Source organism: Salvelinus fontinalis, chromosome 40 (assembly GCF_029448725.1).
Source record: "Salvelinus fontinalis isolate EN_2023a chromosome 40, ASM2944872v1, whole genome shotgun sequence".
Classification (NCBI taxonomy): Eukaryota; Metazoa; Chordata; class Actinopteri; order Salmoniformes; family Salmonidae; genus Salvelinus; species Salvelinus fontinalis.
Window position 1 is genome coordinate 25,898,224 of NC_074704.1, and position 69,037 is coordinate 25,967,260.

Sequence of the window (69,037 nt, forward strand, 5' to 3'; positions counted from 1 at the left end):
TTTGCTTCCTGTCTTTAAATTTGTTGTGGGTTTTTCTTTTGTTTGTCTCTTGGGCAGATTTAGTGGGTCTCATGGTGGGTGTCTTTTAAGTCCCAGTTGTTGTTACTAGTCAATTTTCAGTGGACACCCCCATTGTGTCTTTCAGAGCCCCTCCTAAAAAACAAGCTTATATTTTGGGTTGGATATAGCATCATATTGTTTATATTTTAATCAATGTCATTTCCTTACAATGCTCATTAGTCTTTCAGTTGTTATTCTTCGTTTTTTTATCCTCAATATTTCTGTTTATTTTCATTGTTTTTTCCTGTGAAGCCATTGTGTTGCATCCATGTCTGAAATTTGCTGTATAAATAAAGCTTGATTTGATTTCAAAAAATTAACCCAGTGATGACCAATCAACAGACTCTTGGTCCCTCTTAGTATGAAAATAAGTATCAATCCCACTTTTCCAGCCTGCTGAAGGTGTGGTGGAGTGGTAAACACCACCCCCGGCTCTACCAGGGGCTTGAGGTGGTCTCCCACAGCTCTGCTTATGTCATGTTCTGTGGCCTTGCCGTTCCATTTCTTGACTGCCCCTGCAACACAGAAACACATTTAGTCATATTATATAAAACATTCAAAGTAATGGATATGGAGCATCTATGGCCTCAGTTACACCTGGCACCTTAATGTGACTTCTGTCATCTGATCACTCCAAGCTGCATTAGGTTCAGATTTACCAGGATGGGCCTTTGACATAGTCTGGATGCAGTCAGGCCACTGAATATAAATATTCAATATAAAGAGATGGGGTGAATGAGTGGAGAAACGTAGATTTTACACGCTATTAGCGCGGGGTGTGCGCTAATAGCGATGGTAACGATGTTTCGTGGGAGGCAGTTGTTGATGTGTGCAGAGTCCCTGGTTCGAGCCCAGGTAGGGGCGAGGAGAGGGATGGAAGCTATACTGTTACACATTCTTCGGTCTCTTTTACATAGCAGGTGTAAAAGAAACACAGACAAGACAAGTAGGCGCTCAGGTCATTATAGTCATTGTAGTTTAAAAAAAATAGCATCTAATTATGCGTAACTGTATGTGGGGTTGTTAGAGAAGAATGTGATTGTCAGCCCAATCCATTCTAATCCATTCTAGCACCTCAGGCTCTGAAAAAGGTTTCATTGATGACCTGTTCCTTCTATTCTAGACGTGTTCCTTCTATTCCAGGGGACAGCAGAGGAACTTCATTGATTCCACTCCTTCATCAATACAAGCAGTAAACATCTGAAATTCACCCTCACCTTTGATGCGCATGAAACAAGTTACCCGATGGTTGGACGATACTTTTCTCCTCAATCATCTTAAATACTATACTTAACTGGAAATCAACCAATCCTCCATTGTTAACGCAATAGAAAGGTCAAATGCTTTATTATCTAAAAATGTAAAGTGCTGGGCGACGGTGAGAAATAAAATGGTGTAGTTTGAGGCCATGTGGAGGACAGTGATGCAGGAGCTGGAGAAGGAGGTGTTTTATAGTGGGTCTGGGCAGGTGTGATGTAGTTAATGGAGATGGAGGTGTGTTCTAGTGGGTCTGGGCAGGTGTGATGTAGTTAATGGAGATGGACGTGTGTTCTAGTGGGTCTGGGCAGGTGTGATGTAGTTAATGGAAATGGAGGTGTGTTCTAGTGGGTCTGGGCAGGTGTGATGTAGTTAATGGAGATGGAGGTGTTGTCTAGTGGGTCTGGGCAGGTGTGATGTAGTTAATGGAGATGGAGGTGTGTTCTAGTGGGTCTGGGCAGGTGTGATGTAGTTAATGGAGATGGAGGTGTGTTCTAGTGGGTCTGGGCAGGTGTGATGTAGTTAATGGAGATGGAGGTGTGTTCTAGTGGGTCTGGGCAGGTGTGATGTAGTTAATGGAGATGGAGGTGTGTTATAGTGGGTCTGGGCAGGTGTGATGTAGTTAATGGAGATGGAGGTGTGTTCTAGTGGGTCTGGGCAGGTGTGATGTAGTTAATGGAGATGGAGGTGTGTTCTAGTGGGTCTGGACAGGTGTGATGTAGTTAATGGAGATGGAGGTGTGTTCTAGTGGGTCTGGACAGGTGTGATGTAGTTAATGGAGATGGAGGTGTGTTCTAGTGGGTCTGGGCAGGTGTGATGTAGTTAATGGAGATGGAGGTGTGTTATAGTGGGTCTGGGCAGGTGTGATGTAGTTAATGTAGATGGAGGTGTGATGTAGTTTATGTTTGTATGATGTTATTGTTTGTATGTGTATGTTTTGTATTTTTATAAAATATAAAATCAAATATTTTTAAGGTCCCAATGCAAAGTTAACCTCACTGTTCTATTTTTGGAGTTATTGCATTTAACCAATCAGAATTCAGAAGAATGTCAAAGTCAGGTGTGAAGTAATATGGAGGACCAGCCTATTACCTATGATGTAAACTACAACAGAAATAACTTCAAATGTAGAACTTCAAATTAAACCAATCGTTTGAACTCATGACTTGAGTGATTAAAGTAAACCAACGTTTTGGAAATACATAACGCCATCTAACCAAATACCAAAGAATGTTAGCTATATGCAGTTATCTTAGCCAGCCAGCTAACATTAGCTATACGCAGTTATCTTAGCCAGCCAGCTAACATTAGCTATACGCAGTTATCTTAGCCAGCCAGTTAACATTAGCTATACGCAGTTATCTTAGCCGGCCAGCTAACATTAGCTAAATGCAGTTATCTTAGCCAGCCAGCTAACATTAGCTAAATGCAGTTATCTTAGCCAGCTAACGTTAGCTATTTAGCCAACTAGCTATTAGCCTAACCAGCGTAGCCAACCAGCACGGTTATGGTCAGCGAGACCAACTACCGGAGACCAGTTAGAACCCAACTAAAAGTGAGCTAGCAGTAAGCAAAGGTGGAAAAAGTTACAAAACTCCCGTAGTCTAATTCACAGATAACATGCTGAAAAGTAGAGATGGGGAAACAAAGCTTCCTGAATCATTTGCTCTTTCCAGCCAATTGTGTCAAAAATAGGTTCATTACTCAAGGCTTTGAGCGACACAGAATTTAGAACAGCCACATTTAAATAGATGAAGTCACATGCCTTAGCAGCCTAGCCATTATGTCATATATTAAACCACTGGCCGTGTTCGAGAGCATCAAATCCATGCGGCATTGTGGGTGAACGGTGACTGGCTGACTGATTTATAAATAATAATGAGTAGTTATTTATGATGCAAGGTGATTTGTAAATTAGTCAGTCAGCAGTCAGGAGCCACCTGCACTGTCGGCTGCAATGTCGAACAAGCCCAATACCAAACCAATCAGGTGTTCGACAAAATTATTCTTCAGACGTCATTGATCACGTGCTGCTGATAAAGTGACACTTTGAATTATACCGCTTAGCGACTTCAGTACATGCCTCATAGCTCCAGTCTCAAACTTCAGTCTCAAACTTAACCCCGTTCTTGCTGAAGAAGAGGAGGTCTGCTGGATGGAGAAAGAAGCTCTCGTGAAAGAGGAGAAGGAGGAGGAGGCTGTTACAGTAAAACAAGAAGTAGAGGGTGAGGGTGTTACAGTGAAAGAAGAGAAAGACGTGTTCAGAGTGAAAGAGGAGGATGTTACAATACAAAAACAAGTAGAGGGTGAGGATGTTACAGTGAAAGAAGAGGAAGACACGTTCAGAGTTAAAGAAGAGGAAGACACGTTCAGAGTTAAAGAAGAGGAAGACACGTTCAGAGTTAAAGAGGAGGAGGATGATGTTTCAGTGAAAGAAGAGGAGGGGGAGATGACCGTCACATTGAAAAATGAAGAGGAGGAAACTGGATATCTGGTCCCGGTTTCTCAAACGCATCTTAAGGCATCCAATGGTTCTAAAGATGAACGGGCCCTGATTAACACTGGTAAGTAGTGTCTTAAATACAGAAGCACAAACTCTGCGATTGTTGAACTGATGTGTGGTGTTAAAGGGGAAATGTGCAATTGCTACATCCATATTTTGACTTTTAAATTATTTATTTATAGCCATTGATTCTTGAAGAATATAACACTTGCCTCATGAGCTTAGTTCAACTGTTTACCCCATCAGAAGCCCAAATAAGCTATTTTTACTCCAATGTTTAGAAACAATGTAAATCAACACAGTATAGCCTCACCATGGTTTAAACTATAATGTTGATATCATGGATGGTCAGTCCTTGCATCCATAGGTCTGTCTATGCATTTGAGAGTAGTTACATTTCTCCAGCCCCATCCATCATCTTATTACCAAAACAGTGGTGGAATTACAGCTTTGTTATTGGTTGAACTGCAGATTGGTTGGTTGATTGATTGTTGTGTGTTTTTTTTAAAGGGGCAACCTAGTTTTTAAACAGCAACAAAATGGCTGCCCAGAGTCCTGAGCTGTGTTAGAATACTCATACTAACCACACTATTTGTGATGTTAATTGAGTATATAGTCTGCTTATTGGTCATAGTATGATGTAGTTAGTATGCCAAAAGTTCCCGGATGTCGTACTGAATTCGCCAAAATACGAAGTATACATGCAGTACTTTAGGGCCCATAATGCAATTCTTCATTAAATGGTTGTGGCTTCAACGTTTTCAGATTTGAAGAAAATGGGGGAAAATATGCAGCCGAAGTCCAACGAGAGAGCGGATACAAATGAACTGCTTTAAATAATTATGACAAAGGTTGAGCAATGCAATAAAGTAATGACTTTTCAAATAAGTTACCTTACACATTATGTTAGCTACACTATCCTTACAAAACGCATAGCATATCTTTACAGCAGTATGTACCAGTATGTGAGCTAGCTACCTAACGTTAGTTGGCTACTTATATATCAAATTTGCCAGTATATTAACTATATTCTAACTAACTACCCAATGTTTATTGACTTGATTATTCACGTCATTCTTAGCCAAGGGGTCGTGTGCGTTCTCAATGGACATTGTTAATTCGGGTGCGTTCGTAAATTCGCTCTGGCTCTCTACTCCGATTGCAGAGCACCCTCGTCTGAGTACCAGAGCGCAGATTAACTGAAGAATTTAATAACGCTCAACACCAATTGAATATGGCCGGTGTCAGTAAACATTTCTGCAAAAAAGCTCAAATTAAATTGTTGCCAGCAGCACAGTTAGTCACCAACGCTCTGGATAACATGAAAACAGCCTAACCAGCTCTGCTAGGGCAAGTAAATGGTAAGAGTGAGGTTTTCTCTCATTTGTGTCTAGCAAGCTATCCAACGTTAGCCAGTTAGCTGGGTGCTTTATTGTCGTTGTGAGGTCAGAACGCTTGGATCGACCCTACTCCTCAGCCATATAGTATTTGTTTACAAACCTTGGCCTTATACAAGTTTATGTTTTGGTTTCTGGTGGGGTAATACAGTTGAAACATTTGAGGCATTTATAAGTTATATTCTTCAAGAATCAATGGTTATATAGTAAATGGGTGTCACGTTCTGACCTTTATTTTCCTTTGTTTTTGTCTTTAGTTAGTATGGTCAGGGCGTGAGTTGGGGTGGGCAATCTATGTTATATGTTTCTATGTTGATGTTTGTCATTTGGCCTGATATGGTTCTCAATCAGAGGCAGGTGTTTTGCATTGTCTCTGATTGGGAGATCTCCAGTGCTCACCCACAGCCCGGTTCAACCTGTGCCTGCACTCTGGAGGGTCCGGGTTAGAGTAATATTCCAGCCTGGGGGAGTGGTGCCAAGGCTGCGCACCAGAGCTCCAGTGCCTCCCCACAGCCCGGTCCTTCAGGTGCCTCCTCTTAACACCAAGCCTCCTGTAGGTCTCCCCAGCCCCACGCACCAGGCTGTCTCTCACTCTCCTCCCTACAGGTGTGCCCGTCTGCCCAGCGCCGCCTGCGCTGTCCGTCTGTCCTGAGCCGTCAGAGCCGCCCGTCTGTCCTGAGCCGTCAGAGCCGCCCGTCTGTCCTGAGCCGTCAGAGCCGCCCGTCTGTCCTGAGCCGTCAGAGCCACCCGTCAGAGCCGCCCGTCTGTCCTGAGCCGCTAGAGCCGCCCGTCTGTCCTGAGCCGCTAGAGCCGCCCGTCTGTCCTGAGCCGCTAGAGCTGCTTGTCTGTCCTGAGCCGCTAGAGCCGCCCGCCAGTCAGGAGCCGCCAGAGCCGTCAGTCAGGAGCCGCCAGAGCCGCCCGCCAGCCAGGACCGGCCAGAGCCGTCAGTCAGCCAGGACCGGCCAGAGCCGTCAGTCAGCCAGGACCGTTCACAGCCGTCAGTCAGCCAGGACCGGCCACAGCCGTCAGTCAGCCAGGACCGGCCAGAGCCGTCAGTCAGCCAGGACCGGCCAGAGCTGCCCCTCAGTCCGGAGCTGCCCCTCAGTCCGGAGCTGCCCCTCAGTCCGGAGCTGCCCCTCAGTCCGGAGCTGCCCCTCAGTCCGGAGCTGCCCCTCTGTCCAGAGGCGCCCATCAGTACAGTGGGGTTATTTTGGAGGGTCGCCATTCCGAGGAGGCCAGGGTAGCGGGGATTAACTATGGTGGGGTGGGGGCAACGTCCTGCACCAGAGCCGCCACCGCGGACAGACGCCCACCCAGACCCTCCCCTATAGGTTCAGGTTTTGCGGCCGGAGTCCGCACCTTTGGGGGGGGGGGGGGGGGGGGGTACTGTCACGTTCTGACCTTTATTTTCCGTTGTTTTTGTCTTTAGTTAGTATGGTCAGGGCGTGAGTTGGGGTGGGCAGTCTATGTTATGTGTTTCTATGTTGAGGTTTGTCATTTGGCCTGATATGGTTCTCAATCAGAGGCAGGTGTTTAGCATTGTCTCTGATTGGGAACCATATTAAGGTAGCCTGTTTTCACTGTTGGTTTGTGGGTGATTGTTCCTGTTCGTGCGTTCATGTGTTCATGTGTTGGTTTTCGTTTGTTTATTGTTTTGTTCGTATTGAAGAAGTATTCTAATAAATATGGATACATACCACGCTGCGCTTTGGTCTTCCTCGCTTTCTACCGATGGAAGCCATTACAATGGGTCTTTCTATAACTGCCAGTGTAGATTTCCTGTGGGGGTCAAATTGTTACAGCTGTTGATAAGTCATTGTATAATATTCTGGCAATTCTTTTCATGCCAATACATTAAAGGCGAAAGATTGTCTTTTCTTAGCAAGGTGTTGCTCAAATAATGTTAGCTGCTAATGCTAATCGCTAGTTAGCGGGCTAGCTAGCTTGCTAAATGTATTAAGAGTCAGCGCAAACGTAGCTAGCTAATACCGCCTGGTACCAGTGCTGGTGTAGGCCTAGATAAGCATGTTTGTGCAGCGGTATCTTATCAGAGAGGAGTAAGCGAAGTATGAATATGTTGGCTAGCTAGCTGGCTACATGAAGTAAGAAAACAACATGTAATGTAACATCTAATTAGGGTCAACTGGAAACACTGACCAACACTTTGCTTCCTACCATGTCTTCTTCTCTGAGGTTTATTGTCAGACTACACTCATCAGGTGTATTGCTGCCACCTACTGTACGGGATTGTAAAAAATAACCAAAACGCAAAAAAAATTGGGATTTACAAATCATACTAATTACGTAAAATAAACACGAACCAAATTCACTCCACTACCCTGAATTTCAAACAAAAATGGTACTATTCAGATCCCTACACAGGTTCAGGAACCTGGGAGGGGTGGAACATCTTCATTCAGTACTCCCTGTAACATTTAGTCTGTGAAGTCCTGGAGATCCAGAAATCTATTTGCCGCTGTGATGTCTAGCTTCTTAGATGTTTTATTAGTTTATTATTAATGCAATTTATCACTGCGGCAGTGAGGGCAATGCAAACGCAACTTAGTTGTAGAAACTCCTCCAAGCTAATGCGGAAACTGCTAGTTTTGGACGAAGGTTACTAATAATTGATTAATGCAATTTATCACTTGCTCTATAAACACAACAAAGTCCACCTTGTTCACTATTAGTGTGTTGGGATCCTTCTCCTGCATGGCTGCACTGCAATCCCCTGGACTCCCTTGCTGTGAAAGATGTGAGAGTTTGTGTTCTCAAAGTAGCATCTATATTGTTCTCATTCCATCTATATTGTTCTCATTCCATCTATATTGTTCTCATTCCATCTATATTGTTTTCATTCCAGCACATCTGTTGCTTCACCAACTTGTTATCCCTTTCGTCCGCACTACTTTGAGGAACTATTGTCATACGCCAATTGATTTTAGTAAGACTTTGTTTACTTGCTGTTTGAGGTGAAGAGAAAATTACTTTGAGAAGCTCCACAAATCATTAGTGGTGGTGTGTAAATACTATCAGACATCCCCAAATAGGTGCATCGCTCTCTGCATCGTTCTTTGCCCTCTGCAACCAAATTGCGTTTTAGCAAACACAGAAACTCCTCCAAGCTAATGCGGAAACGGCTAGTTATACCATAGACCTACTGTAGGACCAATAACTTCACCTAACAACAACATAGACCTACTGTAGGACCCATAACTTCACCTATCAACAACATAGACCTACTGTAGGACCCATAACATCACCTATCAACAACATAGACCTACTGTAGGACCCATAACATCACCTATCAACAACATAGACCTACTGTAGGACCCATAACATCACCTATCAACAACATAGACCTACTGTAGGACCCATAACTTCACCTAACAATAACATAGACCTACTGTAGGACCCAGAACTTCACCTAACAACAACATAGACCTACTGTAGGACCCATAACTTCATCTAACAACATAGACCTACTGTAGGACCCATAACTTCACCTAACAACAACATGGACCCCCCATCCAACTTGACAGAGCTAGAGAGGATCTGCAGAGAAGGATGGGAGAAACTCCCCAAAAGCAGGTGTGCCAAATAAATTAGCTAAATGAAAGGGGGGGGAAAGAATTTAATACATTTTAGAATAAGGCTTTAACGTAACAAAATGTGGAAAAAGTCAAGGGGTCTGACTACTTTCCCGAATGCATTGTTTACAGCAACACCTCCCCCATAAGCATTCCTGTATTTTCTGTAGATGTTATATCCCTGTATTGCTACTGCTGTAACAAAGGAATTATCTAAGTGAGTTTCAGAGATGAACAGTACAGTGCATTCCAAATTCAATAGGCAGGCAAGTAAACAAAAACGTTTTCAAATAAAAACTATTCCAGAAAATGTCAAAGCGTATATAACGCCCGTCCAAGACCATGTCGACCAATCGCGTTCACATTGTCATGCTGAGACACAGTTTCTAAGCTAATTCTCACGAAATCCCTTTTTAAAGTCAGGGTATGAGTTGAGAAACATGCCTATTTTCCTTGAAAGTACATAATGTCACGATTGCAAAGCTATACGATATTACAGAGAACAAGTTAATTATCTCACATCTCTGAAAATATTTGGAATGTTGTGCTTCTTGTTCACAGAGGATAATTCATGCCAATTTTATTTTCTTTAAGCTGTTAATACGAATCGAAAGGAGTTTCCAATATCCTCATTTCTTAAAGTATTTCTGGTGATAGCAAGTGATAGTGATACACAAGCTAGGTCTATTTGAAACATTGCCATCCCATGGCAGCATTTACCAGCCACCAGGTTCAGAAGATTTAAAAACCACGTAAAAAATATTTAAAACCCAATTCTATTTTTGTCCAAAGGTAAGATATAAATTATTCAAACTGAACATAATTCATGCTGGTTATTATTTTAGGCTATTTTAGTTTTGGAGTCAAAGATAGTTTTGGAATAGTTTTCATTCTTCAAACAGGTTTGTTATTTTATTTCAGTTTACTAAAAACTTTTCCCCTAATTACTTTTTCTATAATAAGCATGGAGGTTTCCCCTATCAACCAGTCATAGGTTCTGGTGACAAAGCACCTCGTAACCTAGCTGGGAATGGGACAGACTGAACCCTTCTGTGGTAACAGACAGGGGCGATTTGTAATCAAATCTAATTCCCAGGAATGGGGTTCATATGAACCACAGAGACTGTGTGTGGGATAATAACATGGCCGTGTCCAACCCTGCTTGTTCCCTCGACTCCGCTACCAACCTCCAATCTCCAACAGGGCCCTTAACTTGTATCACTAGACATCTCCTAGTGAGCTACAGGTAAGAATCAGCAATGAATCGCAATAATGAGACACGTCTGGGGAGGGGTGTCAGCAACATTTAAAAAAATAAATATATAGTGTTTTTTACAAATCAGTCAAGACACCAACTTAGACTTTACTGTGAAATGCTTTACTTACAAGCCCTTAACCAACAGTGCCGTTCAAGAAGAAGAAAACGTTTACCAAGTAGACTAAAATAAAAATTAATTATAAAAAGTAACACAATGAGAATAACAATAACGAGGCAATATACAGGGGGCACCGGTACCAAGTCAGTGTGGAGGCTATATACAGGGGGCACCGGTACCGAGTCAGTGTGGAGGCTATACACAGGGGGCACCGGTACCGAGTCAGTGTGGAGGCTATATACAGGGGGCACCGGTACCGAGTCAGTGTGGAGGCTATATACAGGGGGCACCGGTACCGAGTCAGTGTGGAGGCTATATACAGGGGGCACCGGTACCGAGTCAGTGTGGAGGTTATATACAGGGGGCACCGGTACCGAGTCAGTGTGGAGGCTATATACAGGGGGCACCGGTACTGAGTCAGTGTGAAGGCTATATACATTGGGCACCGGTACCGAGTCAGTGTGCGGGGGTACAGGCTAGTTGAGGTAATCTGTACATGAAGGTAGGGAAGTGTAGTGACTATGCATAGGTAACAAACAACCAGTGAGTAGAAACAGTGCACAAAAGGGAGGGGGGTGGGGGGGTCAATGTAAATTGTCCGGTGGTGATTTTACGAATTGTTCAGCAGTCTTATGGCTTGGGGGTAGAAGCTGTTGAGGAGGCTTTTGGTTCTAGACTTGGTGCTGTGGTACCATTTGCCGAAAACAGTCTATAACTTGGGTGACTGGAGTCTCTGACAATTTTGTGGGCTTTCCTCTGACACCGCCTATTATATAGGTCCTGGATGGCAGGAAGCTTGGCCACAGTGATGTACTGGGCCGTTCGCACTACCCTCTGTAGCGCCTTAGGATCAGATGGCGAACAGTTGCCATACCAGGTGGTGATGCAACCGGTCAGGATGCTCTCGATGGTGCAGCTGTATTACCTTTTGAGGATCTGGGGACCCATGCCAAATCTTTTCAGTCTCCTGAGGGGGAAAAGGTTTTGTTGTGCCCTCTTCACGACTGTCTTGGTATATACCCACGTGGGTGATTGAAAGATTCCAGATTCCACACACTCCAGTCCAGTTGATGTTGGTAATGCACCTTAAAATTGGTTTCCAACCGCCATATAAAGTCCAAAGAAGAAAAAGAAGCCTAAAGGTAGGTGAAATTACGAGAAACTAATTTGGTTTACTGTTTTGGGGTATTGCGACTGGTTACTTATTTTGATGTGATATGAAAATATTGTGTGAAATTATTCTGAATTGATATGAAAGTACAGCGATTTATGTTTCTAGAAATGTATCGCAATTGAGAATGGATTCACATTTAGATGGAATATTTGACTATTTTAGCTGCCAGAGCCAGACTACCTCTGAAAATAACATACAGTCCTTGGACCTTGAGGAGTAACGGGGGCAGCAATCAGCAGTAGAAACATTAACAAAGCGTACTCCCTGCCTGTTTCAGTAAAAAGCTGAGGGATGGTGCTGGAGAAATGCAACGATCCATGATATCAACATTCTAGTTTTAACCATGTTTTGAGGATATACCGTGTTTGTTTATATTTACTGACAAACATTGTGTAAAGGTTTTCTTCCAGGGGTGAAGGAGAGGACCAAAGTGCAGCGCGGCTAGTGTTAAACATGTTTAATGAAGAACAAGTGAACACTACAAACAACTTACAAAAATAACAAACGTGCAAAACCGATACAGACCTATCTGGTGCAGAACACAAACACAGAGACAGGTAACAACCACCCACAACGAACACAGTGAAACAACCTACCTAAATATGACTCTTAATTAGAGGAACGCAAAACACCTGCCTCTAATTAAGAGCCATACCAGGCAACCCTAAACCAACATAGAAACACACAACATAGAATGCCCACCCAAAACTCACGCCCTGACCATCACACACATACAAAACAACAGAAAACAGGTCAGGAACGTGACACATTGGAGTAAAAAAAAGCTTATATTTTGGGTTCTGATGTGGTACGACAGTTGAACTAAGCTCATGAGGCATTTATAAGTGAATTCTTCAAGAAACAGATGGGTACATATCATTAATGTATAAATCCCAAAATGGATGTAACAACTACTGATTGCCCCTTTAAAACTACATATTGGGCTAATTTAATAGGAGATATTGAGGACTACAGTATTTCAGGCATTGTCATTGGATGCATTTGATCAATTGTTAACGTTTTGTTGATGGTCCACTCTTGATGTTCTACACGTTACAGTGTAGCTTCAGCCATTCCTACAGAACAACATTAAAGTGTAGAACCCCTTTACTGCATATTGGTTCAACGACTGCAGAGACGGTACTTACTGGTGTTAAACAGATCTCCAACCTCCTCTTCTTCCTCCAATGTGACAGTAATCTCCCCCTCATCCTCTTTCACTCCAAAAACCGCAGCCTCCTCTTTCTCTTCCTCCTCGTCTTTTACTGTAACATCCTCCTCCTCTTTCACTCTGAACCCGTCATCCTCTTCTTTCACTGAAACGTCTTTCTCTTCTTCTTTCATTGTAACAGCCTCACCCTCTACTTCTATTTTTACCTTGATATCCTCTTCTTCCTCCTCCTCTTTCAAAGTTAAATGTTCAGCGCCAGAGCTTCTTTCTCCGTCCAGCAGACCTCCTCTTCTTTAACAGGAGGGGAGTAGTTTAGGGAGCTCATGTTCGGGGATGTTAGCTAGCTAGCTATCATTAGCGACTAGGCTAGTGCTAACTTAACCAGCCAGCTACTATAGCTGAGTAATACAAAATAATGTAATATACACTGCTCAAAAAAATAAAGGGAACACTTAAACAACACAATGTAACTCCAAGTCAATCACACTTCTGTGAACTCAAACTGTCCACTTAGGAAGCAACACTGATTGACAATAAATGTCATATGCTGTTGTGTAAATGGAATAGACAACAGGTGGAAATTATAGGCAATTAGCAAGACACCCCCAATAAAGGAGTGGTTCTGCAGGTGGTGACCACATACCACTTCTCAGTTCCTATGCTTCCTGGCTGATGTTTTGGTCACTTTTGAATGCTGGCGGTGCTTTCACTCTAGTGGTAGCATGAGACGGAGTCTACAACCCACACAAGTGGCTCAGGTAGTGCAGCTCATCCAGGATGGCACATCAATGTGAGCTGTGGCAAGAAGATTTGCTGTGTCTGTCAGCGTAGTGTCCAGAGCATGGAGGCGCTACCAGGAGACAGGCCAGTACATCAGGACACGTGGAGGCCGTAGGAGGGCAACAACCCAGCAGCAGGACCACTACCTCCGCCTTTGTGCAAGAAGGAGCAGAAGGAGCACTGCCAGAGCCCTGCAAAATGACCTCCAGCAGGCCACAAATGTGCATGTGTCTGCTCAAACGGTCAGAAACAGACTCCATGAGGGTGGTATGAGGGCCCGACATCCACAGGTGGGGGTTGTGCTTACAGCCCAACACCGTGCAGAACGTTTGGCATTTGCCAGAGAACACCAAGATTGGCAAATTCGCCACTGGCGCCCTGTGCTCTTCACAGATGAAAGCAGGTTCACACTGAGCACATGTGACAGACGTGACAGAGTCTGGAGACGCCGTGGAGAACGTTCTGCTGCCTGCAACATCCTCCAGCATGACCGGTTTGGCGGTGGGTCAGTCATGGTGTGGGGTGGCATTTCTTTGGGGGGCCGCACAGCCCTCTATGGGCTCGCCAGAGGTAGCCTGACTGCCATTAGTTACCGAGATGAGATCCTCAGACCCCTTGTGAGACCATATGCTGGTGCGGTTGGCCCTGGGTTCCTGCTAATGCAAGACAATGCTAGACCTCATGTGGCTGGAGTGTGTCAGCAGTTCCTGCAAGAGGAAGGCATTGATGCTATGGACCGACCTGAATCCCCAGACCTGACATTACATCAAAGTTGGATCAGCCTGTAGTATGGTTTTCCACTTTAATTTTGAGTGTGACTCCAAATCCAGACCTCCATGGGTTGATAAATTTGATTTCCATTGATAATTTTTGTGTGATTTTGTTGTCAGCACATTCAACTATGTAAAGAAATTTTATTTAAATTTAAATTTAATTAAATAATACTATTATATTGAGACATACAAAGACAGGAATGTGTTGATTGATTAGTGCAAATAAAAATGTTTACCACAGCATATTTAAGGCAGTTTCATTAAGTTATACTACATCTAAATTAGCAGCTAGCTACTGTATGTCTATACTGCTCCTACATGGTGTAACAAAACATCATGTAGATGTATATAATGAACAGACTAGGTCTGTACTGCTCCTACATGGTGTAACAAAACATCATGTAGATGTATATAATGAACAGACTAGGTCTATACTGCTCCTTCATGGTGTAACAATACATCATGTAGATGTATGCTACCGTTCAAAAGTTTGGGGTCACTTAGAAATGTCCTTGTTTTTGAAAGAAAAGCCATTTTTTTGTAAACAGTGTGTGGGCCTTCTTGTTCTTTAACAAAGCTTTAGTAAACAGTGTGCTGGTTTTCTTGTTCTTTAATAAAGCTTTTGTAAACAGTGTTTTTGAATACAGCAATTCAACCATGAAGACCTGATTCATGTAGTCTCTGAACAGTTGATGTTGAGATGTGTCTGTTACTTAAACTCTGTGAAGCATTTATTTGGGCTGAAATCTGAGGTGCAGTTAACTCTAATGAACGGATCTTCTGTAGCAAATCAAATCAAATTTTATTTGTCACATACACATGGTTAGCAGATGTTAATGCGAGTGTAGTGAAATTTTACATTTACATTTTAGTCATTTAGCAGACGCTCTTATCCAGAGCGACTTACAGTAGAGATGGTCATTGAAGTTAATTTGGTTGAAAACAGCACGACCTGATGAAGATATCCCAGAAGACTTGTACATCTTCAGGTTCCCCAGGAAGATATCATTCAGTAACAGGTGTAAGCCACATCCAAGTACTTATAGGTTCCGACACAGGGGTCGCCGAACACGGAGTTGGATACCTTGACGATACACTGGAGCTCTCCGTCACACCTTTCTGCCATTGTGCTGGTGGTGGATGGGCTGAGGCAGTTGGTGTTTTTGAGTTGTTTATGTGGGCGCCCAATGGAACACACATCGTGTTGACGACGACCATAGTTGGCACGCTGAATATGGATCTCACCCCGATCACATAGTAGTTGAGAATCAGAGCCTTCACATATGATGCTGCTTATTGTTTCTTGCTGTTGGACACAGGAGTATTTGATGTCCAGGTACTTGTAAGTCCCGACACAGGGGTCTCCAAAAACAAAATTGGATGCCGGCACAACACACTCGCTCGTCCCACCGCATCTTTCTGCCATCTTGCTGGTGGTGGATTGGCTGAGGCAGTTGGTGTCGGTGAGTTGGTTATCGGGGCGCCCAATGGAACACGTATCGTGTTGACGACGACCATAGTTGGCACGCTTGATTTGAATCTTACCTCCATCACATTGCAGTAAAGCATCAGAGCCTTCGCACGTGATGCTGATTGCTCCATCCGTTAGTGTACAGCAAGCTGCAGCCAGCAATGTGACCACCGTCAGTCTGAACATGCGCATGATGCCAGGTACAGGAGTGGTGGTAACAGAGAAAATGCAACTGATGCTTGTGCTTCTAGTTCCGACAATGCAGTAATAACCAACGAGTAATCTAACCTAACAATTCCACAACTACTACCTTATACACACAAGTGTAAAGGGATAAAGAACATGTACATAAAGATATATGAATGAGTGATGGTACAGAACGGCATAGGCAAGATGCAGTAGATGGTATAGAGTACAGTATATACATATGAGATGAGTAATGTAGGGTATGTAAACATTATATTAATTGGCATTGTTTAAAGTGGCTAGTGATACATTTTTACATACATTTCTATCAATTCCCATTACTAAAGTGGCTGGAGTTGAGTCAGTATGTTGGCAGCGGCCACTAAATGTTAGTGGTAGCTGTTTAACAGTCTGATGGCCTTGAGATAGAAGCTGTTTTTCAGTCTCTCGGTCCCTGCTTTGATGCACCTGTACTGACCTCGCCTTCTGGATGATAGCGGGGTGAACAGGCAGTGGCTCGGGTGGTTGTTGTCCTTGATGATCTTTATGGCCTTCCTGTGACATCGGGTGGTGTAGTTGTCCTGGAGGGCAGGTAGTTTGCCCCCGGTGATGCGTTGTGCAGACCTCACTACCCTCTGGAGAGCCTTATGGTTGTGGGCGGAGCAGTTGCCGTACCAGGCGGTGATACAGCCCAACAGGATGCTCTCGATTGTGCATCTGTAGAAGTTTGTGAGTGCTTTTGGTGACAAGCCGAATTTCCTCAGCCTCCTGAGGTTGAAGAGGCGCTGCTGCGCCTTCTTCACAACGCTGTCTGTGTGGGTGGACCAATTCAGTTTGTCCGTGATGTGTACACCGAGGAACTTAAAACTTACTACCCTCTCCACTACTGTCCCGTCGATGTGGATAGGGGGGTGCTCCCTCTGCTGTTTCCTGAAGTCCACAATCATCTCCTTTGTTTTGTTGACATTGAGTGTGAGGTTATTTTCCTGACACCACACTCCGAGGGCCCTCACCTCCTCCCTGTAGGCCGTCTCGTCGTTGTTGGTAATCAAGCTTACCACTGTAGTGTCGTCCGCAAACTTGATGATTGAGTTGGAGGCGTGCATGGCCACCCAGTCGTGGGTGAACAGGGAGTACAGGAGAGGGCTCAGAACGCACCCTTGTGGGGCCCCAGTGTTGAGGATCAGCGGGGTGGAGATGTTGTTACCTACCCTCACCACCTGGGGGCGGCCCGTCAGGAAGTCCAGTACCCAGTTGCACAGGGCGGGGTCGAGACCCAGGGTCTCGAGCTTGATGACGAGTTTGGATGGTACTATGGTGTTAAATGCTGAGCTGTAGTCGATGAACAGCATTCTCACATAGGTATTCCTCTTGTCCAGATGGGTTAGGGCAGTGTGCAGTGTGGTTGCAATTGCGTCATCTGTGGACCTATTGGGTCGGTAAGCAAATTGGAGTGGGTCTAGGGTGTCAGGTAGGGTGGAGGTGATATGGTCCTTGACTAGTCTCTCAAAGCACTTCATGATGACGGAAGTGAGTGCTACGGGGCGGTAGTCGTTTAGCTCAGTTACCTTAGCTTTCTTGGGAACAGGAACAATGGTGGCCCTCTTGAAGCATGTGGGAACAGCAGACTGGGATAAGGATTGATTGAATATGTCCGTAAACACACCAGCCAGCTGGTCTGCGCATGCTCTCAGGACGCGGCTGGGAATGCCGTCTGGGCCTGCAGCCTTGCGAGGGTTAACACGTTTAAATGTTTTACTCACCTCGGCTGCAGTGAAGGCGAGCCCGCAGGTTTTGGTAGCGGGCCGTGTCAGTGGCACTGTATTGTCCTCAAAGCGAGCAAAAAAGTTATTTAGTCTGTCTGGGAGCAAGACATCCTGGTCCGCGACGGGCCTGGTTTTCTTTTTGTAATCCGTGATTGACTGTAGACCCTGCCACATACCTCTTGTGTCTGAGCTGTTGAATTGCGAATCTACTTTGTCTCTATACTGGCACTTAGCTTGTTTGATTGCCTTGCGGAGGGAATAGCTACACTGTTTGTATTCGGTCATGTTTCCGGTCACCTTGTCCTGGTTCAAAGCAGTGGTTCGTGCTTTCAGTTTCACGTGAATGCTGCCATCAATCCACGGTTTCTGGTTTGGGAATGTTTTATTCGTTGCTGTGGGTATTACGTCGCCGATGCACTTTCTAATGAACTCGCTCACCGAATCAGCATATTCGTCAATGTTGTTGTTGGACGCAATGCGGAACATATCCCAATCCACGTGATCGAAGCAGTCTTGAAGCGTGGAATCAGATTGGTCGGACCAGCGTTGAACAGACCTGAGCGCTGGAGCTTCTTGTTTTAGTTTCTGTTTGTAGGCTGGCAGCAACAAAATGGAGTCGTGGTCAGATTTTCCGAAAGGAGGGCGGGTGAGGGCCTTATATGCGTCGCGGAAGTTAGAATAACAATGATCCAGGGTTTTACCAGCCCTGGTAGCACAATCGATATGCTGATAGAATTTAGGGAGTTTTGTTTTCAGATTAGCCTTGTTAAAATCCCCAGTTACGATGAATGCAGCCTCAGGGTGTGTGGTTTCCAGTTCACATAGAGTCAGATTAAAGTTCGTTCAGGGCCATCGATATGTCTGCTTTGGGGGGAATATATACGGCTGTGATTATAATCGAAGAGAATTCCCTTGGTAGATAATGCGGTCGACATTTGATTGTGAGGAATTCTAAGTCAGGTGAACAGAATGACTTGAGTTCCTGTATGTTGTTATGATCACACCACGTCTCGTTGATCATAAGGCATACCCCCCGCCCCTCTTCTTACCAGAAAGATGTTTGTTTCTGTCGGCGCGATGCGTGAAGAAACCAGCTGGCTGCACCGACTCCGTTAGCGTATCTCGAGTGAGCCATGTTTCCGTGAAGCAAAGAACGTTACAGTCTCTGATGTCTCTCTGGAATGCTACCCTTGCTCGGATTTCATCAACCTTGTTGTCAAGAGACTGGACATTGGCGAGTAGTATGCTAGGGAGTGGAGCGCGATGTGCCCGTCTCCGAAGCCTGACCAGAAGACCGCTTCGTTTGCCCCTTTTACGGCGTCGTTGTTTAGGGTCGCCGGCTGGAATCAGATCCATTGTACTGGGTGGAAGGCAAAACACAGGATCCGCTTCGGGAGAGTCGTATTCCTGGTCGTAATGATAGTGAGTTGACGTTGCTCTTATATTCAGTAGTTCCTCCCGACTGTATGTAATGAAACCTAACATTACCTGGGGTACCAATGTAAGAAACAACACGTAAAATAACAAAATGCTGCATAGTTTCCTAGGAGCGCGAAGTGAGGCGGCCATCTCTGTCGGCGCCGGAAGAAGAGGTAGCAGAGGTAACTCTGGGTCTTCCTTTCCTGTGGCAATCCTCATGAGAGCCACCCATACCTTGTCACAACACAACTGATTGGCTCAAACGTATTAAGAAGGAAAGAAATTCCACAAATGAACATTTCACTAGGCACACCTGTTAATTGAAAATAATTCCAGGTGACTACCTCATGAAGCCGGTTGAGAAAATTCCAAGAGTGTGCAAAGCTGTCATCAAGGCAAAGGGTGACTGCTTTGAAATATCTCAAATATAAAATATATTTTGATTTGTTTAACCCTTTTTTTGATTACTACATGATTCCATATGTGTTATTTCATAGTTTTGATGTCTTCACTATTATTTTACAATGACAAAAATAGTCAAAATAAAACCCTTGAATGAGTAGGTGTGTCCAAACTTTTGACTGATACTCTATGTAAATATAATATTTCAGTTGTTGTTTTTGTTACATTTGCAAACATTTCTAAAAACCTGTTTTTGCTTTGTCATTATGGGGTATTGTGTGTAGATTGATGAGGGAAAAAATCTATTTAATCCATTTTAGAATAACGTAACAAAATGTGTAAAAAGTGAAGGGGTCTGAATACTTTCCAAATGGACTGTATATATAGGGGCAGTACTTAATGACATCACTTCATGAAACAGGAGGTACAAATATATAATATAGGATCACAATATCAACATTCAATGTATCAAAATATATGACCCAGCTGGAAGTGGAAACGCCAGCCCAGCCACACTCCCTCTGATGATCAACCTCCTCCTTCACATATGACTCCTGATCATCAACCTCCTCCTTCACATCTGACTCCTGATGATTAACCTCCTCCTTCACATCTGACTCCTGATGATCAACCTCCTCCTTCACATATGACTCCTGATCATCAACCTCCTCCTTCACATCTGACTCCTGATGATTAACCTCCTCCTTCACATCTGACTCCTGATGATCAACCTCCTCCTTCACATCTGACTCCTGATGATCAACCTCCTCCTTCACATCTGACTCCTGATGATGAACCTCCTCCTTCACATCTGACTCCTGATGATCAACCTCCTCCTTCACATCTAACTCCTGATGATCATTCTCCTCCTTCACATCTGACCCCTGATGATCAACCTCCTCCTTCACTTCTGACTCCTGATGATCAACCTCCTCCTTCACATCTGACTCCTGATGATCAACCTCCTCCTTCACATCTGACTCCTGATGATCAACCTCCTCCTTCACATCTGACTCCAGTGATAAATCCAGAGCGTCTTCTTTTTTGGGGAATCCCGATGGACGACGTCATCCAATAGGCCGTCGTCACCACCACCGCCCACAAGTTAATTGTCATTTAGGTCATTAATGGGAAGAGCATTAGCAATATGTCCTGTCTGGTAACTTGTCTCGTTCAATGGATTTACATTGACAGGTGCACAGGGAGAAACGCCATTATTTAAAACTCAGTTGATCTTAAACTGTGAAACACTTTTGGAAGTCTTTATAAAGTCCGTTGCCTGTGATGTTGGGACAAATGATAGTCCCTTATACAAGAGACAAAATCCACAAATTCTACAGCACAACGGCAGAGTCATGTCTTCAGTGTAAAACTAACAATAACTCAATAATCCTTCTGGGAATGTTATGACGTCATAAAGTTATGGGCGGAGTTAGAAAGTTGGCTGTCAGAAGTACAGAAATACAATGTAAAATTACTTTTAATCTGTCTGTCTGTATATTTCAAGACATGGCATTTGAGGATGCAGTGAGACATCCGATGGTTGGATGATACTTTTCTCATCAATCATCTTAAATATTATACTTAATTAAAACCTGGAAATCAACCAATCCTCTGTTGTTAATTCAATGGAAAGGTAAAATGCTTTATTATCTAAAAGTTGAAAGTGAGTGTGCAACGGAGAGAAATAAAATGGTGCTGATGCGGGCGCTGGAGATGGAGGTGTGTTCTAGTGGGTCTGGGCAGGTGTGATGTAGTTAATGGAGATGGAGGTGTGTTCTAGTGGGTCTGGGCAGGTGTGATGTAGTTAATGGAGATGGAGGTGTGTTCTAGTGGGTCTGGGCAGGTGTGATTTAGTTAATGGAGATGGAGGTGTGTTCTAGTGGGTCTGGGCAGGTGTGATGTAGTTGATGTTTGTATGATGTTGTCGTTTGTATGTTTTGTATAGTTTTTAAAAAGATAAAATGAAATACTTTCCCCAATGCAAAGTTACACCTCACTGTTCTATATTTGGAGTTATTACATTAAACCAATCAGAATTCAGAAGAATGCCAAAGTCAGGTGTGGAGTAATATGAAGGACCAGCCTATCCCCTATGATGTAAACTACAACAGAAATAACTTCAAATGTAGAACTTAGAATAAAACCAATCGTTTGCACTCATGACTTGAGTGATTAAAGTAAACCAACGTTTTGGAAATACATAACGCCATCTAACCAAATATCAAAGAATGTTATAAGCCAGCCAGCTAACATTAGCTATTTAGCCAACTAGCTATTAGCCTAACCAGCGTAGCCAACCAGCACCGAGACCATTTAGAACCAAACTAACAAAACCTAAACGTGTTTGCAGATCAAAAGATCAGACACATACAGAATGATGTGAGAAAATGAATCTTCAGAAGTCATTGATCAATGGTGATAAAGTGACACACTGCTTAAATAATAATGAGTAGTTATTTATGATGTAAGGTGATTTGTAGAGCAGTCAGTTGGCAGTCGCCTGCAGTGTCGAACAAGCCCAATACTAAACCAATCAGGTGGTTGTTCGACGAAACGAAGCTTCAGACGTCATTGATGACGTGCTGCTGATAAAGTGATACAGGCATCAGTACACTGCTTTGAAGTTTACTGCTTTCAGGCATGCCCATATGCGGAAATCCCAGGGGGGACGGGGGGGACACGACCCCCCCATCCTGGGAAAAATATGATTTGTCCCCCCCAATCTATCACTGTAAACATAACTATGTAATTTCAATAATATTAATAATACGCAATGAAAGCAGTTGTGCTGATTATAGACACTTAATAGCGCGTTTTTAAGTTTCAAAAGATTGCGACCACCCTGCCCTTTGCCTCACAATGGTTTGATCCACTGACAGTTCTTTAGCTGGCAAGGTAATAGAGGGTTCATATCTACTGTCCGAAAGGCACTCAATGTACGTAACTGACGTGAGGTTAATCCAGTCAATCGCGCCATAGCAATGTTTTTATTTTTTTATGTTGGCAGGGTTCACACTGTTGATAATTGGATATGGAGAAGGGCGAGCCGGTCAAGGATCGATTCAGACAAGGTGATAAATTGTATGACAAGCGACAGTTTAATTATGAGTAAAGATATCTGGTACAAGTGTATACGGTCTCGTTCCTTCGGCTCATAGAGAACCTCCAGAAAAAGCCCAGATAACAGAAATGCATAGACATTTTATACAACACAGAAAGTAGGTTGAGTCTGGTAGATCTGGTTTTCTGGTTGGTCCTGATCAGGTTGTTGTCTTCTCAGATTGGTCCTGATGAGCTGGACGTCATCCTTCTGAGTCTTGCAACAAAAGTTCTTTGTTATCAAATGTTCAGCTAAACAGGATATTTTGTGTGTGCGTAGTCAGCCCTCCGTCCTTGGGTATGTGTGTGTCTGCACCCTTTTCTTATCAGTGTTTCTGAATGTTCTGTGTCAGCCATCTGTCTCTGGGTGTGTGAGAAACCCTGCTTAGAAAGAAGTTAGTTATAACAATGTAATAGCAATATGCTTGTGTTATTTTAAATGGTATTTATTACAACACACTAGCTGAATTTGCAGAGCTAGCGCGCAAACTAAAGCAAACATTAACTAGCGAGCTAGCTAGTACCTATTCCATTTATGTGGCGTCGTCAAAGATGGAATCTTTGCTATCGTCAGTTTATTCCAAGATCAGCATGCAGCTGTAGTGCTTCAAAGTCCCTGTGATAAGGTTAGCGATAAACTGAAGTCCAAACTGTACAGAACTACACTCTCTTATACCATTGTCTTAAATATATTTAATGGTCTCGTTGCAAAAGCTAAATTGTCGCTAGTGAACTTTTTAAAATTTATTTTATTTCACCTTTAACATGTTTGGGCTGCAAGCTGAATATTGAAAAAACTGGAAAATATGTGCACATTTTCAAACGGCCTCCTAAGAAACTTTTTATTTTACAATATGCATATATTTACTACTGTTGGATAGATAACAGTCTATAGTTTCTAAAAAGGTTTGAATTGTTTCTCTAAGTCGAACAGAAATATTTTTACAGCCATTTTCCCAGCCGAATTGAGATTTCCAAAATGCGATGTGTCTCTTTAAGACCTTGTCTATAAAAGGCCATTAGACTTAGGACCGTAGAAACACGTCACACTCCTTCATCAGGCTGTAATGCGGAAGTGAGAATTGAAAGCAGTCGAATATCTCGTCCATGGACTGAATAACACACCTTCTTGTAAGACCTGCGCAGTTAAAAAAAAATTCCGGGCGCGAAGCATAATTTGGTCTCGGCTTCTGGAAGAAGGTCGATAACGGTGAATATGATCTCTGACTTCGATATTATTTGATACATGTCACAAAATCATCCTAAAGTATGTTTTTTCAATATACTTTAATTATATTATTGCAATTTATTCTGGACTTTAGACGTGATGTTTTGGAAGAATTTTTTGAAGAAGGAGAGGTTAGCGCCGCAATGCTATTGTGCTTGCTAACCAAAGAGGGAAATAGTTCGTTCTGGAACCCAACTAAAGACTCTACTGGACATTGGACCCCGTTACAACATTCTGATGGAATATCAACAAAGATAAGGACCCAATTTGGGATGCTTTTTCATATATCTGTCGAACTGTGCTATGCTAACTCTGCTAACTGTGCTAGGCTAGCGCTTGACTTATGCTAGTGCTGCTTTATGCTAGCTTATGTTGTTAGCTAATATAACGATATATTGTGTTTTCGCTGTAAAACACTTAAAAAATCGGAAATATTGGCTTTATTCACACGATATCTGTCTTTCATTAGCTATCCACCATATGTTTTTCTGAAGTGTTTTATGAGGTGTAATTAGTAGTCAACGTTGGTGTATGTATTTTCTCTGGCTACTCCCGTCTGGATTCAGGCTGTAGCTATGTGGTAGCATTTATGGTAGCATCAATGTAAAACTGATTTATAGCTAAAATATGCACTTTTTATGAACAAAACATAGATTTATTGTGTAACATGTTATATGACTGTCATCTGAGGTAGTTTTTTCTGGGTTCTTTAGGTTGGTTTTAGTTTATTTCGGTTGGCTTGTGCATGCTACTTGAATCATAATTCATACATCATAATCATATTCATACGTGTCTGTCCACTTTTGTATTTGGTGGTGAGCTAACATAAATATATGTGGTGTTTTCTCTGTAAAACATTAAAAAAATCGGACATGTTGGCTGGATTGACAAGATGTTTATCTTTCAAATGCTGTATTGGACTTGTTAATGTGTGAAAGTTAAATATTTTAAAAAAATAGATTTTGAATTTCGCGCCCTGCAGCTGTTGTCATTTTCGTTCCGATTTCGGGCTTGCACCCCAAACAGGACCTTTTAAAAAAAAAAAAAGATTATAGCAAACACCACAGAAACTGAATTGGTGCTCGCTAGCTTTACAAATTCAGCTATTGTTGGAAGCCAGCCAATATGAAACAAACTATATTAAAATTAGAAAAGGTTGTAGCATATGTTGTGTAAATGTGTGTGTGTGCAGCTAGACCGGCCAGCCAGCCAGGTAGAAAAATGGCAGAAAAAAGTAAAAAGACGGACATCAGAGTATTTTTCAGTACACCAAAACGCAAAGTAAGAACTCTAGTAGCCTAATATCTCAAAGACGAGTTGATAAAATGTTCATAAGAAAGAAGTGAAATGCTAATGGAAATGTTTCACAATGATGTCATTAGGCAGAGCAGGCAACAGATGGCACACAGACAGCAGAGCTGGGGACAGATATGCAGGGACAGACTGGCAGAGACAGGGAGTCTCAGGTAAGTCTTTGTTTGGCAACATGAAAGGTTCTCAATTTTTTTTACTTGTAAAATAGGGACATAATTGGAAAATGCCATTGATACCCCCGCTCTCAACTTAAACTGATGACTAAACTAAGATTTGTTTATGGCAATGGTATTGCTGTTGTGGTTAATTGTGTAGTTTTGGGTACCGGTAGTTAGGAGTACGGCAAACACCTTATTTCTTTTCTAGGAGACAGACTGAGTCAGTGAGGGTGGTGAAAGGGAAAGAGCCAGGGAGAGAGACTTCAGAGAACAATGTCACAGCCACGGCAGGACCAGGTGTCACCCTTGTTGCCAGCAGCACCAGTATAGGGGACAGTGGCACTGCATTGTCCAGTTACCTCAGTGATGGCACAAAACCATATCAGCCACACCCACAATTTTTGAACCGCAAACTCTTGCCAACAGAGTGTTGATGTTTCAAGAGGCCCCAAAGCACAGAATGAATTTCTGAACATCATGGCCAATACAATCATTCGAGGCATTGCAGCTGAGATTAGGTCTCTTCCGATTGTACAATTTTCATTAAATGTTGATGGTACTCAAGATGTCTCTGGTCTCTGGTGCTGAAGGAGAGTGTATTTTTGCATTATGTTGACCATGACCTTGTCCCTCACGAGGAGTTTATTGGGCTATACAGGGTGTCGGAGACAACAGACGAGGGCATTGCGAAAGTGGCAACTGAAGTGTTGTTGAGGCTCAATTTGCCCATGTCTGGCTTACGTGGGCAGAGTTACGATGGTGCCTCAAACATGGCAGGAAAATACACAGGTGCACAGGCAATTGTGAGAAGGCAGCAGCCATTAGCCCTCTATGTCCATTGTGGAGCACACTGTGTAAATCTGATTACACAGGCTTGCTGCTCAGCCTCCCCACTGATCCGGGATTCCCTTTCTTGGGTCCATCAGTTAGGTGTCCTCTATGGCCAGTCAGGAAAGTTTAAGAGCATGTTTGAATCAATTTCCACGTCCAAAGAAACACATCTGCCCACCCGGAAACCCCTATGTCCAACAAGGTGGACTGTGCGGAATACTGCTATTAGAGCTGTGCTAGGGCAGTATGAGCGGGTACTAAGCAGCCTAGAGGAGAGTAGTTTTTAGTACATGACAGTACACTTACAAATTATTTATTTCATGTTATTTTATTTAAAATTGCATACTTTGTGCGACATACTTGTCCATAGCTGCTGTTTGAAGAGTTGAGACACTGACTGAAGGATATTTTGTTTGATTTATTTGGGTTTTTCATTGAAGTAGTTATTTAGCTTTTAGAACTGTACTTATTTTAATCTTTTTGTTCTTGTAAAGATATTGTAGTAGACTCAGGCCAGTGGCACATTTAATGACTATATAAATGTATCAGAAAAAGTAAAATTAAAAGGTCTATTCAATACGGAGACTAACTTTGATGGTTCTCAATGGAGACTCTTTTAGATGTGATCACACCATGTTCATTGTATTTATGAAAACTACACCCATACAGTGTACAGTACCATTGCTACCTACTGGCCGTTCTTGATATTGCTAGTTGTAAGTACGAATACCTGCATACATACTGGACTGGTAAGGAGCACTGCTATAACTATTATTAGTAGTAGTATTATAATGATTTAAACATTTGAACAAGTTTGTTAAACCCTTCAGTTAACTACTGTACTTATCAATTATTCAGTTGTAGGAATTATGGTTCCTCAATATACATTTAACATATTACAACGTAGGCTATGTGTTACAGCACTACTTTTGGTGTCCCCCTCAGGAATTGCTCTTGAGAAAATGTAATGTAATTGTCCCCTCCAAGGTTGATAACAGATTTTCGCCCCTGGGCATGCCTCGTACCTCCGGTATCAAACATAACATCCCCATCGAAAAGTTGACAAAACAAAAAGGAGCAAGCAGGTTGATTTCCTCTGTCATTTTGAGCCCACGGCAAGAAAGCACCAGAGCCTACCGTGCTAACGGGTTCCCACTAGATAACACAACCACACAGTTCATATGAGGTGAAGCTTGAGCTAGATATCAACCTATGAGCTAGTGTGACCTTCCTGGTCTCTCAAGTCAGTGAGTCAACACAGGAAGGAGCAATGGATGGATAGTTCATTTATTTCCAAAGCTGCAATGATGGGACACACACAGTATGGATGAATGATCATTAGTGACGGGATATAAATAGCACTCCCGCAGCAATTCTACATAAATCTGCCCTATAATATACTAACAAAAAAATTATTGAAATGTCTATCAAAGTCATTGTGATCGTATTGTGGATTTAACAATTCCTAATAATTCCTAATTTACTATAATAAATGAATACATTGTTTCCATGTGTCTCATATTCACAACATCAGAATAAACTGTCATCCATTATTAGTGTCAAAATATATAAAATTAACCTGAAAAATTACTCAATGTCCCCCTCTGGTGGTGAAGAAGTATAATACATCTAAACTAACAAACACGGGATAATAAACTGGCTGGTGTTCATGAGTTTATAAAACATATACTTTATACATTTGTCATAAATGACCTGCATTGATGAGACGCACAGTGTGGATAAATGATCAGCAGTCGACAGGGTAAAAATAGCACTCCTAAAGAAGATGCATTTTCCAGTTAGATACCAATTTGAAAGAGGGAACTTTTGCATAAAACCCACATGGAAAACTGAGATTCGGCAAAAATAATATAAAGAGGCTTATTTGACACCCAAACCAACAACAGTAGTTATTAAAACATAAATTGCTAATGTATGATGTAAAAGGTGGATTTTATGATGTAATGTCAACTTTATAAATTTCTATCCCGGGACTATTCGATTTTCAACTCACTCACAGCAATTCTCCATAAATCTGCTGTGGATTACCCAGAATCCCGAAATAAATTAATACATATGTGATAACACAAAAACATAACTGGTTGTGCTTATAGGTTAACCAGATCTTCAATACAACTAAGTCTTTAACCACACTGTGTTGTTACACTGGTGAGTAAAAACTCATGCTTCCTACACTAACTTTTTGTCTGAACATTATAATATATATTTTACGTCACACTAGCGTCATTGTCTTAAAGTCGCACATCTCCATCGCAGTCAGAGGTTCAGACTGAGCGTTACCCACTCCAGTCAGCAGATGGCGGTGTGCGATTTTAAGGCAATGCTGTTAGTGTGACGTATAATCTAGTGGACGGAACGCTTCTTTCGGCAGCAGTAACAGTTCGTCAGCCACCTCGGTAGCTTGCTAGACAAAATAGCCGAACCAATAAAGTTCTTTAGACGCTTTAGTGTATATTAGCCACTGTGTTTTGAACCTACTTCTGTCGTCTAGTTAGTTATCAGATTTAATTAAATATGTACCGTGTTGTTATTAGTCAGCTAGCGGGCTGGTTAAGTTAGCATTAGCCTAGCTAGCTAACATCTCCGACCATGAGTTCACTAAGTTATTCTCCTTCTGCTGAAGAAGAGGTGGTCTGCTGGACGGAGAAAGAAGCTCTCGTCAAAGAGCAGGAGGAAGAGAAGGATGTTACAATACAAAAACAAGTAGAGGGTGAGACTGTTACAGGGAAAGAAGAAGAGAAAGACGTTACAGTGAAAGAAGAGGCGTTAAGAGTGAAAGAGGAGGATGATGCAGTTTTTGAAGTGAAAGAGGAGGGGGAGATTACGGTCACATCGGAAGAGGAAGAAGAGGAGGAAACTGGATATCTGGGCCCGATTTCCCAAACGCAATTTAAGGCATCCAGTGGTTCTAAAGATGAACTTAGCCATAAGATGGTTTTGAGAAACCGGGCCGTGATTACCACTGGTAAGTACTGTCTTAAATACAGAGGTACAAACTCTGCAGTTGTTGAACTGATGTTTGGTGTTAAAGTGGAAATCTGCAATTGCTACATCCATATTTTGACTTTTAAATTATTTATTTATAGCCATTGATTCTTGAAGAATATAACACATGCCTCATGATCTTAGTTCAACTGTTGTACCCCATCAGAACCCAAATAAGCATTTTTTTACTCCAATGTTTAGAAACCATGTAAATCAACAGCCTCAACATGGTTAAAACTATAATGTTGATATCATGGATGGTCAGTCCTTGCATCCATAGATCTGTCTATGAATTTGAGAGTAGTTACATTTCTCCAGGCCCATCCATCATCTTATTACCAAAACAGTGGTGGAATTACTGCTTTGTTATTGTTTCATTGCAGATTGGTTGATTGATGTGTGGCTTTTTTAAAGGGACAACCTAGGATTTAAACAGCAACAAAATGGCTGCCAAGAGACTTGGTTTGGTAAACAGCTGAGGGATGGGGGCTGGAGAAATGTAACCACTCTCAAATTCATAGAGAAAGCTATTGTGTCAACCTTAACCCAAAACCTAGCGACCTCGTCAAGAAGTTCCGACATTCTTGGCATAACAGTTATAAGGTGTTGGCTTGACAGTCACTGGACCCAGGTTTGATGATGTCATAATGATAGTTTAACCAGGTTTCTAGGCTGTATAGTATATTCTAGAATTCATCCATGATGACATAATGATAGTTTAACCAGGTTTCTAGGCTATATAGTATATTCTAGAATTCATCCATGATGTCGTAATGATAGTTTAACCAGGTTTCTAGGCTATATAGTATATTCTAGAATTCATGCATGATGTCATAATGATAGTTTAACCAGGTTTCTAGGCTATATAGTATATTCTAGAATTCATCCGTGATGTCATAATGATAGTTTAACAAGGTTTCTAGGCTATATAGTATATTCTAGAATTGCCAGTGAAGATTTCCTGTGGAGGCAAATTATTAGAGCTGTTGATAAGTCATTGTATAATATTCAGCCAATTATTTTTCATGCCCTTACATTAAAGGCAAGACATACCTAGATTCAATTACATTCATGAACCCTTCTCAAAGTTGGTGCCTTGACGGATTTGTGTAAAATGGTTTATCATGAAACACTCATTTTTATTTATTTAAATATAACCTTTATTTGACTTGGCAAGTCAGTTAAGAACAAATTCTTATTTACAATGACTGCCTACCCCGGACGACGCTGGGCCAATTGTGCGCCGCCCTATGGGACTCCCAATCACGGTCGGTTGTGGTACAGCCTGGATTTGATCCAGTGTGTCTGTAGTGGCGCCTCAAGCACTGAGATGCAGTGTCCGCTGCGCCACTCGGGAGCCCCAAAATCATGTTCTAGTGCTGTCCCCAACTAAAATACATCTTGGTCAACCAAGAGTCATCTGTTCTTTCTACCAATCGCCCCATGTGTTTTTATAAAATGAAATATACGTACTGAACTTGTCTGATGCTTTAAGCATTCTGTTTGATCAAATAATTAAGACACACAAATGACTCGGTCATAACTAGAGGGAGCCGGTCGTCAGCATAACCTGACTAGAGGGAGCCGGTCGTCAGCATAACCTGACTAGAGGGAGCCGCTCGTCAACATAACCTGACCAGAGGGAGTCCCCCCTCTGCTGGACTTCGTAAATTCTGCCGTTCTGCTCTTGAAGTTTTCAGTAATAGACAAATAGTCTACAGATAGATAGACTAATAGACTAATAATAGACTACACCATCAGTCTGCAACCTTTTCCAGTTGGAGTGCCAATTTATCTGACCATTTCTGCGAATCTGTGTGCCAGTTATGATTTTCATATGCACATTTTACTGGAACAGTTTCATTTAATTTATAATAGTATCTCAAAATTATTGTTTGTGATTAATCTACATTCTATCTAAATCTAAATGAAAATTATAGAAATCTAAAAGTAACTTTCATTGCCATTGCCAACTATGTAAAAAAATAGCCTACATAAAGCCAACAAATAAAAACATAGCATTCTGCAGGTAGAAAATATACTGATAAAAATAAATATCCTAGAAATCACATTGGCTGCAAATGGCCTGTCTACAACACACTTGAAACATTGTATCAACTATCAACTGGGTCAGTGAAACTCTGATTGCAAGCTTGCAACATTGTATAAAATATTCTAGGCCCACAGTTTCCTGCTCCAGTGAGTTCTGGACAGACACAGCTGTAGACTATTTGTGCAAAGGATAAGAAGTAATAAGGTATTTTATGACATTTCCACTGGATCAGAGCATTACATTTTTCCCTTTTATGCCGAGTGGTTATCGAAAGGGCGAGAGCTGGAAATATTTTACAAAAATACTTTGAGGAACTATTGTCATTCGCAATTGATTTTGATTAGACTTTGTTTACTTGCTGTTTGGAGGCGAAGAAAAAATTACTTTGAGAAGCTCCACAACTCATTAGTGGTTCAGCGTTAAGACAATGAGAAATACTATCAGACATCCCCAAATGGGCACATTTATAGGCCTACATTTGTGTGCAGGCCAGATAGATTAATCCTACTTTTATATGGGTAATCAGGTGTGCATCCTTACTCAACATTGACAGGAGTGTTACAAACAAAAGACAATGAATAAATTGACAAAACTGACGCATCTTGTAGGGTCAGGTCTGGGTGGTCTGCAGGGGGCCGTTTCATTTCGTATCCGTTTGGTTAGGCTGGGGAATGATTTTATTTCCCCATAGTATGTTGTTCCGAAGTTGACTGACTGAAAGGGAGTGTAACTTTGATTATAATTACACTTCCCTGAAGAAGGGAAACGAGGTACAACACCTGTTTGTTCCCGCCCTTTCCTGGGTTGGTGAAGAGCGGCATTACATTTTAAGGAATAAATCCAAGCCTCACTCTCATCACCTGTGGACGGTGGTGCTTCCAGCGAGGCGTGGATTTAATAGTATGTTGTACCTCGTTTCCCTCCTTCAGGGAACAGTAGTTATAGTCATAACGTTACGCTTGTCAGATGATGAACTTCAACTTAAATAAGGGATCTTCCTGTCGGACAGTTTTTTGTATTCTGAAATGGACTTGAACTATGTATCATTTAGTGGCTCCTTATGTTACGCTGGGAAAACAGTTTTCGAGTTTGCTAAATCCGATGTTTTTTTACAGAGTCATCTTGTAATCCAAGATGGCGTAGCATTAAGACGTGTTTGTTGTAAATGGTATGTATTTTTCGTCTTTTTTTGTATATATTGCAATATATTTAAATCTTTTTCCATTTTTAAATTAAATATACCTTCCGGCAACCCGCCTCACCCATTATGATACGGATCTGCAATTTTATTTTTTTAGACCTTATAGTTAGAACCTCCATCAGCAGCTAGCCCTCAGAAGCTAACCAGCTAATTAGCTACTAGCTATTTAGTCATTGTTAGCCACTGCTAGCGGCCTTTACCTTTTTAGCTCAGACACCAGCCGCTCTTAGCCTAGATAACACCTGCCAGTCTGCACAGCGCGATATCATACTGAGCATATCGGACTGTTTTTCTCCACTACATCACCGTATTCTTGCCGTAACTCTGGACCATTACACCGGATGATCGCAGCTAGCTAGCTGCCACCGATTGCCCAGCCCCGAAGGCCTGGCTCAAGGCTAGCTATCTCCCGGCCTGCTCAGTGGACCCTATGATCACTCGGCTACACAGCTGATGCCTCCCAGACTCTTCACTAAGACGACTAGAAGCCTCTACATCACCGGATTCCTGCCGTAAATTCTGGACCTTTGCACCGGATTGGCTACAGTGGCTAACACCCTTGTCCCGAAGCTAGCACCAGTTAGCCTCGAGCCAGGTGCATCTCCCGGCTAGAAAACAAAATTACTCCAGCTACAATACCTATTTTGCCAATTGGCCTGGACCCTTTGTCGACCCGGAGCACCGCCGATCCATCACAACTGGTCTGCCGACGCAATTCCGTCCAATGTGCCCTCAACCGGCGTTTGCCAGACGTCGGTGACGCCCTTGTCCCGAAGCTAGCACCAGTTAGCCTCGAGCCAGACGCATCTCCCGGCTAGCGCAGTAATGACTACCTAACGGCTTCCCTGGTTCATACACTGCTCAAAAAAATAAAGGGAACACTTAAACAACACAATGTAACTCCAAGTCAATCACACTTCTGTGAAATCAAACTGTCCACTTAGGAAGCAACACTGATTGACAATAAATTTCACATGCTGTTGTGCAAATGGAATAGACAAAAGGTGGAAATTATAGGCAATTAGCAAGACACCCCCAATAAAGGAGTGGTTCTGCAGGTGGTGACCACAGACCACTTCTCAGTTCCTATGCTTCCTGGCTGATGTTTTGATCACTTTTGAATGCTGGCGGTGCTTTCACTCTAGTGGTAGCATGAGACGGAGTCTACAACCCACAAAAGTGGCTCAGGTAGTGCAGCTCATCCAGGATGGCACATCAATGCGAGCTGTGGCAATAGTGTCCAGAGCATGGAGGCGCTACCAGGAGACAGGCCAGTACATCAGGAGACGTGGAGGAGGCCGTAGGAGGGCAACAACCCAGCAGCAGGACCGCTACCTCCGCCTTTGTGCAAGGAGGAGCACTGCCAGAGCCCTGCAAAATGACCTCCAGCAGGCCACTAATGTGCATGTGTCTGCTCAAACGGTCAGAAACAGACTCCATGAGGGTGGTATGAGGGCCCGACGTCCACAGGTGGGGGTTGTGCTTACAGCCCAACACCGTGCAGGACGTTTGGCATTTGCCAGAAAACACCAAGATTGGCAAATTCGCCACTGGCGCCCTGTGCTCTTCACAGATGAAAGCAGGTTCACACTGAGCACATGAGCACATGTGACAGACGTGACAGAGTCTGGAGACGCCGTGGAGAACGTTCTGCTGCCTGCAACATCCTCCAGCATGACCAGTTTGGCGGTGGGTCAGTCATGGTGTGGGGTGGCATTTCTTTGTGGGGCCGCACAGCCCTCCATGTGCTCGCCAGAGGTAGCCTGACTGCCATTAGGTACCGAGATGAGATCCTCAGAGCCCTTGTGAGAACATATTCTGACACATTCACATTTGTGGCCTGCTGGAGGTCATTTTGCAGGGCTCTGGCAGTGCTCCTCCTTGCACAAAGGCGGAGGTAGCGGTCCTGCTGCTGGGTTGTTGCCCTCCTACGGCTTCCTCCGCGTCTCCTGATGTATTGGCCCGTCTCCTGGTAGCGCCTCCATGCTCTTGACACTACGCTGACAGACACAGCAAACCTTCTTGCCACAGCTCGCATTGATGTGCCATCCTAGATGAGCTGCACTACCTGTGCCACTTGTGTGGGTTGTAGACTCCGTCTCATGCTACCACTAGAGTGAAAGCACCGCCAGCATTCAAAAGTGACCAAAACATCAGCCAGGAAGCATAGGAACTGAGAAGTGGTCTGTGGTCACCACCTGCAGAACCACTCCTTTATTGGGGGTGTCTTGCTAATTGCCTATAATTTCCACCTTTTGTCTATTCTATTTGCACAACAGCATGTGAAATTGATTGTCAATCAGTGTTGCTTCCTAAGTGGACAGTTTGATTTCACAGAAGTGTGATTGACTTGGAGTTACATTGTGTTGTTTAAGTGTTCCCTTTATTTTTTTGAGCAGTGTATATTGCTGTTCACTGGACCCTATGATCACTTGGCTACATAGCTGATGCCTGCTGGACTGTTCATTAATCACGGTACTCCATTTTGTTTATTTTGTTTCTGTTGGCCCCAGCCTCGAACTCATGCCCTGTGTGTAGTTAACTGACCCTCTCTGCCCAATCATCGCCATTTTACCTGCTGTTGTTGTCTTAGCTGATTTAACTGTTGTCTTACCCATTGTTGTCTTAGCTAGCTCTCCCAATCAACACCTGTGATTGCTTTATGCCTCGTTTTATGTCTCTCTAATGTCAATATGCCTTGTATACTGTTGTTTAGGGTAGTTATCATTGTTTTGTTTTACTGCGTAGCCCCTAGTCCCACTCCACATGCCTCAGAGAACTCTTTTGTCCCACCTCCCACACATGCGGTGACCTCACCTAGCATAACTGTTGCCTCCTGAGATGCAACCTCTTATTGTCACTCAATGCCTAGGTTTACCTCTACTGTACCCACACTCTACCATACCCCAGTCTGTACATTATGCCTTGAATCTATCCTACCACGCCCAGAAATCTGCTCCTTTTATTCTCTGTTCCCAACGCACTAGACGACCAGTACTGATAGCCTTTAGCCGTACCCTCATCCTACTCCTCTGTTCCTCGGGTGATGTAGAGGTTAAGGCAGACCCTGTGTGTCCCCAGGCGCTCTCATTTGTTGACCTCTGTAACCATAAAAGCCTTCGTTTCATGCATGTTAACATCAGAAGCCTCCTCCCTAAGTTTGTTTTACTCACTGCTTTAGCACACTCCGCCAACCTTGATGACCTTGCCGTGTCTGAATCCTGGCTTTGGAAGGCCACCAAAAATTCTGAAATTTCCATCCCCATCTACAACATTTTCCGTCAAGATAGAACTGCCAAAGGGGGAGGAGTTGCAATCGACTGCAGAGATGGCTTTCAAAGTGCAGAGTTCTGTCATACTTTCCTGGTCTAAGCCCAAACAGTTCGAGCTTCTAATTTTAAAAATGAATCTCTCCAGAAATAAGTCTCGCACTGTTGCCGCCTGTTACAGACTCCCGCCTGTTACAGACTCCCAGCTGCTCCCAGGTGTGCCCTGGACACCATATGTGAATTGATTGCCCCCCCATCTATCTTCAGAGTTCGTTCTATTAGGTGACCTAAACTGGGATATGCTTAACCTCTCTAGGGGGTGTGGGACGCTACCTTCCCACATGGCCAACATCCAGTGAAATTGCAGAGCGCCAAATTCAAAAACAAAAATACTCATTATATAAATTCATGAAGCATACAAGTGTTATCCATCGGTTTAAAGATTAACTTCTTGTTAATCCAACCACGGTGTCAGATTTCAAAAAGGCTTTATGGCGAAAGCATACCATGCGATTATCTGAGAATAGCGCCCAGCAAACAAATCATTACAAACAGTTTCCAGCCAAGTAGAGGAGTTACACAAGTCAGAAATAGCAATAAAATTAATCACTTACCTTTGATGATCTTCATATCGTTGCACTCACAAGACTCCCATTTACTCAATAAATGTTAGTTTTGTTCGATAAAGTCTCTCTTTATATCCAAAAACCTCCGTTTTGTTCAGTAATCCACAGGCTCAACAGCAAACACAACAGCCAGACGAAAAAATCCGAAAAGTATCAGTAAAGTTCGTAGAAACATGTCAAACAATGTTTATAATCAATCCTCAGGTTGTTTTTAGCCTAAATAATAGATAACATTTCAACCGGACAATAACGTCGTCAATATAAAAGGTAAACAAGAAAGGCGCTCTCTCGGTCTCGCACATGAAAAAATCTCTGGGACACTGAATGGTCCACTCATTCAGTGGTCTTACACTCTCATTTTTCAGAATACAAGCCTGAAACCATTTCTAAAGACTGACATCTAGTGGATGCCATAGGAAGTGCAATTTGAGTCCTAAGTCAATGGAATCTGTATAGGCAGTCAATGGAAAACTACAAAGATATAAAAATCCCACTTCCTGGATGGATTTATCTCAGGTTTTCGCCTGTCATATCAGTTCTGTTATACTCACATACGTTATTTTAACAGTTTTGGAAACTTGAGTGTTTTCTATCCAAATCTACCAAGTTTACTTTGGGCACGCTTTTCATCCGGAGGTGAAAATAGTGCCCCCTACTCTAGTGAGGTTAACACCCCGGCCATCCTACAATCCAAGCTAGATGACCTCAATCTTACACAAATTATCAAGGAACTCACCAGGTACAATCCTAAATAAATCTGTAAACGTAGGCACCCTCATAGATATTATCCTGACTAACTTGCCCTCCAAATACACCTCTGCTGTTTTCAATCAGGATCTCAGCGATCACTGCCTCATTGCCTGCATCCGTTATGGGTCCGCGGTCAAACGACCACCCCTCATCATTGTCAAACGCTCCCTAAAACACTTCTGCACGCAGGCCTTTCTAATCGACCAGGCCCGGTATCCTGGAAAGATATTGACCTCATCCTGTCAGTAGGGGATGCCTGGTTGTTCTTTAATTGTAATTTCCTCACCACCTTAAATAAGCATGCCCCTTTCAAAAAATGTAGAACTAAGAACAGATATAGCCCTTGGTTCACTCCAGACCTGACTGCCCTCGACCAGGACAAAAACATCCTGTGGCGTACTGCACTAACAGCTCCCCACCCCCCGCAGCTACTTCCCCAAGCCTCCCTAGCTTATCCTTCACCCAAATCCAGATAGCTGATGTTCTGAAAGAGTTGCAAAACCTGGACCTTTAGAAATCAGGTAGGCTAGACAATCTACACCCTCTCTTTCTAAAATTATCCTCCGCCATTGTGGCAACCCCTATTACTAGTTTGTTAAACCTCTCTTTCGTATCATCCGAGATTCCTAAAGATGGGAAAGCTTCCGCGGTCATCCCCCTCTTCAAAGGGGGTGACACTCTAGACCCAAACTGTTACAGACCTATATCCATCCTGACCTGCCTTTCAAAAGTGTTTGAAAGTCAAGTTAACAAACAGATCACTGACCATTTTGAATCCCGCCGTACCTTCTCCGCTGTGCAATCCAGTTTACGAGCTGGTCACGGGTGCACCTCAGTCATCCTCAAGGTACTAAACGATATCATAACCGCTATCGATAAAAGACAGTACTGTGCAGCCGTTTTCATCAACCTGGGCAAGGCTTTTGACTCTGTCAATCACCGTTTTCTTATCGGTAGACTAAACAGCCTTCGTTTCTCAAATGACTGACTCGCCTGGTTCACCAACTACTTCTCAGACAGAGTTCAGTGTCTCAAATCGGAGGGCCTGTTGTCCGGACCTCTGGCAGTCTCTATGGAGGTACCACAGGGTTCAATTCTCGGACCGACTCTTTTCTCTGTATATACCAACAATGTTGCTCTTGCTGCGGGTGATTCCTTGATCCACCTCTACGCAGACGACACCATTCTGTATACATCTGGCCCTTCTTTGGACACTGTTAACAAACCTCCAAACGCGCTTCAATGCCATTCAACACTCCATCCGTGGCCTCCAACTGCTCTTAACTTCTTTGGGATAGGGGGATGCTGTTTTCACTTTGGAATTTTTTCCCCCAAATTAAACTGCCTCGTACTCAATTCTTGCTCGTACAATATGCATATTACTATTACTATTGGATAGAAAACACTCTCACGTTTCTAAAACCGTTTGAATTATATCTGTGAGTAAAACAGAACTCATTTTGCAGCAAACTTCCCGTCAGGAAGTGAAAAATCTGACATCGAGGCTCTGTTCCAGGGCCTTGCTATTCATTTGCTTCAAATCTATGGATATACATGCCCTTCATACGCCTTCCAGTAGATGTCAACAGGCAGTGAGAGGTGAAATGGGGTGTATAGCTTGATCTGAGGTCAAAAGAGAGCTCTTGGAATGACATGACCCCAATTTCCTTTGTTCAGCAAGGCGCGGGAAGGAACTCTGGATTGCCTTCTGAAAAGCTTTCGTTATAGATGGCTAATATCTCCGGCCTTGATTTTATTTGATAAATGTGATAATATCATCGTAAAGTATGTTTTTTCAATATAGTTTCATCAGATTATTGAAAGTTTATCGGGAGTTTTGGCGTGTTCCGTTCTCTGCGTTTGGTGGAGATGGACAGCTTCGCGCCACTTGGCTAGCTTTGGTTGCTAATTCGACAGGAAAAAAGGACATTCTAAAACCAAACAACGATTGTTCTGGACAAAGGACCCCTTGTACAAGATTCTGATGGAAGCTCAGCAAAAGTAGGAACCATTTATGATGTTATTTCGTATTTCTGTCAAATGTTTAGTATTATTTTCCGCCCTGATTTTGGGCGCTGTCTCGCTATAACATAAGCTGTATGTCGTACTAAAGTTATTTTTAGAATTCTAACGGCAATTGCATTAAGAACTAGTGTATCTTTCATTTGCTATCCAACATGTATTTTTTAGTAAAGTTTATGATGAGTAATTTGGTCAGATTAGGTGAGTGTCAGAAATATATCCGGAGATTCTGGAAATAAGTTGCTACGTTTTCACAATGTATAACCACGGATTTCAGCTCTAAATATGCACATTTTCGAACAAACCATATATGTATTGTGTAATATGATGTTATAGGACTGTCATCTGATGAAGATTGTGAAGGTTAGTGAATACATTTATATCTTTTGCTGTTTTTTTTCGCTATCGCTACCGTTGCGTTGAATGAATGCGGTTGTGTGGCTGGCTATTGTAGTAAGCTAATATAATGCTATATTGTGTTTTCGCTGTAAAACACTTAAAAAATCTGAAATATTGGCTGGATTCACAAGATGTTTGTCTTTCATTTGCTGTACACCATGTATTTTTCATAAATGTTTTATGATGAGTATTTAGGTATTTCACGTTGGTCTCTGTAATTGTTCTAGCTGCTTCGGTGCTATTTGTGATTGTAGCTGCAATGTAAAACTATGATTTATACCTGAAATATGCACATTTTTTTAACAAAACATAGATTTATTGTATAACATGTTATAAGACTGTCATCTGATGAAGTTGTTTCTTGGTTAGTGACTAATTCTATCTCTCTTTGGTCGGTTTTGTGCAAGCTACCTGTGCTGTGAAAGAAATGCCTGTGCTTTTTTTGTATTTGGTGGTGAGCTAACATAAATATACGTGGTGTTTTTGCTGTAAAACATTTTAAAAATCGGACATGTTGGCTGGATTCACGAGATGTTTATCTTTCATTTGCTCTATTGGACTTGTTAATGTGTGAAAGTTAAATATTTCTACAAAATATTTTTTGAATTTCGCGCGCTGCCTTTTCAGTGGAATGTGGGCTAGCGGAACCCCAGTCCTAGACAGGTTAAACGCTAGCAAAACTAAATGTATGCTCTTCAACCGATTGCTGCCCCCCCCCCCCCCGTCCAGCATCACTACTCTGGACGGTTCTAACTTAGAATATGTGGACAACTATAAATACCTAGGTGTCTGGCTAGACTGTAAACTCTCCTTCCAGACTAATATTAAGCATTTCCAATCCAAGGTTTCCTATTTCGCATCAAAGCTACCTTCACTCACGCTGCCAAACATACCCTCGTAAAACTGACTATCCTACCGATCCTTGACTTTGGCGATGTCATTTTCACAATAGCCTCCAACACTCTACTCAGACTGCATCCAGTTTGCTATCACAGTGCCATCTGTTTTGTTACCTAAGCCCCATATACCACCCACCACTAGGACCTGTGTGCTCTCGTCAGCTGGCCCTCGCTACGTGTTTGTCGCCAAACCAACTGGCTCCAGGTCATCTATAAGTCTTTGCTCTTCACTCAGCTCACTGGTCACCATAGCAACACCCACCCATAGCACGTGCTCCAGGAGGTATATCTCACTGGTTATCCCCAAAGTCAACACCTAATTTGGCCGCCTTTCCTTCCAGTTCTCTGCTGCCAATGACTGGAACGAATTGCATAAATCGCTGAAGTTGGAGACTTATATCTCCCTCACTAACTTTAAGCATCAGCTATCTGAGCAGCTTACCGATCGCTGCAGCTGTACACAGCCCATCTGTAAATAGCCCATCCAACTACCTACCTCATCCCAATGTTTTTATTTACTTTTTTTGCTCTTTTGCACACCAGTATTTCTACTTGCACATCCTCATCTGCACATCTATCACTCCAGTGTTAATTTGCTAAATTGTAATTACTTCGCTACTATGGCCTATTTATTGCCTTAGCTTTGTACTCCATTTGCACACACTGTATATAGATTCTTCTATTGTGTTATTGACTGTACTTATGTTTATCTCACGTGTAACTCTGTGTTGTTTTTGTCGCACTGCTCTGCTTTATCTTGGCCAGGTTGCAGTTGAGCTTGTTCTCAACTGGCCTACCTGGTTAAATAAAGGTGAAATATATATATATATTTTTTAATCTTAGCTTTATTGACAACACTCAAATGGATACTGTCATTAACGTGGTTCTTTCAATAATTACACATAATTCTTAATACTGTAGCTGTTTAGTTACAGCCACGTGTTCAACTATCATCAGAAGATCCAGGAAATCATTTTGTGAATGACAGTCAAATGACAAACATCACGACATGCAACAACAACCAAAGTGCTTCTTCATTCATAACTCTGGTAAAGACAGTTATGCCGTGCTCCACGTTGGATACAACATCCCTAACAAATTGATGTTTATAATGTTATTGTCTGCTTGATTTATAGTTGGGTCTCGTTCGTCTGTTTGGACACAGAGATACTTAGCTCATAATGTGTAGAGAACTGTTCCTTAATGGATAGGCTGTTGTACAACACACACAGCTATTTTCCTATATTTGTTGTTAGGTGAAGTTTATGGGCCAATTTGGCAAACAGTGTACAAACCCTCATTGTCAGGCTGATGAAAAAGCCAAAGAGCATTTTACTGGTTCAAGTGTTTTTTAAGTACAAAGCGGTTGATTTGCGATGATGACACAAATATTATATTAAGCAGGACATTCAAACGATCCTTAAAATTATAATCCAAAGTAGTGTGAAATGTACTCATAAGCAACCTGGAAATGGTGGTTACTCCCCTGAGTTTTCCCCCATTCACATTCAGAATACATTGTGAAAAACTAAAATCTTTGCTCACCATTTTTGCTCCAGGCAGATATACTACATACAATTTTAGCAAACACAGAAAGGGGCCTATATTGGAGACCAAAAGTCGTCCGGCACACTGCTTAGAGTTTCAACAACATGAATAACTTATTTCTAGTCTACAATCTTAGATGTTACTACTAATGTGAAAACAAGACAAAATATGACTTCTTGCTTATTTTAAGACAAATGTCAAATCATTACAGACGTCAATTGTTGTACAACATCATGGCTATGCTGTTGGCATCACCTTTTACAGTGGATTTCTGCTGTTGTGGGCCTTTAATCACCTGTATGACTTTGTCATTCACACAGGAGAGAGACGTGACTGTCCTGAATCCTCTGGGGAGCCTCAACAACCTCATGATGCTAAAAATGCAGAGAAGAGTCTCTCCAGATCAGAACACCTCAATAAACACCTGCAGAGATCCACAGGGAAGAAATCTCACTGCTGCTCTGACTGTGGGAAGAGATTCACCTCATCAGGCATTAAAATCCATCAGAGAACACACTCAGGAGAGAAACCTTATAGCTGTGGTCAATGTGGGAAGAGTTTTAGTGCATCTAGAGATCTGACAGTGCACCAGAGAACACACACAGGAGAGAAACCTTATAGCTGTGTTCAATGTGGGAAGAGTTTTGGTGCATCTAGCACTCTGACTCTACACCAGAGAATACACACAGGAGAGAAACCTTATAGCTGTGTTCAATGTGGGACGAGTTTTGGTCGATCTTGCCATTTGACTCAACATCTGAGAATACACACAGGAGAGAAACCTTATAGCTGTGGTCATTGTGGGAAGAGTTTTGCTGCATATAGCACTCTGACTATACACCAGAGAACACACACAGGAGAGAAACCTTATAGCTGTGGTCAGTGTGGGAAGAGTTTTGCTGCATATAACACTCTGACTCTACACCAGCGAATACACACAGGAGAGAAACCTTTTAGCTGTGGTCAATGTGGGAAGAGTTTTAGTGCATCTAGCGATCTGACAGTGCACCAGAGAACACACACAGGAGAGAAACCTTATAGCTGTGGTCATTGTGGGAATAGTTTTTCAGCATCTTCAGCACTGACTATACACCAGAGAACCCACACAGGAGAGAAACCTTACAGCTGTGATCAATGTGGGAAGAGATGTACTACATCTGGCTCTCTGACTCAACACCAGAGAACCCACACAGGAGAGAAACCTTACAGCTGTGATCAATGTGGGAAGTATTTTACAACATCTTACCATCTGACTCGACACCAGAGAGAACACACAGGAGAGAAACCTTACAGCTGTGATCAATGTGGGAAGAGATTTACTAGATCTGGCTCTCTGACTCAACACCAGAGAACCCACACAGGAGAGAAACCGTACAGCTGTGATCAATGTGGGAAGTGTTTTACTATATCTAGCCTTCTGACTCGACACCAGAGAACACACACAGGAGAGAAATCTTATAGCTGTGGGCAATGTGGGAAGAGTTTTGCTGCATCTAGCTATCTGACTCAACACCAGCGAATACACACAAGAGAGAAACCTTATAGCTGTGGTCAATGTGGGAAGAGTTTTGCTGCATCTAGCTATCTGACTCAACACCAGCGAATACACACAAGAGAGAAACCTTATAGCTGTGGTCATTGTGGGAAGAGTTTTGCTGCATCTAGAGCACTGACTCTACACCAGATAACACACACAGGAGGGAAATCTTACAGCTGTGATCAATGTGAGAAGTGTTTTACTACATCTAGCCACCTGTCTCGACACAAGAGAACACACACAGGAGAGAAATCTCATAGCTGTGATCTGTGTGACAAGAGATACTCTGATAAAAGATCTCTGATCAAACATCAGAAAATACATGAAGGAGTTTCATGATATCAATGAAATAATGTCACAATGTAGAATGTTTTAACATTGTAGAAGGAGTATTTTAATGATGTCACAATGTAGAATGTTTTAACATTGTAGTATGAGTATTTTAATGATGTCACAATGTAGAAACCTAAAGTTTTGTCCCCTGTTCTATTGATTTCAGCATGATATGGATATTAGCCTCAGGGGAAAAATCCAGGCTCTGAATTAAGAGAGTACTATTTATGTGATTCAACAAAAAGTGACTAACAGAAAAAGAGCTGTGTTACACTTACCGTGTTGGTGACCCACTTGAATCAAAATGCAACACTTCAAAATGTAGTTAACTGTTTTCTACAAGTTGTCCTCAAACCAGGGATGTACACATTATTCCCAGATTCCGTGTGGTTTTTGAGCTGTTAGTTTTAACAGGACGTGCAACCTCATCTCCCTCCTCTCGGCAGAATTGATTTCAACATGATATCGATGAGTGATGACAAATAAGTGTTGTGTTCCTTTGTTTAGCGATCCCTAAATTTAAATGCAGCACTCCAAAATGTAGCTGACTGTCTTCTGCAGGTTGTCTAACCAGTGAGGTTTAATATATCTCCCATTTCCATGTGTTTTTTGTTTTGTGTTACCTCCAAGAGCAGGTTCAACCAGATTTCCTCCCAAATCGATATGCGTTGCCATGGATCTTAATTTATTTTGACTACACATTTTTCCATATTGTAGATGAGTTTTGTTTGCGCTCGTTCCAAGGGGACGAGAGTTTTAGAAGCTAGTGAGTTTTAGGATTCTATAGAAAGAAAAAAGGAGAAGAAATTATTTCAAAATACGTGTTTTTTCTTGTTTTTAAATGTTGACAGCCAGTAGACACCATGTTTATTTTGTATTGGTGAAGCATTGTAGTTGATTATAATGTGAAATGGAAGTTTTTTTCTGTTGGTGGTGAGCAAACTTGTCCAGCAAAAATATAGGATTTATTTGTTGTCTTAAGGGGGAAGGTGTTACAGGCTTTGGTTTTTCCATTTGTTTGAGGTTGGACTTTGGCACGTATAGCTCGTTAGCATGTAGGATGCACTGATTGGTGTCACCTCGTTAGTCAGTATGTGTTACACCTGTGCTGGCTTGTCCATCTCTTTAGTGGGAAGGTGTTTCACCTGAGCTGGTCCAGGTTCTATTTAAGAGTGTCTGGCCCAGTGCTCCAGTTGTCTTGATAGATGTGGAGAGTCAACACCTTTAGTTGCTCCACCTTTTTGGTTTACTTCCTGTCTTTAAGTTTGGTGTGGGTTTTTCTTTTGTTTTCCTCTTCTTAGGCAGATTTAGTGGGTCTCATGGTGGGTGTCTTTTAGGTCCCAGTTGTTGTTACTAGTCAATTTTCAGTCGACACCCTCAGTGTCTTTCAGAACCCCTCCTAAAAAACAAGCTTATATTTTGGGGTTGGATATTGCATCCAATTAATATTTTAATCAATGGCATTTCCTAAGAATGCTCATCAGTCTTTCAGTTATTATTGTTATCGTTTTTTCCTGTGAATCCGTTGTGTTGTATCCGTGTGTTATGGGATTTTTGTGTTTAATGACTAAAATATGTATACATTTAACTTAGAATTATAACTAAACAGAATACTACTATATTACTGTAAGAATTAATCTTATAATCATAATGTTGAATGTTATGTGTTCCTTGTTAGAAAGAATGGGTTTATCTTCAGACAGGCTAGAATGATGTCTCTACCCAGGGAGGGGAAAGACCTTGGGTTGTTTGTAGATAGTTTAACAGGTGGCAGACAGTAATGAGAACTCTAACTATACTGCCATTGTATCCGAGAGGAGGATGGACATTAAAACCTATGACATCTTTATTATATAACCTGATGTAAAATGTATTATGATCAGTACTCGAGAATAAACGCTATTGATTGATTGATTTTAAGACTGGTTTCTGTCCATTTAATGCTGATAATTATCTTACAAATTCTTATGTATGGGCAGTGTTTTAATTGAATTGGTTGATAAACATAGGAATTAAAATTCCTTTAACACCGTGTCTGAAATGTGCTGTATAAATAAAGCTTGATTTGAACATATTGTAAGACAAATGAACCCAATGACTGACAATCAACAGACTAGCAAAACCAATGAACAAATATGTGCAAAAGCAAAACATATCTTAGTATGAAAAACAGTATATCTTCCACTATGTTAAAATATCTTCCACTATGTTAAAACGTACATGGTATGTACGTTTAGTATCATTTTTCAACCAACCCAGTTCATTTGTTGAAACTGAAATGTTTTGAAATCAACAATAAGTCAAAGGATTCAACTACTGGATCAAACAGATCAATCCCACATTTCCAGCCTGCTGAAGGCGTGGTGGAGTGGTAAACACCACCCCCGGCTCTACCAGGGGCTTGAGGTGGTCTCCCACAGCTCTGCTTATGTCATGTTCTGTGGTCTTGCTGTTCCATTTCTTGACTGCCCCTGCAACACAGAAAGAAACACATTTAGACATATTATATAAAACACTAAGTAATGGATATGGAGCATCTATGGCCTCAGTTACACCTGGCACCTAAATGTGACTAATGTCATCTGATCACTCCAAGCTGCATTAGGTTCAGATCTACCAGGATGGGCCTTTGACATAGTCTGGATGCAGTCAGGCCACTGAATATAAATATTCAATATAAAGAGATGGGGTGAATGAGTGGGGAAAAGTACATTTTACACAAATTACCTTCATAATATCAAAGAACAAATGTGTGTGCCTGAGGGGAAATTAACTTTCATACAGCCAAAAGGGGTGAGAAATTTCATCAATATCAGTGGACAATTTGCACTAACGTAAATAAACATAGATGATGGAACATATTCCCTTTTGCTTACGTGATGAACCACTAAGGGGACATAAATATTTACCATCTAAACCATGTGTGACCTCTCACCTCTCTGGCTGTAGAAGTGTTCTTCCTAACCAGTCCCTCAACAGCTCTCTGACTGAGCTCCACCCTCACTGGGTCTTCAGAGGAGAGGAAGGCTGAGGAGGGATGGAAGGATGAATGGATCAGTCAGTCAATAAAGTGTAGAGCTGCTGTCTGACAAAATCACTATTTTAGTAGTTCATTAAAGTAAATTAGGGTTTATGACTGCTGAATACCAACTATCAATCACTTAGATCATGTATTTTCAGGTAGCGATACATCCTTGGGACGTCCCGGACGTCACTAGTATAAGGGATTTGCGTCAATTCAAATCTGGTATCAGGACAAAATGTGATTCAGAGTCACCGAATATACTTTAAGTATTTTTATTAAACTCAAGCGATAAATGGTAAATGCATTTTTCGTATATATGGGCTCTCTGTATCACCTCGCAGGGCAGAACTGAGAACTGGCAGGATGTAAGTAAACAGCTGTTCTTATACTGTGGCAGACTAGTTCCAACCCGTCTGTTGGCCTATCACAGTGGAGGCTGAGCTTGGTTTAAACTTTGCTCAGCCTATCGCCGGCGCTCAGGCTGGTCCCAGCCTCTTGGCGCTCCTTGGTGTCCCGGCGCTGTTGCTGTGTAGATTACGCTCCCTCACCCCAGAGACTGAAGTCAGACAGCTCTGCATCATTGTCTGAGCTATTTGCACCTGCATACAAAGCACACTGTTCTCGCTCAAGGCTAACCACAGCTTCCCAGCACACTTATCTGGGGCTAACTGTTACTTCCAGCACACACACACAGACACCCAGGCGCCCAGGCTAACATATCACATGTGATATAGCATTGGGTTATAGTAATAAACACCAATCCTAACACTAGCCCATTGAACTTGACATTTCAAACGGTTAAGTTAGGGTTTTGGGTAGGGATGTCCCAAGAATCCCAGATAGCATTGACCATTGTGCATTAGTAACCGATGTGAAATGGCTAGCTAGTTAGCGGGGTGCGCGCTAATAGCGATGGTAACGATGTTTCGTGGGAGGCAGTTGTTGATGTGTGCAGAGTCCCTGGTTCGAGCCCAGGTAGGGGCCAGGAGAGGGACGGAAGCTATACTGTTACACATTCTTCGGTCTCTTTTACGTAGCAGGTGTAAAAGAAACACAGACAAGACAAGTAGGCGCTCAGGTCATTATAGTCATTGTAGTTTAAAAAAATAGCATCTAATTATGCGGAACTGTATGTGAGGTTGTTAGAGAAGAATGTGATTGTCAGCCCTAACAATCCATTCTAGCACCTCATCAGGTTCTGTAAAAGTCTTCATTGATGATGTGTTCCTTCTATTCCAGGGGACAGCAGAGGAACTTCATCGATTCCACTCCTTCATCAATACAAGCAGTGAACATCTGAAATTCACCCTCACCTTTGATGAGCATGAAACAAGTTACCGGATGGTTGGACTATACTGTTCTCGTCAATCATCTTAAATACTATACTTAAACTGGAAATCAACCAATCCTCCATTGATAACGCAATAGAAAGGTAAAGTGCTGGGCGACAGTGAGAAATAAAATGGTGCAGTTTGAGGCCATGTGGCAGACAGTGATGCAGGAGCTGGAGATGGAGGTGTGTTCTAGTGGGTCTGGGCAGGTGTGATGTCGTTAATGGAGATGGAGGTGTGTTCTAGTGGGTCTGAGCAGGTGTGATGTAGTTAATGGAGATGGAGGTGTGTTCTAGTGGGTCTGGGCAGGTGTGATGTAGTTAATGGAGATGGAGGTGTGTTCTAGTGGGTCTGGGCAGGAGTCATGTAGTTAATGTTTGTATGATGTTGTTGTTTGTATGTGTATGTTTTGTATTGTTTATAAAATATCAAATAAAATATTAAAACATTTCCAATGCAAAGTAACACCTCACAGTTCTATTTTTGGAGTTAATACATTAAACCAATCAGAATTCAGAAGAATGCCAGTCAGGTGTGATGTAATATGGAGGACCAGCCTATTCCCTATGATGTAAACTACAACAGAAATAACTTAAAATGTAGAACTTCAAATTAAACCAATCGTTTGAACTCATTATTTGAGTGATTAAAGAAAACCACAGTTTTGGAAATACATAACGCCATCTATCCAAAAATGTTAGCTATATGCAGTTATCTTAGCCAGCCAGCTAACATTAGCTATATGCAGTTATCTTAGCCAGCCAGCTAACATTAGCTATATGCAGTTATCTTAGCCAGCCAGCTAACATTAGCTATATGCAGTTATCTTAGCCAACCAGCTAACGTTAGCTATTTAGTCAACTAGCTATTAGCCTAACCAGCATAGCCAACCAGCACGGTTATGGTCAGCGAGCTGGAGCCCAAATACCGGAGACCAGTTAGAACCCAAGTAACAAAACACAAATAAAACATGACTGCAGATCAAAAGAGACATACAGAATGATGGCAGGGGAAATCCCCATCATTCAATACAAATCGATTCCAGATGTCAGAAAACTAGCGGCTAGCAATAAGCCAATTTGGAAAAACGTACAAAACTCCCGTAGTCTAATTCACAGAAAACATGCTGCAAAGTAGTGATGGGGAAACAAAGCTTCCTGAATCATTGGCTCTTTCCAGCCAATTGTGTCAAAAATAGGTTCATTACTCAAGGCTTTGAGCTACACAGAATTTAGAACAGCCACATTTTTATAGATTAAGTCACACGCCGTAGCAGCGTAGCCATTAGGTCATATATTAAACCACTGGCCGTGTTCGAGAGCATCAAATCCATGCTGCGTTGTGGTTAACCGGTAACTGGCTGACTGTTTTATAAATAATAATGTGTAGTTATTTATGATGCAAGGTGATTTGTAAATTAGTCAGTCAGCAGTCAGTAGCCACCTGCACTGTCAGCTGCAATGTCGAACAAGCCCAATACCAAACCAATCAGGTGTTCGACGAAATTATTCTTCAGACGTCATTGATCACGTTGTGCTGATAAAGTGACACTGCTTTGAATTATATCGCTTAGCGACTTCAGTACATGCCTCATAGTTCCAGTCTCAAACTTAACCCTGTTCTTGCTGAAGAAGAGGAGGTCTGCTGGATGGAGAAAGAAGCTCTCGTGAAAGAGGCGGGAGAAGAGGAGGCTGTTACAATACAAAAACAAGTAGAGAATGAGGCTGTTACAGTGAAAGAAGAAGAGAAAGACGTTTCAGTGTAAGAGGAAGACGCGTTCAGAGTGAAAGAAGAGGAGAAAACTGGATGTCTGGTCCCTGTTTCCCAAACGCATCTTAAGGCATCCAATGGTTCAAACGGTGAACTTAACAATAAGATGGTTTTGAGAAACCGTTCCCTGATTAACACTCGTAAGTACTGTCTTAAAAACAGAGGCACAAACTCTGCGATTGTTGAACTGATGTGTGGTGTTAAAGCGGAAATGTGCAATTGCTACATCCATATTTTGACTTTTAAATGATTTATTTATAGCCATTGATTCTTGAAGAATATAACACATGCCTCATGAGCTTAGTTCAACTGTTTGCCCCATCAAAACCACAAATAAGCATTTTTTACTCCAATGTTTAGAAACAATGTAAATCAACACTGTATAGCCTCAACATGGTTAAAACTATAATGTTGATATCATGGATGGTCAGTCCTTGCATCCTTAGGTCTGTCTGTGAATTTGAGACTAGTTACATTTCTCCAGCCCCATCCATCTTATTACCAAAACAGTGGTGGAATTACAGCTTTGTTATTGTTTCAACTGCAGATTGATTGTTGTGTGGCTTTTTTAAAGGGGCAACCTAGTTTTTAAACAAACAAAATGGCTGCCCAGAGTCCTGAGCTGTGTTAGAATACTCATACTAACCCTACTATATGTGATGTTAATAGAGTATATAGTCTGCTTATTGGTCATAGTATGATGTAGTTAGTATGAGTATTCTATATGTGATGTTAATAGAGTATATAGTCTGCTTATTGGTCATAGTATGATGTAGTTAGTATGAGTATTCTATATGTGATGTTAATAGAGTATATAGTCTGCTTATTGGTCACAGTATGATGTAGTTAGTATGAGTATTCTATTTGTGATGTTAATTGAGTATATAGTCTGCTTATTGGTCATAGTATGATGTAGTTAGTATGAGTATTCTATTTGTGATGTTAATTGAGTATATAGTCTGCTTATTGGTCATAGTATGATGTAGTTAGTATGAGTATTCTATTTGTGATGTTAATTGAGTATATAGTCTGCTTATTGGTCATAGTATGATGTAGTTAGTATGAGTATTCTATTTGTGATGTTAATAGAGTATATAGTCTGCTTATTGGTCATAGTATGATGTAGTTAGTATGCCAATAGATTGATTGTTGTGTGGCTTTTTTAAAGGGGCAACCTAGTTTTTAAACAAACAAAATGGCTGCCCAGAGTCCTGAGCTGTGTTAGAATACTCATACTAACTGCACTATTTGTGATGTTAATAGAGTATATAGTCTGCTTATTGGTCATAGTATGATATAGTTAGTATGCCAAAAGTTCCCGGATGTCGTACTAAATTTGCAAAAATGGGAAGTATACATGCAGTACTTTAGGGCCCATAATGCAATTCTTCAGGAATTGGTTGTGGCTTCAACGTTTTCAGATTTGAAGAAAATGGGGGGAAATATGCAGCCGAAGTCCAACGAGAGAGCGGATACAAATGAACTGCTTTAAATAATTATGACAAATGTTGAGCAATGCAATAAAGTAATGACTTTTCAAATAAGTTACCTTACACATTATGTTAGCTACACTATCCTTACAAAACGCATAGCATATCTTTACAGCAGTATGTACCAGTATGTGAGCTAGCTGCCTAACATTAGTTGGCTACTTATACATCAAACTTGCCAGTATATTAACTATATTCTAACTAACTACCCAAAGTTTATTGACTTGATTAGAGCGCATAATAACTGATGAATTTAATAACGCTCAACACCTGTTAAATATGGCTGGTGTCAGTAAACATCTGCAAAAAAGCTCAAATTAAATTGTTGCCAGCAGCACAGTTAGTCACCAATGCTCTGAATAACATGACAACAGCCTAACCAGCTCTGCTAGGGCAAGTAAAATGGTAAAAGTGAGGTTTTCTCTGATTTGTGTCTAGCAAGCTATCCAACTTTAGCCAGTTAGCTTGGGTGCTTTACTGTCATTGTGAGGTCAGAACGCTTGGATCGACCCTACTCCTCAGCCATATAGTATTTGTTTACAAACAGTGGCGTTATACAAGCTTATGTTTTGGTTTCTGGTGGGGTAATACGGTTGAAACATTTGAGGCATTTATAAGTTATATTCTTCAAGAATCAATGGTTATATAGTAAATGGGTCTTTCTATAACTGCCAGTGTATATTTCCTGTTGGGGTCAAATTGTTACAGCTGTTGATAAGTCATTGTATAATATTCTGGCAATTCTTTTCATGCCATTACATTTAAAGGCGAAAGATTGTCTTTTCTTAGCAAGGTGTTGCTCAAATAATGTTAGCTGCTAAACGCTAGTTAGCGGGCTAGCTAGCTTGCTAAATGTATTAATAGTCAGAGCAAACGTAGCTAGCTAATATTGCCTGGTACCAGTGCTGGTGTAGGCCTAGATAAGCATGTTTGTGCAGCGGTATCTTATCAGAGAGGAGTAAGCGATGTATGAATATGTTGGCTAGCTAGCCGGCTACATGAAGTAAGAAAACAACATGTAACTTAACATCTAATTAGGGTCAACTGGAAACACTGACCAACACTTTTGTTCCTACCATGTCTTCTTCTCTGAGGTTTATTGTCAGACTACACTCATCAGGTGTATTGCTGCCACCTACTGTACGGGGTTGTAAAAAATAACCAAAACGCTAAAATAATTGGGATTTAACAAATCATACTAATTACGTAAAATAAACACGAACCAAATTCACTCCACTACCCTGAATTTCAAACAAAAATGGTACTATACAGATCCCTACACAGGTTCAGGAACCTGGGAGGGGTGGAAATTCTTCATTCAGTACTCCCTGTAACATTTTGTCTGTGAAGTCCTGGAGATCCAGAAATCTATTTGCCGCCTTCACAATGATGTCTAGCTTCTTAGATGTTTTATTAGTTTATTTTTAATGCAATTTATCACTGCTGCAGTGAGGGCAATGCAAACGCAATTTTGTGGTATAAACTCCTCCATGCTAATGCAGAAACTGCTAGTTTTGGACGAAGGTTACTAATAATTTATTAATTAAATTTATCACTTGCTCTATAAACACAACAAAGTCCACCTTGTTCACTATTAGTGTGTTGGGATCCTTCTCCTGCATGACCTCACTGTGGGACATAAACTACCTTCTCCTCTACTCCTTCAGCTATTTTCACTGCCTCCACAGGCCCACTGCTGGATGGGCCTGATCATCCAAGCTACTGTGACATCCTTCATCCGAGCAGGGCACCCCGGGAACTCGGGAACGTGATTCCCATCACAATTACAACATGCTTCATCTGACTACGACATATTTATTCCTTTGACAAACACTTGCCACATGTCCAAACCTTTTTACAATTGTAACACTGCAGCGTCTTCTGTATATCTCACTTACCCAGGTTTTACAAACAATGGGAGAACCACTTCACCAAACCACAGTAAAACCTTCCGTCTAGCATTCATTTTAATCAACGTGCGTCTACCTGAAATGTTTAACCTAAACCACACAAAGCTTTCTCCTTTTGCGCTGTTGACACACAATCAGTATCATACCACTCCTGGTCACTCAAACCGATTCCACTTTACCCAATTCATCCTTCACCATCTTTGAGACCGTTAACAGGTCACCCACAAAAACATCCTTGCTGATGATTCCCACTCCGACCCTAAACTGCTGTTCATTACCAACAGACAGGGGATGAAAATGTCAGGGAAGACCCTTGCCAGTTGGTCAGCGCATGCTTGGAGTACACGTCCTGGTAATCCGTTTGGCCCTGTGGCCTTGTGAATGTTAACCTGTTTAAAGGTCTTACTCACATCGGCTGCGGAGAGCGTGATCACAAAGTCGTCCGGAACAACTGATGCTGTCATGCATGTTTCAGTAATACTTTCCTTGAAGCGAGCATAGAAGTAATTTCGCTCGTCTGGTAGGCTCGTGTCACTGGGCAGCTATCGGCTGTGCTTCCCTTCGTAGTCTTTAATAGTTTGCAAGCCCTGCCTCATCTGACAAGGGTCGGAGCCGGTGTTCAAGGGGTATATCAATCTCCCCAGGGTAGCAGTAATACATTGAGAGATTTGTCCACAAAGGGGTACCCCCCCATCTTAGTATGAAATACAGTATCAATCTCACATTTCCAGCCTGCTGAAGGCGTGGTGGAGTGGTAAACACCACCCCCGGCTCTACCAGGGGCTTGAGGTGGTCTCCCACAGCTCTGCTTATGTCATGTTCTGTGGCCTTGCTGTTCCCTTTCTTGACTGCCCCTGCAACACAGAAACACATTTAGTCATATTATATAAAACATTCAAAGTAATGGATATGGAGCATCTATGGCCTCAGTTATACCTGGCACTGAAATGTGACTCCTGTCACCTGATCACTCCAAGCTGCATTAGGTTCAGATCTACCAGGATGGGCATTGTGTTTGGAATTTTAGTCTGGCCACCGAATATGCATAAGCAATGTAAAGAGATGGGGTGAATGAGTGGGGAAAAGAACATTTGACACAAATTACCTTCATAATATCAAAGAACAAATGTGGGTGCCTGAGGGGAAATTAACTTTCATACAGCCAAAAGGGGGGAGACATTACACCCATATCAGTGGACACTTTGCACTAATGTAAATAAACATAGATGATAGAACATATTCCCCTTTGCTGATGTGATGAACCCCTGTAACTGTACACAGCCAATCTGTAAATAGCACACCCGACAACCTCATCCCCATGTTATTACTTGCTCTTTTGCACCCCAGTATCTCTACTTGCACGTCATCATCTGCACATCTATCACTCCAGTATTCATGCTAAATTGTAATTATTTTTGCCTCCGGGGCCTATTTATTACCTCCCTACTATTCTACATCTGCACACACTACATAGATTTTTCTATTTTTCTTTTGTGTTATTGACTGTATGTTTGTTTACGTGTAACTCTGTGTTGTTGTTTGTGTCGCACTGAGAACTACATGAGAACTTGTTCTCAACTGGCCTACCTAGTTAAATAAAAAAATGGGACATAAATATTTACCATCTAAACCATGAGTGACCTCTCACCTCTCTGGCTGTAGAAGTGTTCTTCCTAACCAGTCCCTCAACAGCTCTCTGACTGAGCTCCACCCTCATTGGGTCTTCAGAGGAGAGGAAGGCTGAGGAGGGATGGAAGGATGAATGGATCAGTCAGTCAATAAAGTGTAGAGCTGCTGTCTGACAAAATCACTATTTTAGTAGTTCATTAAAGTAAATAAGGCTTTATGACTGCTGCATACCAACGATCAATCACTTAGATCATGTATTTCCAGGTAGAGATACATCCTTGGGACGTCCCTAACCTGTTGAAGTTGACATTTAAAATGGTTAAGGTAGGGGTTAAGGTTAGGGTTTAGAAAGGGATGTCCCAAGGATCCCAGATAGCATTGACCATTGTGCATTCTTCTGTCTCTTTTACATAGCATGTGTAAAAGAAACACAGACAGGACAAGTAGGTACACAGTGGATTATGGTCATTGTAGTTAATTATGTTTTATGCGCTAAACTATGTAGAATATTGGTCTGTTGGAAACTACAACTCTACTACATCACACAGTTCAGTCTGGATCTGATTTATCTCTAGAGAAACTACAACTCCCTACTACATCACACAGTTCAGGCTGGGTCTGATTTATCTTTAGAAACTACAACTCCCTACTACATCACACAGTTCAGCCTGGATCTGATTTATCTCTAGAGAAACTACAACTCCCTACTACATCACACAGTTCAGGCTGGGTCTGATTTATCTCTAGAAACTACAACTCCCTACTACATCACACAGTTCAGGCTGGGTCTGATTTATCTCCAGACTAGCTCTAGACACACCCTCTCGGCAGACAGGCCAAAGGAGCTTGCTTGCCCCAATTCAGGGAACCGTTGATCTACTTCAGAGGAACTGTGTCTAGAGTCATTTCCTGTTGTTTTGACACCTCACTGGAAAACTAGAATAACTAGCTGTTGCTACAGAACGAGACGACCAATTCCCAGTTAGTCTGTGTCTCGTTCTCCACACACGTACACATACCAAGATCACGTGTTTTCTATATGTACAAGATAGTTTGACTATATAAGGCTTCTGAACTCCTTGGGTCATCGAGCTCTCTGCCTTTTGTTGGATCTGGGCCCAGTCCCCAATGTCTTGCTCTAGTACATTTGGGTTAACATCTGAAAATGAACTCTGATATTCTAAAAGCAGGGCAGCAATGTCAAAATAATTGTACCAAAAAAATTGTCAGTTGGTTGCATAAATAATTATCATTACCAAATGTTACATGAAATGTAAATATTAAATATTTGGTTGCATAGTCTTATTTTCAACAGCTTTTCAATTACATTTTGCTAGGTGGGATAACCTAATGTCAAAACACAGTTTTAACGTGTCCAAATCCATAACCAATATGCAGAAACAGTTTCTGATATTTTGAAAACCTAAACATAAAATGTACTATATACACAAACATCTGCCACAATAATCATATTACTTGTATTTTTTTAAACAAGCTCCTTATAAACTGCACAAGCACCAAAAACGCTGTTGTTTTGACAAGTAGCAATAAATCACTGATATTGATTAGGGGGGAAATCAGGTTGTACGTGCTGTTGAAACTAACACAACAACAAAAAAACGCATGGAAATGGGAGATATCTTTTACCTCACTGGTTAGAAGACAACATGCAGAAGACAGTCAGCTACATTTTGGAGTGATGCATTTAAATGTAGGGGTCGCTAAACAAAGGAACGCTACACTTATTTGTCATCACTCATCGATACCAGGCTAAAATCATTTATGGGAGATGAGGTTGCACGTCCTGTTAAAACTAACAGCTCAAAAACCACACGGAATCTGGGAGTAATGTGTACATCCCTGGTTAGAGGACAATTTGTAGAAAACAGCTCGCTACATTTTGAAGTGTTGCATTTTGATTCAAGAGGGTCACCAACATGGTAAGTGTAACTCAGCTCTTTTTGTGTTAGTCACTTTTTGTTAAATCACATAAATAGTACTCTTTCAATTCAGAGCCTGGATTTTTCCCCTGAGGCTAATCTCCATATCATGTTGAAATTAAATGATAAGGGGGCAAACGTTTAGGGTTCTACATTGTGACATTATTCAAATACTCATTCTACAATGTTAAAACATTCCACATTGTGACATTTATTCATTGAAATCATGAAACAACTTCATGTATGCATTTTCTGATATTTGAGATCTTTAATCAGATTATCTCTGGTCACAGCTATGAGATTTCGTTCCTGTGTGTGTTATCTGGTGTAAAGTCAGCTGGCCAGATGTAGCAAAACTCTTCCCACATTGATCACAGCTATAAGGTTTCTCTCCTGTGTGTGTTCTCTGGTGTCAATATAGGCCCCTTTCTGTGTTGAATAAAATTGCGGCACGAGGGCGATGCAAATGCAATTTGGTTGTAGAAACTCCTCCCTGCTAATGAGGAAACCGATAGTTATGGATGTAGTATATCTGGTAATGAGGAAACCACTAGTTATGGATGTAGTATATCTGCTAATGAGGAAACCACTAGTTATGGATGTGGTATATCTGCTAATGAGGAAACCACTAGTTATGGATGTGGTATATCTGGTAATGAGGAAACTACTAGTTATGGATGAAGTATATCTGGTCATGAGGAAACCACTAGTTATGGATGTAGTATATCTGGTCATGACGAAACCACTAGTTATGGATGTAGTATATCTGGTAATGAGGAAACCACTAGTTATGGATGTAGTATATCTGGTAATGAGGAAACCACTAGTTATGGATGTGGTATATCTGGTAATGAGGAAACCACTAGTTATGGATGTAGTATATCTGGTAATGAGGAAACCACTAGTTATGGATGTAGTATATCTGGTAATGAGGAAACCACTAGTTATGGATGTAGTATATCTGGTAATGAGGAAACTACTAGTTATGGATGTAGTATATCTGGTAATGAGGAAACCACTAGTTATGGATGTAGTATATCTGCTAATGAGGAAACCACTAGTTATGGATGTGGTATATCTGGTAATGAGGAAACCACTAGTTATGGATGTGGTATATCTGGTAATGAGGAAACCACTAGTTATGGATGTAGTATATCTGGTAATGAGGAAACTACTAGTTATGGATGAAGTATATCTGGTCATGAGGAAACCACTAGTTATGGATGTAGTATATCTGGTCATGAGGAAACCACTAGTTATGGATGTAGTATATCTGGTCATGACGAAACCACTAGTTATGGATGTAGTATATCTGGTAATGAGGAAACCACTAGTTATGGATGTAGTATATCTGGTAATGAGGAAACCACTAGTTATGGATGTGGTATATCTGGTAATGAGGAAACCACTAGTTATGGATGTAGTATATCTGGTAATGAGGAAACCACTAGTTATGGATGTAGTATATCTGGTAATGAGGAAACCACTAGTTATGGATGTAGTATATCTGGTAATGAGGAAACCACTAGTTATGGATGTAGTATATCTGGTAATGAGGAAACTACTAGTTATGGATGTAGTATATCTGGTAATGAGGAAACTACTAGTTATGGATGTAGTATATCTGGTAATGAGGAAACCACTAGTTATGGATGTAGTATATCTGGTCATGAGGAAACCACTAGTTATGGATGTAGTATATCTGGTCATGAGGAAACCACTAGTTATGGATGTAGTATATCTGGTCATGAGGAAACCACTAGTTATGGATGTAGTATATCTGCTAATGAGGAAACCACTAGTTATGGATGTGGTATATCTGGTAATGAGGAAACCACTAGTTATGGATGTAGTATATCTGGTAATGAGGAAACCACTAGTTATGGATGTAGTATATCTGGTAATGAGGAAACCACTAGTTATGGATGTAGTATATCTGGTAATGAGGAAACCACTAGTTATGGATGTGGTATATCTGGTAATGAGGAAACCACTAGTTATGGATGTAGTATATCCAGTGGCGTGCCGTGGGCACGCCACTGGATTGGCCGCCTCTCCTTCCAGTTCTCTGCTGCCAATGACTGGAACGAACTACAAAAATCTCTGAAACTGAAAACACTTATCTCCCTCACTAGCTTTAAGCACCAGCTGTCAGAGCAGCTCACAGATTACTGCACCTATGCATATGCATATTCATGCTAGTAGCTTAGCATCTTTCTCCATTGAATACAGGCGGTTGACGTCAACCTTCCTCAAAGAATATAAACAATAGATTACAAAAAGATGAATCCACCAATCCAAAGAAAGGTTAGGCAGGAGCTAGTAGACAACCCACAGTGCCGCTTTGTGGACAACGACTCCCCTTGTTAGGGCAGAGAGTCATCTTGTCAGTATATCCATAATCTTTGGTGTAGCCAACCCAACTCTCACATGGCACTATTGGGGGGCACAGTGTGTAGAAAATCATCACTACACGCCGTGCCCCCCAGTCTGCGGTCAGCAGATAGACCCTTCTCAAATATATATGTTAAGTCACCTTTTGGAAACGGAACGGAGAAAACAAGTGGTAGCTTGTTCTCTACGTCGTCTGATTCTAGACATATCAGTCATCATCCTAGGGCCCTCCGTTGAAGAGGTATTGATGAGCCAACTCCGAATATCCAAAGTTAAAAACACATTTAAGGCGGTACTTACTGGTGTTAATCAGATCTCCTATCTCCTCTTCATCTTCCAATGTGACAGTAATCTCCCCTTCCTTCTTCACTCCAAAAACGGCATCCTCCTCTTTCTCTTCCTCCTCTTCTTTCACAGTAACACCCTCCTCCTCTTTCACTCTGAACGCATCTTCCTCTTCTTTCATTGAAACGTCTTTCTCTTCTTCTTTCACGGTAACAGCCTCACCCTATACTTCTTGTTTTACTGTGACATCCTCTTCTTCCTTCTCCTCTTTCACGACAATGTTCAGCCCCAGAGCTTCTTTCTCCGTCCAGCAGACCTCCTCTTCTTTAACAAGAGGGGAGAAGCTTACTGACCTCATGTTCGGGGATGTTAGCTAGCTAGCTATCATTAGCGACTAGGCTAGTGCTAACTAAACCAGCCAGCTACTATAGTTGACCAATACAAAATAACGTAATATTAAATTAAATAGGTTAACAAGTAGATACGACAGAAGTGTGTCTAAAACACAGTAGCTAATATACATCGAACGCGTATAAACAGCTTGAATATTTCGGCTATGTTGTCTAGCAAGCTACCAAGGTGGTTGACGAGCTGTTTATGAAGAACCGTCCACTAGATTATACGTCACGCTGGCAGCTTCGCCTGAAAGACGCACGTCGCCGTTTGCCGACCTGGGTGGGAAACGCAGTTGAGGTTCATATTTTATTTTCAGACAAAGATTATTTTAAATGAATTTAATTAAATAATACTATTATATTGAGACATACAAAGACAGGAATGTGTTGATTGATTAGTGCGAATAAAAAATGTTTACTACAGCAAACTAAATCTAAATAAGTAGCTAGCTACTGTAGGTCTATACTGCTCCTACATGGTGTAACAATACATCATGTAGATGTATATAATGAACAGACTAGGTCTATACTGCTCCTACATGGTGTAACAATACATCGTCTAGATGTATATAATGAACAGACTAGGTCTATACTGCTCCTACATGGTGTAACAATACATCATGTAGATAGATGTACACTACCTTTCAAAAGTTTGGGGTCACTTAGAAATGTCCTTGTTTTTTAAAGAAAATCAAATTATTTCATTTACCATTTATAAAAAACTGTTTTTTGCTTTGTCATTATGGGGTATTGTGATGTCATTATGGGGTATTGCGATGTCATTATGGGGTATTGTGATGTCATTATGGGGTATTGTGATGTCATTATGGGGTATTGTCATGTCATTATTGAATATTGTTTGTAGATTGATGAGGGGGAAAAAATTATTTAATCCGTTTTAGGATAAGGCTGTAACGTAACAAAATGTAGAAAAAGTGAAGGGGTCTGAAAACTTCCGAATGCACTGTGTATATAGGGGCAGTACTTTGTGACATCACTTCATGAAACAGGAGGTACAAATATATAACATATAACACAATATCAACATTCAATGTATCAAAATATATGACCAAGCTGGAAGTGTAAACGCCAGCCCAGCCACAATCTTAGAGGTTCACTGATGATCAACCTCCTCCTTCACATCTGACTCCTGATGATCAACCTCCTCCTTCACATCGGACTCCTGGTGATTAACCTCCTCCTTCACATCTGACTCCTGATGATCAACAACCTCCTTTTACATCTGACTCCTGATGATCAACCTCCTCCTTCACATCGGACTCCTGGTGATTAACCTCCTCCTTCACATCTGACTCCTGATGATCAATCTCCTCCTTCACATCTGACTCCTGATGATCAACCTCCTCCTTCACATCTGACTCCTGATGATCAACCTCCTCCTTCACATCTGACTCCTGATGATCAACCTCCTCCTTCACATCTGACTCCTGATGATCAACAACCTCCTTCACATCTGACTCCTGATGATCAACCTCCTCCTTCACATATGACTCCTGATGATCAACCTCCTCCTCCACATCTGACTCCAGAGCGTCTTCTTATTTGGGGAATCCCGATGGACGACGTCATTCAATAGGCCGGGAAGAACATTAGCAATATGTCCTGTCTTGTAACTTGTCTCGTTCAATGGATTAACATTGGCAGGTGCACAGGGAGAAACCCAATTTTAAAAAACTCAGTTGATCTTAAACTGCAGAAAAACTCTTTAAAAGAAGTCTTTAACTGCATCAAAGTCTGCGGCCTGTGATGTTGGGACAAATGATAGTCCCTTATTATACAAGAGACAAAATTCACAAATTCTACAGCACAACGGCAGAGTCATGTCTTAAGCGTAAAACTAACAATGACTTAATAATCCTTCTGGGAATGTTATGATGTCATAAAGTTATGGGAGGAGTTAGAAAGTTGGCTGTCAGAAGTACAGTTATACAATGTAAAATTACTTTTAATCTGGCTGTCTGTATATTTCAAGACATGGCATTTGAGGGTGCAGTGAGATACCCGATAGTTGGATGATACTTTTCTCGTCAATCATCTTAAATATTATACTTAATTAAAACCTGGAAATCAACCAATCCTCTGTTGTTAATTCAAAAGAAAGGTCAAATGCTTTATTATCTAAAAGTTTAAAGTGACGGAGAGGAATAAAATGGTGCTGGTGCAGGCGCTTGAGATGGGGGTGTGTTCTAGTGGAATGTAGTTAATGGAGATGGAGGGGGGGGGGGGGGGTGTTCTAGTGGGTCTGGGCAGGTGTGATGTAGTTAATGGAGATGGGGGTGTGTTCTAGTGGGTCTGGGCAGGTTTGATGTAGTTAATGGAGATGGGGGTGTGTTCTAGTGGGTCTGGGCACGTGTGTTGTAGTTAATGGAGATGGAGGTGTGTTCTAGTGGGTCTGGGCAGGTGTGGTGTAGTTAATGGAGATGGAGGAGTGTTCTAGTGGGTCTGGGCAGGTGTGATGTAGTTAATGTTTGTATGATGTTGTCATTTGTATGTGTACGTTTATAAAATATCAAATGAAATATATGTTTTAAGGCCCAATGCAAAGTTACACCTTATTACATAAAACCAATAAGAATTCCAAAGAATGCCAAAGTCAGGTGTGAAGTAATATGGCGGACCAGTCTATTACCTATGATGTAAACTACAACAGAAATAACTTCAAATGTATAACTTTAAATTAAACCAATCGTTTGCACTCATGACTTGAGTGATTAAAGTAACCAACGTTTTGGAAATACATAACACCATCTAACCAAATATCAAAGTTGTCAAATGTATGTATCAAATGTATCAAATGTTAGCTATATGCAGTTATCTCAGCCAGCTAACATTAGCCATATGCAGTTTACTTAGCCAGCCAGCTAACATTAGCTATATGAAGTTATCTTAGCCAGCCAGCTAACATTAGCTTTATGCAGTTATCTTAGCCAGCCAGCTAACGTTAGCTATATGCAGTTATCTTAGCCAGCCAGCTAACATTAGCTATATGAAGTTATCTTAGCCAGCCAGCTAACATTAGCTTTATGCAGTTATCTTAGCCAGCCAGCTAACGTTAGCTATATGCAGTTATCTTAGCCAGCCAGCTAACATTAGCTATATGAAGTTATCTTAGCCAGCCAGCTAACATTAGCTATATGCAGTTATCTTAGCCAGCCAGCTAACATTAGCTATATGAAGTTATCTTAGCCATCCAGCTAACATTAGCTATATGCAGTTATCTTAGCCAGCCAGCTAACGTTAGCTATATGCAGTTATCTTAGCCAGCCAGCTAACATTAGCTATATGCAGTTATCTTAGCCAGCCAGCTAACGTTAGCTATATGCAGTTATCTTAGCCAGCCAGCTAACATTAGCTATATGCAGTTATCTTAGCCAGCCAGCTAACAGTAGCTATATGCTGTTATCTTAGCCGACCAGCTAACATTAGCTATTTAGCCAACTAGCTATTAGCCTAACAAGCGTAGCCAACCAGCTAACGTTAGCTATTTAGCCAACTAGCTATTAGCCTAACAAACGTAGCCAACCAGCTAACGTTAGCTATTTAGCCAACTAGCTATTAGCCTAACAAGCGTAGCCAACCAGCTAACGTTAGCTATTTAGCCAACTAGCTATTAGCCTAACAAGCGTATTCAACCAGCTAACGTTAGCTATTTAGCAAACTAGCTATTAGCCTAACAAGCGTAGCCAACCACCTAACGTTAGCTATTTAGCAAACTAGCTATTAGCCTAACAAGCGTAGCCAACTATTGTGGGTTAAGAAATATGTAAAAAAGCAAAAGCATAACTGTTTGTTCTTATAGGTAACCAGATCTTCAATACAACTAAGTTACTAAGTCTTTAACCACACTGTGTTGTTACACTCTGGTAAGTAAAAACTCATGCTTCCTACACTTTTACTTTTTGTCTGAAGATAAAATATAAATTTTACTCAACTACGTTACCCACTCCAGTCAGCAGATGGCGGTCTGCGACTTTAAGACAATGCTGTTAGTATGACATATAATCTCGTGGACAGAACGCTTCTTTCAACAGCAGCAACAGTTAGTCCGCCACCTCGGTAGCTTGCTAGACAAAATAGCCGAACCAATAAAGCTCTTTAGACGTTTTTGTGTATATTAGCCACTGTGTTTTGAACCCACTTCTGTCGTCTAGTTAGTTATCAGATTTAATTTCATATTTACGGTTGTTGTTATTAGTCAGCTAGCGGGCTGGTTAAGTTAGCATTAGCCTAGCTAGCTAACATTCCCGAACATGCGGTCACTAAGCTACTCCCCTTCTAATGAAAAGGAGGATATCACAGTCAAACAAGAAGTAGAGGTTAAGGCCGTTTCTGTGAAAGAAGAGGAAGACGCGTTCAGAGTGAAAGAGGAGGAGGATGTTACAGTAAAAGGAGAGGAGGATGCAGTTTATGGATTGAAAGAGGAGGAGGGAGAGATGACTGTTACATCGAAAAAGGAGAAAGAAGAAGAGGAGGAACCTGGATATCTGGGCCCGTTTTCCCAAACGCATCTTAAGGTGTGTGAACGTTGCGTTATTCGAATCCGGTATCAGGATAAATAAAAAGCAAGGTCTGCTAACTTTCTTTAATTATGTTTAATTACCGCAAGCAATGAATGGCAAATGCAATTTTCGTATATACGGGTTCGCTGTATCACCGTGCAGGGTTGAACAGAGAACTGGCAGGAAGTACGTAAACAGCTGTTCTTATACCGTGATGACGTAGTTCCAACGCGTCTGTTGGCCTATCACAGTAGAGGCTGAGCGCGGTTTAAACTTTGCCCAGCCTATCGCCGTTACTCAGACTGGTCCCCTTCTTTCAGATGTCCGCATCTGGTCGTTGCGTAGATTAGATCCGTCTTGTGCCGCTACACTCAAACAGTTCCTTATATGGTATTGTCCAGTGTCCTAACCACCCTGGTTGGCCTGGAGATATGCACCCCTCCCCTCTCCAGATTGACCACAGCTTTTATGGCCTGTGTTGGTCAGTCCTTACACACATCTGTATTGTTTGTGTGTGTGTGTGACAAAACAATATTAATCTTCAAACAATATGCTAGCAGGCTATAGTGCATAAACATAAATCCTAACAATTTCCCCCTTTTTACACCCTCATGGGGTGTAACCAACTTTAATATCCATATACTGGGTTGGCGTTGAACCCAGGAACTTGAAACCTTCAACCTAGGAGGATAGTTATTTTCATGAAATGTATCATTTTTATGCAAAACAATGTAAAAAAAAAAAATCTGTGGGGTTTTCGATTCCCCCTTTTGGGTGTCATCACAACAACATGATTACATACAGAATATATATTTAAAAAATGAAACCCTCTGGTCTCTCCCTCTATACATATTGTACCAGGTGGGCTCCTTGCCACCCGGGAACTTCAAACCTTCACAACAGGGAGGACAAACGTAATGACCTGGATAAAAAGTACCGGTATATTGTTTCTTTTTATAATTTTTTTTTCTTATTATTTTTTTTCTTTCTTACACGACAACCTCACCCACAGCAAACCAAGGGTCATCTTACCCATCTTTCTCCTGTAGTTTGACTCAGTATCAGCATCTCCATCCGGAGCATCAAACAAAGGCATCATACCAGCAGCCTTCGCTACATCTGTAACAGATTTCTTTTAACAAGGTATGATGCAAGCAGCACAACACATTAACATAAGGAATACAACCACTAGGGTCAGAAATCCAGGAACCATCAATGCAGTGTACTTACCAAACCAACCACCCAGCCAGGGGAACAGTCCATCCTCCTCCACACCTGCAAAACCCCTTATCTCCACAGATAACTTTTCCAACCCGCTCAGAGATTTTGAAATGCTCCCATCCGGACTGGTATTATTAGGAATAAACGTAAAACACTGTTTTCCAAACATCTTACAAACACCTCTCTGGTTGGCCAGAATCATGAGCGCGGTTTTAGCCTATTTTGTCTAGCGGTTCGAGAGGTGGCATCCAATTCTTCAGCCATCCCCTTAAGTGCAGTGTGGTGTAGTTAACTCATTGTTGATTATAGTAAATATAATTGATCCAGGCAGTTTCCTTAGCATCAACAATAGCTGGGCCAATAATGGGCAACAAATGCCACAGACCATCATTTCTGTTAAATGCCTGGAATTCGTGGGGGACCCCTATTGGGACCCCCAACAGGTTGGTGTGGATGTTATCTGTACCCTCGGACCAAGGAGCGTCACGTTTCTGCCGTCTCCTGGGTTGGTCCCGCGCCTCTGTGTCATGTGTAGCTCCCAGGAGTTGGTTAGCTGTAACCTCAATAATAGTCAATGGTGTTATCAGACTGGCCAAAGCACATGTGCCCTGCCAGTCTCCTTTCAAAATGGGGGTCAACCGCCTGACAGGTCCACACATCCACCATACATCAGCAACACCTCTAGTTTTGTTCAGCCCTTCAACGGGCCAGGTGGCATTAATAGTGACATTAGTGATGCAGTCAGCAATAGGGAGCCTCCCATAGTCTATACCCCTATCTGTACCAGTGATACAGCTGTAATTTCCCCCATATGCCTTAACTCCCCACGGTGCCTTCTGGGGAGGGACTTCTGGGAACACAAGACTCAGAGCTTTACACAGGGTCGAATTTAGCTTATGGTAAAAACCCTCCAATATGCACATCCAACCTCCCCACTGCTTAGGGCAAATGGGTGAGTAGCCAGAACAGGTCTAGCATGTTCACAGATCACACAGTCTTTTCTATTAAGTGTTTTGGCGGTGTATCTCATATAGGCTAACCACATGTTCTCCCTACTGTTAGGGTTGCGTAAGTTCAACTGAGATAGGAACAATAGGACACTTGAACTTGATTAAAATAATTGTTTAATTCAAAAGTTAATAAATGGCAAATGCATTTTTCGTATATACGGGTTCTCTGCACCACCCCGCAGGGTGGAAACAGAGAAGACACTTGTTACTGACAAAGACATTATAATAAATACTCATGACAGAGATAGTTCCCACTTCCGAGCCGGCCTGTCAGAGTAGAGACTGGGCGTGGTTTAGACTCACCCAGCCTATCGTTGGTGTTGGCGCTTAAGCTAGTCCTAGCCCCTTTGCGCTCTCTGTTGTCCCGTCGCTGTTGCTGTGTAGATTACGCTTCTTCACCCCAAAGACTGAGGTCAGACAGCTCTGTAATATTGTCTGAGCTATTCACACCTGTTATACAATGTCCACTGTTCTCGCTCAAGGCTAACTACAGCTTCCCAGCTTCTTATCTGAGCTAACTGTTACTTCCAGCACACACACACAGACACCCAGGCGCCCAGACCAACAGTCAGCTAATATTCAATCACGTTTGTTGTAGTATTCAATCACATATAATACAGTTGCTAATATTCAATCATGTTTGTTATAGTATTCAATCACATATAATACAGTTGCTAACATTCAATCATGTTTGTTATAGTATTGGGTTATAGTGCATGACTCAGAACCTCACATATGTTTTTCGTGTGTATAGTTGATCTGTTATTGTCTGGTCAGCAGTCTCCTGATTCACCCCCCTCCTGTGTCTCTCTAAGATTAGCACAGTCTCGGCCACACAGTACAGCTTCACACTACTGATACATTTGTTTCATACACACACATATTTCATACAGTACAGCGCTATCTTTAACACACACACATTTCAGGCTGATATTCATGGTTAGGCCCTGAGCACTGGTAAGAGTGAGAACAATGGAAAATGCAGGTTCACAGGAGTCAGCAATTCAAACTTTAATGCATAAGAAGCCCTACTAGCTTATAGTTAGTTAAGCATGTCAAAAAACCTTTATAAAACCCCACAATCCCCCGTTTGACACCAAAAAAGGTGTCAACATAAACATTTTTGATTAACATAGACATTTTTTATTTTATTTTTTGATTCCCCCGTTTGACACCAAAAAGGTGTCACATACAATAAACATTTCATCCCTATTCCATATACTAGGTGGGCTCGTTACCACCCAGGAACTTATAACCTTCTTAGGGAGAACAGTGTTATTCATAGACCTCTTTCTATAGCATTTCATGAAAATAATAAAACGTTTATTATTAATTAATTAATTTTAGTATTATTTTATTATTAATAAGTTGCATTTCGACTCCTCCTTTTGCTCTTAGAATACAAAGATTAAAAGAAACACACCTTTATTGCATAAAGAATAAAAACCCTCTAGTCTACCCTGCTACACCTAACAGGTACTAGGTTGGCTACCTCCCACCCAGGAAATTTAAACCTTGACATAAGGTAGGACAACATACAGGGTAAAAGATTACAAGGATATATTGTGCAACAAAAAGCAATGAATTAAACTAAAAATGAGCACATTTTTATTATTTTATAGCAAACCATGGATCACCCTCAGTTGACCCCATCTGTTCACGATAGTTTGCTTCAGTATCCTCCCCGCTGGCTGTAAGCAGGGGCATCATGCCAGAAGCTTTAGCAGCATCTGCAATAGATCTCTTGGTACAAGGTAAAATGCAAGCAACGCAGCAGATTAACACAAGAAATACAATTATTAGGGTCAGAAATCCAGTAACCATCAATGCAGTGTACTCACCAAACCAACCACCCAGCCAGGAGAACAGTCCACTCTCCTCCACACCTGCAAGACCCTTCATCTCCACAGATAACTTTTCCAACCCGCTCAGAGCTTTTGGAATGCTCCCATCCGGACTGGTATTGTTAGAGATAAACGTGTAACATTGTTCTACAAACATTTTACATACACCTCCCTGGTTGGCCAGAATCATGTCTAGTGCTAGCCTATTTTGTCTAGCAGTTCGAGAGGTGGCATCCAATTGTTCAGCCATCCCCTTAAGTGCTGTGTGGGTGTAGTTAACAAATCGTTGTTGATTATAGTAGATATAATTGATCCAGGCATTCTGCTTAGCATCAACAATAGCTGGGCCAATAATGGGCAACAAATGCCACAGGCCATCATTCCTGTTTAATGTCTGGAATTCGTGGGCGACCCCTATTGGGACCCCAACAGGCCAAAGCACATGTGCCCTGCCATTCTCCTTTCAAAATGAGGGTCAACCGCCTGGCAGGTCCACACATCCACCATACATCAGCAACACCTCTAGTTCATAGTGACATTAGTGATGCAGGCAGTAGTAGGGAGCCTCCCATAGTCTATACCCCTACCTGTACCAGTGTTACAGCTGTAATTTCCCCCATATGCCTTAACCCCCCATGGTGCCTTCTGGGGAGGGACTTCTGGGAACACAAG

General features: G+C 41.8%; 3 protein-coding genes and 1 long non-coding RNA gene across 6 annotated transcripts in view; 2 read left to right on the forward strand and 2 right to left on the reverse strand.

Annotated features, from left to right (window-relative positions):
• LOC129838987 (zinc finger protein OZF-like) overlaps positions 1-380 on the forward strand; it is a 10,299-nt gene extending 9,919 nt beyond the window's left edge. The window contains exon 2 of the mRNA XM_055906252.1: positions 1-380. This exon is cut by the window's left edge and continues 2,847 nt beyond it. The gene's annotated coding sequence lies outside the window, so the exon portion shown is untranslated.
• A 14,638-nt stretch (positions 381-15,018) lies between these two features.
• LOC129839013 (L-rhamnose-binding lectin CSL3-like) lies at positions 15,019-15,777 on the reverse strand. The gene has a single exon (XM_055906281.1). It carries the CDS (start codon positions 15,742-15,744, stop codon positions 15,091-15,093), a length of 654 nt encoding a protein of 217 aa, XP_055762256.1. The 5' UTR covers positions 15,745-15,777; the 3' UTR covers positions 15,019-15,090.
• A 12,559-nt stretch (positions 15,778-28,336) lies between these two features.
• On the forward strand, positions 28,337-45,521 carry LOC129838981 (zinc finger protein 883-like). Its single transcript, XM_055906248.1, has 2 exons — positions 28,337-28,944; positions 42,052-45,521. Exons 1-2 carry the CDS (start codon positions 28,569-28,571, stop codon positions 43,605-43,607), a joined length of 1,932 nt encoding a protein of 643 aa, XP_055762223.1. The 5' UTR covers positions 28,337-28,568; the 3' UTR covers positions 43,608-45,521.
• An 88-nt stretch (positions 45,522-45,609) lies between these two features.
• LOC129839020 (uncharacterized) lies at positions 45,610-59,976 on the reverse strand. 3 transcript variants are annotated; one of them, XR_008756964.1, is made up of 5 exons: positions 59,391-59,976; positions 54,776-54,867; positions 53,851-53,981; positions 46,537-46,628; positions 45,610-46,072 (listed from the first exon to the last, which is right to left on the reverse strand). It is a non-coding gene; the product is annotated as an uncharacterized LOC129839020 (long non-coding RNA). The 3 variants fall into 3 exon arrangements; XR_008756962.1 differs by having other exon boundaries at positions 46,537-53,981; XR_008756963.1 differs by lacking the exon at positions 54,776-54,867 and having other exon boundaries at positions 46,537-53,981.
• Between the last annotated feature and the right edge of the window lie 9,061 nt (positions 59,977-69,037).

Excerpts from the sequence above, each read along its gene's own strand:
- LOC129839013 (XM_055906281.1), bottom strand. The coding sequence starts at position 15,744 with ATGCGCATGTTCAGACTGACGGTGGTCACATTGCTGGCTGCAGCTTGC.
- LOC129838981 (XM_055906248.1), top strand. The coding sequence starts at position 28,569 with ATGAGTTCACTAAGTTATTCTCCTTCTGCTGAAGAAGAGGTGGTCTGC. Across the intron at positions 28,945-42,051 it reads CCGGGCCGTGATTACCACTG|GAGAGAGACGTGACTGTCCT; the intron begins GTAAGTACTGTC and ends TCATTCACACAG.